This window comes from Furipterus horrens, unplaced genomic scaffold (assembly GCF_987537825.1).
Source record: "Furipterus horrens unplaced genomic scaffold, mFurHor1.1.pri manual_scaffold_2, whole genome shotgun sequence".
NCBI lineage: Eukaryota > Metazoa > Chordata > Mammalia > Chiroptera > Furipteridae > Furipterus > Furipterus horrens.
This window is the reverse complement of record NW_028327172.1, coordinates 184,346,590-184,418,678: the sequence shown is the minus strand read 5'-3', so window position 1 is coordinate 184,418,678 and position 72,089 is coordinate 184,346,590. Positions and strand designations below refer to the sequence as shown.

General features: G+C 38.2%; 1 protein-coding gene across 1 annotated transcript; it reads right to left on the bottom strand.

The window, feature by feature from the left end:
- Positions 1-19,925: 19,925 nt before the first annotated feature.
- On the bottom strand, positions 19,926-50,179 carry LOC150020116 (cyclic nucleotide-binding domain-containing protein 2-like). Its single transcript, XM_090268163.1, has 8 exons — positions 50,127-50,179; positions 37,871-37,948; positions 33,546-33,606; positions 33,113-33,260; positions 32,743-32,819; positions 24,996-25,055; positions 21,840-21,887; positions 19,926-20,488 (listed from the first exon to the last, which is right to left on the bottom strand). Exons 4-8 carry the CDS (start codon positions 33,234-33,236, stop codon positions 20,288-20,290), a joined length of 510 nt encoding a protein of 169 aa, XP_090124289.1. The 5' UTR covers positions 33,237-33,260; positions 33,546-33,606; positions 37,871-37,948; positions 50,127-50,179; the 3' UTR covers positions 19,926-20,287.
- Between the last annotated feature and the right edge of the window lie 21,910 nt (positions 50,180-72,089).

Sequence of the window (72,089 nt, the reverse complement as noted above, 5' to 3'; positions counted from 1 at the left end):
AAGCATAAAAAGTTTATTTGTCCCATAGATTGCGGATGATCAGTTGTACATAATTAAGATATTTCTTTACACTCTAGAAATTTTTAAATTTAAATCAGGTTTTCTGATATTAGTTGTTTTCTACATCAGTAGTTTTTAACCTTTTTCTGACTCAAAACACATAGCATGTAGCATATTCCCTTCAATAACAGCAATTATAAAAATAAATTATTTGTACAACCAGCAACCATTGTCATATATCAATCAATTTGAATTTTAATAATCTAACTTATTTTATATATTTCCTTTTGTATGTTTTGTATGCTCGCTTCCTATAGCTTACACTTTGCTAACCTAGGTTGCAGGCCTAGGGTGAGGGAATCTAGAATGCATGATGGAGGAGGTAGATAATACATATCAACTATAGCCTTGAGACCACTTGTAGCAACAGTGACTGTAACTGATTCCATGAAGTTGCCTTAATTGAGTCTTCTGTAGAGATTATGGCCAGCCATCACCTTGAGGGCTCCAAACTGAACTCTTTTTTTTACCTTTAAAAAAATTTTTATTTATTTATTTTTAGAGAGAGGGAAAAGGAGGGAGAAAGAGAGGGAGAGCAACATCAATGTGTGGTTGTCTCTCATGTACCCCCAACTGGGAACCTGGCCAGCAATCCAGGCATGTGCCCTGAGTGGCAATTGAACCTGTGACCCTCCAGTTCACAGGCCAACCCAATCCACTGAGCCACACCAGCCAGGACTGGATTGAACTTAATGTAGGACACAAGTGAATCTTGAGGTACAAGAAATGGACTGTAATGAACAACCTTATGGTCTCCGCCCATCTTTTACTCCAGCCATTACAATAGCAACCAGCTTTGCACAGCTCTCAGAATACTGTACCTACCTCCCTTCAGGAAAACAGACAGATGTTTTATAGCTCCTCAGAATGTCCCAGGGCCTCAAGCCATAAGCACTTACAATAATAATTTTATTTCTTTATTTAATTTCTGTTTCCTGGATCATCTCCTGAATAAACTTCCTCATGGGAAATCCAGGATTAATTTCACCTATTACATGTTTTGTCAGGGGTTTCTAAAATCACACTCAGGCTTGATGATTTGAAAAGACTCACAAAACTCAGAAAAACTATTCTTATCACAGTTATGGTTTATTATAGTGAAGGGATACAGATTAAAATTAACAAATGGGAGAGATGCTTTGGACAAAGTCAAGGAGAAATAAGGCACAAGCTTTTAGGTGTTCCCTCCTAATGGTGTTGCGTGGGGATACACTTAACTTTTCATGCAACAACATGTGACAACATGTGTGAAATACTGTCAGCTAGGAAAGCTCACTGGAGACTTGGCGTCCATGATTATTATTGCAAGTCAGGCACAGAGGCATACAGCACCCACATTTAACTACTCACACTCCAGCTCTCCAGGAGTCAAACAGATGCAATATAGTTCAGGGCTTCAGGAATACAAAAAATACTTGTATCAGGCAGCCTATTCCCAGGAGCTAACCAAGGGCCAATTCTAGAGCTAGGCTTTCTTTGGAAAGTATGAGGTTTGAATAACCCAGATCTGCTGAGTTAAGCATTTATGCACACATGCATTGGTCTTATTTCCCTAACTAGAGCATAAGGACCTCAAAGAAAAGGATCACATATGTATAGTTTCTCCCAAGTGAAGACGTTTTGGTTGTCCCTTTGTCAGAGTCTGAGTCAATCAGCATTTTTCAACTTCTGAACCTTGTTTTCACCCAAGAACATGTTTCAGTACTGCATTTTGAAAAGTACTCTGCACCTGCTCTATAAAAATGGTTTGACATCCATGTTGACCACATGCAATTATTATTCATCTCTATGGAAAGCTGAAGGATTTCACCTGTTGTTGACACTCTACTCCAAATCTGGACCAGAGTCAAGGGCAAGGTTATTTTATTGGATCACAGTACTGAGAAGGAATTTCTTTGTTAACACAAAGGGTTGAAAAGTCCAAGCTCTCCCAGAATCATCTGTTTAGATCCATCCTTTTTTGTTCTCTTCTACCTTTGAATCCCAAACCAATTGCTCAGAACATTTGAAGGTGGGTACCAGAACCTTAGGTGATTATAGTGTGCAACTAAGGCAGAGAATCGCTAACGAAGAGGGCCAAGATTCATGTGAGGCATTAGGCAAATACAGAAGAATCCTTTTGATCTCCTAAGACTGGTTACAGCCTACACTTCACTCAAAGTGTGGTCTATGGGCCAGAAGCATTGACTTCACCTAGGAGCTTCTTAGAAGTGCAGAATCTCAGGCCTTACCCACATACATTGACTCAGAATCGCATTTCAACAGGATATTTAAGTGACTTATCTGTGTATTAAATTTTTAGAAGTAGTGACCTAGGCAACAGAATTCTTCCATGTGCCCCAGGATTCCACACTGGGGTTAGAGACCAAATCTCCAGCTGATACAGGAGACTTCCAGCCAAGATGGAGGCCTAGACTGGCAAGCTCCATCTCCCTCCACAGCTGGGAAGGAATACAACTACCGCAAAACCAGAAATAACCAGAAGTTCCAGAAAATAAATGGAAGGCCAACATATAAAGTTATAGGGAAGTGGTGCTCATCCAGATGGGTAGGAGGGGCGAAACTGGGGTGGAGAAGTCAAGCTGTGCTGTCGGCGGCAGCAGCAGCAATGGCAGTGGGATAGCAAAAACGCCACAGCATGGCGAGAAGTGTGTGACGAGTGCATGGGGCTCCATCCCCTATAGCATAGGAGGTGTCACAGCCCCACCCAGGAAGCAAAGGTAAACACAAAACTGTCAGGATGGCACAGATCATGACAGAGATCCTGGTGACATAGCTGACCAGACAGCAAATATCTAATCTAATTGACCAGCAGATAGATAATCTTTCTGAGGCTCAGTTCAGAGCTTTGGTTATAAAAATGCTTACAGCCCTAACAGCAGAGCTTAAACAAGCTGGGGAAGGAATGAAGGCTAGTCCTGCTAAAATGAACAAAAACACATATGATACTAGTGGTGAGGGAAAGAAAACCAGGGATCAAATCAACAAATTGGAACATAGGGAAGGAACAAACAATCAACCAGTGCAGAAAGAGGCAATGAGAAGTGAGGAAAATGAGGAGAGGTTCAGAAAGTTATTGGACAGCTATAAGTGGGCCAACATCCGAATCACAGGGTTGCCAGAAGGTGAAGAAGAACAGTTAGAAATTGAAAAATTATGTGAAAAAAATAATGAAGCAGAACTTCCCTAACTTGGGGAAGGAAATAGACTTACAGGTCCAGGAAGCACAGAGAGTTCCAAAAAAACTGGACCCAGGGAAAACCACAGCAAGACACATTATAATCAAAATGTCAAAAATTAAGGATAAAGAGAGAATCTTAAAAGCAGCAAGAGAGAAGAGAATTACATACAAAGGGGTCCCAATAAGACTATCAGCTGATTTCTCAAAGAAATTCTGCAGGTAAGAAGGGACTGGCAAGAATTATTCAAAGTAATGAAAAGCAAAAACCTACAACCACGATTACTCTATCCAGCAAAGCTGTCATTCAGAATAGAAGGGCAGAGAAAATGCTTCCAGGACAAAGTAAAACTGAAGGAGTTCATCAGATCCAAACCACTGTTATATGAAATGTTAAAGGGACTTGTTTAGGAGAAAGCTAGGGAACTGAAACAAAGGCAAACTAAGCAGGCAACAAGAGTGGGAAAAGACTTATAGGTATGGGGAACATTATGGGGGGAGATGAACAGTGAGGGAGGAGGGGGAAAAGGGAGGGAGATGGTACAGGAATTAAGAAGTATAGTAGGAGGGAGTAGAGTAGCCAGGAAGATGTTGAGAAGAACTATGTGCACAACCAATGGGTATGGACTAAGTGGGGGAGGGGGGCAATTGAAGGGAGGGGTGTTACTGGGTGGAGGGGAACAAAGGGAAGGGAGATTGGACAACTGTAACAGCATAATCAATAAAGCATATTTTTAAAAAATCTCCAGCTGATAAGTGTTTCTTGGCCTGGCGTATTTCTCTCTAATAAATGGTTGATGATGAATAACACCTGGTTCCTGCCATTTACATTTCACGCATTCTGTCATCTTAACTCTGCTTACAGTTATTTGCAGGAGGTAAGGAGGGAATGCAGAGGTGCCAGAATCTACTCCATCAATGACATCAACTTATCTAATAAGATAATTAACAGTGTGTTTTCACTATATTCAAGAGGCTTGTTTTCTTACAAAATAGAGAAAATAAGTTCAGGGAATCAGATAAAAATCTACTGTCATTTTTAATAAATGGAATTTAGGAAAAGAGGTCAGTAAATAATGTCCCTTGGGCACTAAGCTACTAAATGACAGTTCTGTGCCAGGTCTAGATATGCTCTAAGCAGGATGCACACAAATTCATCCATCCCAGGCTCTCTGAGCTGACCAGCCTTGTCTCTGGATCATTCCACCGCCAATAGCCTTAGAGGAGGACTTGAGATTTTAAGATAGGAGCTTATAGAACTCAGATCTTAATAATGATCTAATGAATTATTTTGAGCACTTACTAAAGTTCTAGATTTATAAATTAATTCATTTAATCTTCACAACTGTTTCAGATACTATTATTCTTTTTATACAGGTAGGAAAACTGAGGTTATAGAGGGATTACACAAATAGTGAAGACAGGAATCAAACTGAAGAGGTCTGACACCTCCACATAAGATAGTAGGTCTCAGCATAGAAAATAAATATGGTAAAGAGAAAAGAGATCACCTGACTCTCTCTTTTGTCCAGCTAGGGAGAATTTCTAAATCCTACAATTAGATAGGAGTAGTCTTGAAAAAAAAATCTTCTTCCAGTAAATATTTTATCTCCCCAATGCAACCCCTTTCTAACTTTAATATGCATATGAGTGAGTCAAGGATCTTCCTAAAATGCAGATTTGGACTCAGCTCTACAATAGAGCCCAAGATTCTGCAGGTCTAACAAGCTCCCAGGTAATGTTGACACTGCTGGTCCAGGGTCCACACTTTGAGTAGCAAGGCCATAGAGTGCATAAATATATGTTTTTAAATACATAAACTCATAGACTCACCTCTTGTTAAATAGATTTTGTAACAAGCATTTTATTCTAGAGGTCTGTAAGTCTGCTCCTATCTAATTACTTCTGGGACTCAGAAATGCTCCCCAGATGGATAAAAGGAAGAGTCAGATGGTTTCTGATGCTATGTGGTGAGAATGTGAATCATTTTTATTTTTGTAATCTGGTATCACTGATATAATTAGCATGGAGGATTCTAAAGTATGTTTCTTACCTCACTGATAATACTTGATAATATTATTTCCTAAGTTGATACTTAACTTAATGTTTCAGATTTTACCTAAAATAATAAAAACATTAACCATATGAGTAGTAAAAAGAACAAGCTGTTTACATAAGTGAATTCTCTTCTATTGCACTTCGTTATAAGAAAAGCAAACAATAAAAAGTCATATATGTGCATATATATTATTTTTAAAAGATGCTTAAATTTATATTTAAAGAGTAAGATTAGAGCATGTAGATTAAAAATACCATTTATTGCCTTCCTGACACAAGGGAGCACAAATTTCAAAATTATATCTCACGCCTTTGCTTTTTAAATTTAAAGGTTAGGAAAATATCAAAGGTATTTTTAAGTATGATACAATATTTTTAAAAGTAAACAGGTCTCGGAGAAGCCTACATATGATGTCAATAGTACACATACACACACACAAGAGACAAGGATATGTACTGAGACTATCAATAGTTAGATACGGAGACAATTGATAGTAGATAGTCTTCTACCACTGTTTTAAAGAAATCAGAAAATGGCCCAGAAGTTCCTTGTGAACATGAAACATTTTAAGACTCAAGTTTATAACATTTTATTGGGGAAGCTGAGTTCCACCTCTTCTGCTTCCTTCACGGTGGGAGAATTAGTGCAAAGGACAAAAGTCAGGAAGGATGCAGAGAAGCAAGCATTGTGGTCATGCAGTGCTTTTGTGGAAAAGTTACAATTACTTCAAACTATGAATATAAAAATTAAATCAGTGCACCTCTATCTCCATACCTCATTTGTATCCAGAAATATGAAAGTCAAGTTCTAATCTGAAATTGTCCTGGGTGCCTAGAGCTCATATTTATAATTCTGAATATGCAATTTCATAAGCTGTCTGGATAAGAAGCTTAATAACATTTCACTCCACAGTCTCCACTGTCCCTCAACATGTCATACCTGATTCAAATGGGACATTCATAACCAGAATTCATAACCAGCTTCAGGGATAAATTCCTTCCAGGAGGAAGCTCAGCAGCCCCTTTACAGACGAGCAAAGCCATATGAATCTTCTCCCCCTGTTGGGCTGCTTCCTGGTTGCTCACTGGAGGCTCCATAGATGGCTCAATAGATAGCAGAGCAGAAGCTCCTTGGAGTCAGACACAGCAGACAGACCCTGTTTCAAATTCTGATCCTAGGACTCACTGCCAGTTTTGTGCTCCTAGATTCTAACACCGAGAACAATACTCAGGTGCCTTGGCTGTTGGACAACTTATCCTAACTCCTTCAGCACCCCACTGAAGGACAGCTCTGCACAGGCTGTGGTCTAGGTTGAACAGAGCCTTTTCAGTGGACAAAATTCTTAGAGCTGCATAAAGGAAGTAAGGCTATGTGCACCATAATTAGCCTCTAATCTATCCTTCAGGTTGGGCAGGTACCTGCCAGGTATGCTTTTCAATAATGTCTGAACTCAGATGTAGGGGAACTTAGCAAAGCCATAGATTCCCCTTCATATGAGCCTTCTGAGAGCAGAGAAGAATATAACAATAGCATTTACTCAGCATCCGCTGCCTATGTTCTAAGGCACTAAATAAGTTTACACAAATAAACTTATTTATGTAACTACTCTGCAAGGTAGCTACATAAAATATTGTCATAATGTTATTTCCATTGTTTAGATGAGGAAGCTGAAGGACAAAGGACTTAATAATTTAGTACATGCAAAGCATCAGAACTGTGCCAGGCACTTTGTAGACTCATTATATGTTAGTTATTTTTTATCACATGATTAGGAAGTAACAGGGCTGGGATTCAATAAGAGCATCCACATGCTTAATAACCACTTAACTTCTATTGCCCCAGCTACGTAAACTGAGATCCAAAAATAGTCTGAAGTATCCCACAGTAACGCTCTATATATCTGAAAACAAGATTTTCTAACACAGAGAGCTGATCATGTTACTCCTTTGCTTAATAACGTTTGATGTCTCATTATCACTTGCAGGAAGAGGCCAACTCCCATTAGTTTGGCATTTGTGGCCCCGCATGCTCTCATCCCAGTCACTACTCCCCAAACACTCTGCTCCTGATCACTGTTCTCCTCACATGGTGGTAGTCACAGCGTGTTCTCTTTCTCTCCCCCTCTCTCTCCATGCTCTTTCCTTTGAAATGCTCTTTCCCAACTTCCCCATCTAATGTCATCCCCTCGATAAAGCTTTCCCTGAAACCCCTCCATCACTCCCAATCCCATCCTAATGAACCAGCAGCTCGCCTCTATTCTCCCACAGGAAATGCCTCACACCTCCCTTATAGCACTAACTACAGTGTATTAAAGTCTCATGGTTGATAAGTCAGCTGCTCGCACTGGATTTTCACTCCTTGAGAGGGAGAACACATGTGACAATATTGTGAAAAGCATTCATAAAACCATTATTATCATGTACCAGGTACTATGTCCATTATATTTCATCAATTTCTGGATATTAATTATATTGGTCCTAAGGCTAGGAAGTTTTCTCTTCTGCATTATATCACTCCTTAGTTTGAACTCAGAAACAAACCCTGTGACAGGGACTCAAGTGCAAGCAGTTTATTTGGCGGGGCAGAAAGCACTGGCAGGGAATGAGGACGTGAGCCAGGGAGAGGAAGGAAGCAGTAGAGAGTATGCTGTCAAGTCAGCTAGCACTGTGGGTAACTGGAGCTAACTGGTGCCAGGAAGTTGGAGAAACAGTGTAATACATACCTTGAAGTTATCCACCCTGTAAGAAAAGTTGCTACGTATTTGTACACCATGTCCCATCAGACCTTAGTTGAGGATATTCAGAGATATTAATTCTCCATTTCTTCTTTCTAACCGACCCCCTTTCTCTCTGGGCAGAAAAGATAGTTCTGGAAAAGCCCTTGGGCAAATAGGTGCAGATCCTGGCAGTTGGAAATGGACTAGAGTGTGCTGAAGTGGTGTGTGTGGGGGGTGTCTGTTAGGGCACATGCCTGGGTTGAGGGCCAGGTCCCCATTTGGGGGCGTGTGAGAGGCAACCGATCAATGTTTCTCTCACACATCTGTTTCTCTCCCTCTCTTTCTCCCTCCCTTCCCCTCTCTCTAAAAGTAAATAAACAAAATCTTTAAAAAAAAAAAAAAAAGCACCCGCTACAATGGCACTCTGAGGAGGAATATGAGTTCGAATTTGGGGAGGTTTTCAGTTATTCTTCCCTGACAATAGAGCTTCTTTAACTCCTAGAACACAACACAAACTCCCTATCTTTGGAACTAAAGAATATAGATGGTTGAGAGCCTGAAAGTAATATGATACTGAACCAGTGGATAAAATCTAATATAAATTGGTCCTGGTATTATGTTTGAATTATAGATGAGGTTATAACTTCAAGGACTACGCAAATATCTGGTCATACCAAGAAAAAAAGTTTTAAGGTTTTAATCAAAACAAATGAGTGCAAACTTCCAGTGGAGAGCATGGCCTTTAGTCATGAACATAAACCAAAAAAATATAATGACCTTTAAAGATCAAGTTAATAAGGAAGTCAGCAAATAACAAGTGGGAGAGTACACCCCAAAGGATGAAGGGTATTAAGAACTTCGACTGCCATCTGACACCACTGTGTTTGTGGTCTAAAGATCTCTTCTGGGTTTTCGTAAGGGAGTTTTATGGAGAACAAACCAATATACGAGCAAAACACAAATGATTGGAATCCACATAATGGCTTATGTGGAACAGTGCTATGTTATTTCTTTAATTTTCCCCAGCAGTGTTTTTACAGCTATCTTAGTAAGCAAAATGCAAGTTTTAAAAATAACTTCTTGCATGAAGCTGTCTAATTTACCCCATTCAGAGCAAGCCATGTCTGGGTGGGCAGTACAGCGTAGGTAGGGAAAGAGGGTAAGAAAGTGGCTTGATGGAAAACATCAACATATATGCAAATATAGCCAAATTTAAATAAATAAGAAATCTCACCCCTAAACAGGAAGAGAGAATTTATCTGTATGATATTAACATCTCTTAATAAAGAATGTTGCAATATGAGAGGGTGGTCTCTATGAATATATGAAAATGGGGATCAGGACAAATAAAGTTGGCAGTGTCCGTCTAATAACACTGTCCAGGGGAGAAAATGCCGATCCTAAAGACATTACACATGCTTGCTAATGGGCAGTTCCCTGCTCTGAATTAGAAATTACTCATTTAGCCCCTTGAAATATCTGGCCGTCTATAAACCTTCCTTTGCTCTGACTTGGTGCTTAAAGAGCAACCAACTGATTTATGCACCGACTCAAAGACATTTTGAAACCAGGAAGAGCTTCCTGAAGGGCAAATGTAAACATGTCACCATGAAAGAAGAGCTCCCACCATAAATGGATAATTTGGTCATTGTTAGCTTAAATCAGATCACTTGGGTCAGATGACTTTTTTGGTAGGCTGAGAAAGTGAGGAGCCTGAGTCACAAAGCTAAGAACCAGATTAGAGAGTCTGGTGATGTCACCAAGGTAAGACCAATCTATGAGGTCTTGCCTGGAAAACCTGCCAAGCAACCCCCACCCAGATGGCCTCTGCACCTTCAAATTGGACAAGATTGCCCACATTCATAGTAAATGTGAAAAAACATTTACAAAAGAAAATTTTCTCAAAATACACAGGCAGAGAGTGCCAGTACTGTAGGAAGAGTCCAGACTTTTCAAGGCAAACATAAATAAACCTTACCCATACTCTGGAAATTTCCTTCATCCCCAATGGCCTTTCCCCCACCCCAAAGCATGTGTTAGTGCTTTCTTACAGCAATTACATCTGACAGCCCCACCATATTATCGTCTTTGCGAGCAAGAACCAGGCCCACTCTTCCCTAGAGCCTTCACCACTCTACCTTGTGCAAAATAGGTGCTCAGTGGGGGGCTGCTAGACGGAAGAGCATGATATACATTCCTGTACACAGGGAACTTTCTAAAAATAGACTAAAAAATATTTTAGACTTTTAGTACCACAAACTAGAAACTAGCAACTTGGCATCCTTGCTGGGATATGAACCTGCTACGCTTATAGAAGGGACTGGTACCCTACACATTGGATCATTCATATGTGCCTTTCAAAAAGAGACAAAATGACTAAAAGGATAAAGGTTGTGTCATGACAAGGGTTTTTTTCATTAGCTACAATATTTTTGGATGTGTAGGAGTTCCAATATTGTGGACATTGTCCATGTTAGGGCCTGGTGAAAGCTCCCCCACAGCAAACACAGGCCATTCATTTTCTTTTGCATGACAATACCAAGCCAAGACTTACTCCATAGTAGATGCTCAATGGGAGACCATGTAAACTAATGCTATATCATATAAGAAATGCCGTAGTAAATAGGCATAATACAAATAATAGTTTTATCATTTCCATTGGTGTAAACTATTATAAAGTGTTATTTTCTATTATGGAGTCTTTATACGCAAGTTACTGTGTTCTCCAATTTCCTGAATTTCTAAGTTTTTATTTGATTATTTTTATTTAAGACTCTAATAGAAAGACATAGAATTAGGGAAAGATGTTTTATGTATGTGCTATAGCAGTTTAATTCATTAAGATTTTAGTAAGGTGGCTACATCTGTCTGTTCTTTTTTATTTAAACTGACTCAACTCAATCTCAAAATGTCTCAATAGTTGATCTTGACATTTTGTGAATCTTTTTGAAGACACTGTCTTGACAGAGCTCATTTCTTAGATTGGAATATAGAGAAGCAAACAAAAATAACTACAATAATAAGTTAGATGTTATAAAAATTGCTATGTTTAGTATTATACAAAGAGTAAGGGAAACAGAAGGAATGGTTATTCCTGCTAGAGGGCGCAGCTTAGGTGACAAAGTAAAAGGGGAATTCTAGGCAGATGGATGAGCAGGACAGAGAATAAATAAAGGAAGGTGAACAGGGTACACAGGTAAACAACAGTGAGACATCTGTGTATGGCAATGAATGGAGACAAATCTGGAGAGATGTGCTCAGCAAGACTGTAAAGAGGCCTTGTTTATTGTGTTAAGGTATATTTACAGGGTGATAATAAGCCCTCAAGAATTTCAAGTGGGTAGATGCCATGGTAAGATCTGTGTGTTAGAAAGATCACTCTAATGCAGTGTGGGAGGCTGGATGGGAGAGGAGTAAGCCCGAAGATAGGGGTCATTGTGCACATTCAGGACTGATCCAGCCAGTGAGCGTGAAGAGGAGATGGATGTAAAAGACATTTCTGCAGAGCTCAGCAGTCTTCTGATTCAGAGAGACAGATGATGGTCACATGGTGGATGAGAAATGGAACAGTATGAAGGAGTTGTGCATATTTGCCCATCTCTGTACCCAATCTCAGTCTGTTCCTTAGTCCTTCTTCTTTAAGCACAGCACATTAGAAACTGCACATTATGAATTATATTTTACCTGCCCATGTTTTGTGATTACTCATTATTTTAGTCTCGCTCAGTATCTGTGATGAAGGTAATTGCTGGGTATAATATAACTTGGCCCTATCTATTTAAAAAGGAAGGAAAGGTCCACAGAAATAATGAGATAATAAAGCCAAAAAGAAAGAATGAAAGGAAGGAGGGAGAAAGGGAGGAAGAAAGGAGAAAAAAACTTACTAAGTAAATTAAAATTATAAATAGGATTCTATATATATATATATATATATATATATATATATATATATATATATATATAGTTCTGAAGAGCCTTTAAAAAGCACTGCAGTCCACAGAAATAGGGTGCAGCTGACTTCCACTCCACACAATGAGTCACATCACTAAGCTCCACCTTCTGCTCCTTACCAAAACAACTCTTCTGTGGCTGTCAGTGGGAATAATCTTAGAGATATTAGAAAAACCAGGGGGTTGAAAGGGAGGAAAAGAAGGAGCAGCAACAAGTGGCAACAGGGTGAGGAACTGCCAACAAGGCAGTCTGCCAGATCTCAAACTCCTTCTCCTTCAGTATCTGGATCTTTGAAATTTGCTGTTATCTCGCCAGAAGTCCTATGAAATAGCAGTTGCTTTAGGTTCACAAATATCCTATTTTAAAAAATCTAAATACTGCAGGGATTTTCAAAGTCAGGTTAGTCATTCTCAGATTACTATGAAAGGCAGGCATTTCATCTCAGACCCTTTAATGGGACAAAAGTAGAACATAGTAGGACCAGAGAGGAGAGAGAACAGAAAATAGGAAAAAGGCATAAGAAGGGCCAGACTTTGCGATTCATTGTTCAGATAAAGGAGGGAAAAGACTTTTTCCCTCTCTTCACTTCCACATCTCTTTATTGTTCCCAGAATTAAAACTGGAATGGGTCTTCTTATACCAATTTGGGCATATCACAAGTGATTTAAATATGCTGTCATAATCCAGAATTATAAATTTTATCTTAAATTTCATTTCTTAAGCCATTTATTTGGGGAAAGGTGACCAAGTTGCACAGAGTTGACTTATGAACACACTTTTGAACCATGAGTCAATATTTGGAAATTTTCATTAATTTCTATCCATTTACTGAAGATCTTTTACCTAACTATCATTCTGGGCATTGGAAATCATCTTTGGTTAAATTAAGATGATCTTTTCTCTATTGAACTGAATTATTTAGGTGACGCTTTACTATCACTATTGATAGCAATTACAATAATAACAGATGCTTGTATCAAAGCACCTCAGTATTGCATTTGAGTAAAATATTTAGTATATCCATGAGGAACATTAGAATTAAATTTTATCTTTGAAACAATTAAAAAATTAACTGTAGTTGTAGTACTTTAACCAAAATAAACATTTGAACAGTTATTTGATATTTCTAACTTTTAGGTAGATAGGTCACAAAAAAATATTCCTAAATAGTTAAGAAGTTCTTTGAATCACATAAAGCCCTTGGCAAATATAAACTACTAACACTTTGACACATCACCATCATCAACGCGTATAATTTACCTCTGTATTTGTTACATGACAGGCACCATGGACATACTTTTCAAAGGATATGTCAAATGTATAGCATATAACCTTGCTGTGACATGAGTTAAATAGAGTGGAATTGAATACACAGCAGAGATGATTTTGAGCCTTCCTAAGAAATGGCATTTTACTAATGGGAGCTTCCATATAATTGCAATATGGTATTGAGAATAATAATATGGCAACATTCCAGCATATTGCATTCTTGTTCTAGAACGGACTCCAAGACCAACTTCACTTCTTTGGAGTTAGCTAATTGGTTTAGGACATGAATTAATTCCTCCAGACTACTGGGTACTAATTAATACTAATTTTGACTGTAATGAAGAATAGGATGACAAAAAGCTAAATAAACTTAATGGGATAAATGTAAAGTCATATTCCTAGGGACAGGAATTTTAGAAAATAAATATTGGTTATCCTTTCATTACTTGGAGAAGCCCAAGAAATAGCATTGTGTGCTGAATCAATTCAGAAATAAGATAATGACGTAAGATAGCTATCACCTTTTTACTGATAAATAATGAAGAAACTGGCTTAAACTTTCAGGCAAGTGGATCACCCAACACAGAACCCTCCTGGACTATTGCAGGCCTCCCTTGGGGGCTCAAACCCCTTGCAAAACTTATAGCACAGGGAGAACAGGTCAGAGCACATCATTTCTGGGTGCTGCTTGCTCCCCCAAAAAGGGAAGAAAAGGTATTGAGCTATGAACATCCATTTTCTCCTTTTAAACTCATCCATCATATGAAATCACTCCTCAGGGTAGACTGATTGAGAGGAATGGAGAGAGCCCAAGATGGTCCAGGAATGGGGTTCCCACCACACAGAAGGAAACATCAGGAGTGGGGAAAGAAGTCTTACCCTATGTAAAGCATGGAAGCCCAGAGAGGCTATGTGACCTTCCCAGGATTATGCAGCTAAGTTGATGGCAGTGTCAGGGATGGTGTCCGGAAGAAACTTTTTTATTTACAAATAATGGAGCAGAAACATAACAAGAGAGACCTCCTAATTTATTAGCATAGCGCCTGAGAAATTGGTGGTTTGGATTGTTTAGTAGACTATGAACTTATTATGAAGCATTTGATGATGCATATGTTCAATAATAGTGTCCATATCACAGAAAAGAATATATTTGTTCTCCAAAACTTTCTGGAGAATTGTACTCAACCCCATTTAGCTACATTTTATAAGAAAGGTGTGTGTGTATTACAGAAAAGCATGATCAGTATGATAAGAAACTGAAACAGAACTGGAGTTTGAAAAGACCTCACTGAGATTTGTTTCTGTAGAACTCCCAGAGAAAGAGCAAGACCAATGGGGAAAAATGTCATGGGGAGGCAGTTTTAAGTCAATAGAAGGAAGATCTCTCTCTCTGTCTCTGCCTGTCTGTCTGTCTGTCTCTCTCACACACACACACACACACACCCTTAGCAGTGAGCTGAATGCAAATTTGCTCATGCTGCCCCCTTATGAAAACCACTGGATGGCTTCCCAGGGCTCTTAGGATAAAGTCCAAGTTCCTGAGCAGGGCTTACAAGGCGCTCTGTGACTGGCCCTTTTGTTGGGTCCGGCCCCAGCTGTACTCACCTCCGCCTTACTCAGCTGGCTGTAGCCATACCAACCATCTTTCAATCCCTGGTGTACAGGCTTCTTCCCACCTACAGGTCTTGAACGTGCAGGTCCTTCTGCTTGGGTGGTCTCCCTTCTTTTCTACACCAAACCCCCTTCTACTCATCTCAGTTTTCCCTCCTTTGTGGGATTTTTCCTGACCTCCTAGAGGAGACTATTTGGCCCTCTGTGCAATGATCAGAGTCCTGCCTTCACTTTTCTTTTTTGACCCTCTACTAATCTGTGAATTCCATGAAAGCAGGGAATATATTTTTACTCCAAATATCCCAGAGCCTACACATAGAAAGAATTCAACATGTATATTCTGAAGAAAGGAGGGGATGGAGAGACAGAAGGAAAGGAGTCCCTGAAACTGGAAAGATTCAAGGAGATGATATGAGGGACCATCTTTCAGGAAAATGATTGAAAATATTCCTGCACTGGGAAGATTGAACCAGATAAAGCTATTCAGCAAATGTTTACTAAGCACATACTATGTTCCAGGGGCTAGATGCAAAGAACAAGTACTGAATCAGCCCCTGCATCGACGTATAATGTATCTTTCAATTATAAGACCTAGTGATTAAATGCAACAAATCCATTTATCACCATAAGACAGAAAAAGAAACAAAAAATGAAAATGTATGACATTTTGGACCAAGTTTCCATCCCAAAACTACAGTCATGTCTAATTTCACTAAATACATATTATTGACTTTGAATATGAGAATTATTTATTTCTGGTGAACCATAGCTATAACAACAGAGAATGGGAGAGAGAGAATTAAGTTAATATCTTGCAGAGAGCAACTGCGAGAACAAAAATAAGGAACCAGTCCAGTGATTCAGATGAACATTTCTCAATAATCACAGGGTACACATTAAACAAAGCCCTCTAAGTCATTTTAAAGAGTTCCAATATAATAAGGATGGAAATGAGAAAAATTCTCATTCTCCTTTTCCAAAATGTTGCCAGGTGTAAAAATCTCCACTTAGAATCTATTTCTTTTAAGAAATTTAACTTCTGCATTCTAAAATCATGTACTTCTAATGAAAGAATGAAGTCAGACTTCAGCATCTTCTATCAGGAGAGGCAGCCTAATGGACCATAAAGTGATGGAAGGAACAGGAAGAGCATGAAGGAAGAGGTCAGAACTAATTCTGGGTTTTATGAGGGCAAAATAAACTTTTTGCTGATAGTCCTCTGTGTGTTTTGTTTAGTTTATTCTTTACTTACTGGCCAATTCAAAGTTGCTTGGGAGACTCATCTATCATTATTAAATATATTTCTGCTCTCATTTAACTTGGAGCTTATTGCCCAAAGGTGGCCATGTAAGAAGTCGCTTGAAGGCACACTAGTGGCACAGTGCATGGTCTCTGTCCTTGGGACATTCAGCAGTCATTGCTTTCTCTGTCCACACTGTCTTAACACCTGGAGCAGGTACTCTTGTCCTCTTCTTGTGCATCTGCAAGAGTTTTGTGCCTGGAATGAGTTATGTGGTACTTTAAGATACGGAATCTCAGATCACACTAGTCCACGAAACCATAAAAAGTAAGAACATGGAGAGAGAATGAAGATACAATTGGGGAGAAGATAATTAATGGTGCAAAATCTCGAAGGAGGTGGGAGGGGTGGAGTAAATGTCTAGTCATCTGAAAAGTCATTTAAAGACTGAGTTCCAGAGGTCCACAATAAAAGCTCTGAGTTTCCTAACTTGGAAACTATTCAACTTGATAAATTTTCTATTGTTTATTGATAAAAATTTAAGAAAATTTTGCTGCTTACTCTCAGAATATAGCCATTCACAATACAAATTTAAACTATACTGGCTTCGTTGCACTGAAAATGTTTGGGTTCCCATTACTTAAGGCCTAAGTTGATTAGAAGATTTAAGAATAACATTAATAAATGCCTACATATTAGGATAAGCATGATATGAATAATTTACTACTAAGTCATAGCCAATGGGTAAATATCTCAACACAATTTGTGTCAAGCCTAAATAGTGAAAAAATAAACGTGGGGGAGTGGCTATAAAATTAATGGTAAAGGTACAGGAAACTGACTCCTATGATCATCAGAACCTTAACATTCATTGTCTCATTCTGCTATTTTCAGAACCAATTAAATGATCTAATTCTGAGGAAATGTGACATTTACTAGGCACCTGAGAGTGCTTAATTTGCTATGTGCATCTTTGTACTTTCTTAAAAACTTTGTATTATGGAGAGCTTCAAACATACACAAAAAGAGGACTGTATAATGAAACTTCATATACCCATCACTCGGTTTCAACAATCGTGTTTCCTCTACACGCCTACTTATTTCCCCTGCAAATTATTTTGAAGTGAGACCCAAATAGCATGTTCTTTCATCTATGTATTACAGTTTTTACTAGTATTTCCAGTGCTTACCTCCTGAGGTTAAATTATTTATCAGCCATCAAAGACACATGGTAAGAACAACAGCAACATGTTTCTCAATAATATTTGTTGAAAGAATGAATGATCAAAAACTTAATATTTATTGAGCACTTACCGTGTACTAAATACCTTGTACTAAATGCCTTGTGTGTACAATTCACTAACTCCTTATAATAAGTTGAGATCATAAATGTTATCATCTTCACATTTTAGATGAGTAAAACCAATGTAAAGCGATTAGGGACTACCCCAGAGATAAAATACAATTTAAATGAAAATAAAATAAAATTAAATCATATTATAAATATAGCTCTACCTAATATATAAAAACAAATACAGTGGGGCTTCCAAAATGAGGAGACATAGAAACATGGCCCACATGAAAGAATAGATCAAAACTTCAGAAAAAGAACTAAACAAAATGGAAATAAACAATCTATGAGATGCAAAACACTGGTTATAAAAATGCTCAAGGAACTTAGTGAGGACCTCAACAGCATAAAAAAGATCTGGTCAGAAGTGAAGGATACACTAATTAAAATAAAGAATAATTACAGGAATAAACAGTAGAGTGGGCAAGGCTGAGAATCAAATCAATGATTTGGATCATGAGAAATCAAAAGACAACCAATCAGAACAGTAAGAGGAAAAAAGAAAACAAAAACAAAAACAAGGATAGTGTAAGAAGCCTTTGAGACAACTTCAATTATACCAACATTTGCATCATACATGTGCCAGAAAGAAAAAGAGCAAGAAATTAGAAATCTGTTTGAAAAAATAATGAAAGAAAACTTCCTTAATTTGGTGAAGGAAATTACATGCAACTCCAGGAAGCACAGAGTCCCAAACAAGGTGGCACAAAGAAGCCCACACCGAGACACAACATAATTAAAATGCTAAAGGTTAAAGATAAAGAGAGAATCTTAAAAGCAGCAAGAGAAAAGCAGAGTTACCTACAAAGGGGTACCTGTAAGACTATCAGCTGATTTCTCAAAAGAAACTTTGCAGGCAAGAAGGGACTTGCAAGAAGTATTCAAGGTGATGAAAAGCAAGGACTTAAAGCCAAGATTACTCTATCCAGCAAAGCTATAATTTAGAATGGAAGGGCAGATACAGTGCTTCCCAGACAAGATAAAGCTAAAGGAGTTCATCATTGCCAAGCCATTATTATATGAAATGTTAAAGGGACTTATTTAGGAAAAAGAAGATCAACACTATGAACAATAAAATGGCAACAAATACATTTCTATCAACAATTGAATCTAAAATCAAACTAAGCAAACAAGCAGAACAGAAACAGAAGCATAGATACAGAGTAACATTTTGATGGTTGCCAGGCAGGAGGGGGTTCTGAGGGAATGAGTGAAAAGGTGAAAGGATTAAGAAGTACAAATAGGTAATTACAGAATAGTCATAGGGATGTAGAGTATAGAAAAGGGAGTAGCCAAAGAACTTATATGCATGAACCATGGACATGAACAATGTTGTGGGAATTGCCTGAGGGAGTGGGGCTGCTGGGTGGAGGGGGGCAAAGGGGGAAAAACTGGGACAACTGTAATAGTATAATCAATAAAATATAATTTTTAAAAAGTGAAGAAATGGGAAGAACGGCACAGGAAGGAAGAAAAAGAAAACACAGGAATGCATTATCAGTTGATCTCTCATTGTAGGTACGTGGGACTAATCTTGCTGGAGACCTGTGGTAGCCAGGCTCCCAGATGGCCCCAGTGATCCCTGCCTCCTTGTAGTCATGCCTGTGTGTAGAGTTTTCCCACACTACCAGGGTTGGTCCATGTGACCAAAATAGAACTGATGGTATATCACTCTTGAGATTAGGTCATAGAAAAGACAATGACTTCTATTTGACCCTCTTTTAGACCACTCTCTCTAGGGAAAGCTGTCAAGCCTTCAAGGAGCTTTAGAAAGGGGTCCATGGAGTGAGGTGAAGCCTCATGAGAACAGCTACATGAGTGCTTTGAAAGTGGATCATTCAGACACAGTAACTCCTCAGGTGACTGCAGCCTTGGCCAACACATGGATTGCAGCCTTGTGAGAGATTCTGTGTCCGAACCACCCAGCTAACTTGATTCCTGACCTAGAGAAACTGTGAAACGTTATTTTAAGCCCCCAATTTTGCAGTAGTTTGTTACAAAGCAACAGGTAATTAACACAGGACCCTCTGAGGAAGTGTATTGAATACACCTCAGAAACCTTCCACCAAAGATTGGGAGGCTGAGGCATTTACCCACAAAAATCCCGAAATACGAAAGTAGAATACTGTCAACATGCTGGAGCTAACAGAGGTGGAAATTGGGTGTGGGCTGAGGGTATGTGAGGTGGTGGCCTCAGTAAGCTCCTGCTGAAGGATCTCATGATAGTACCTTTGTTAACTTTGCCAGGACAAGATACAGGTTTCATATAATGGGAAGCTCTCCTTAGGCACTTCCCCTTCATTATTTATTGTGTCGGTCTTTCAAAATCTGCAAAGTTCATCTCACAGAAACATTACCTAGGCAGAACTGGAATTTTTGAGACTTTTTTTTTTTTTTTTTGGAATGATAAAAATATTTAAAGAAAAGTTTAAAAACACAAAAATATTGCATCATTCACAATCACCATTGATAAAATTTTGTATTATTGACCAATGCTGTAAAAATGCATAGACATTTTATTGAAATCATATCAGTCATAGTTTTATGGACTGCTTTTATCACTAACAAATAGATTGAGAACTATTTCCAATGTGAAATCTTAAACACACCATTCAATGACAAACAACAATATATGTTATCAAGTTTCAGTTATGGTTCCAGTATGAGGAAGTCACCAGTCGGGGCTCTGAGCAAGTTAGGGTGTGGCATCATCTATTCAAGCAATAAATAAATCCCATGCTCTGACCTCTATGGAGGCACTTCTAAGTGCTTATTAAAATAACCTCCCAATTGTGTTTTTCAATTTCTTTTAAGATTTTTTATTAAAAATAAAAATGAGCTGACCCAGCGGGTCAGCTTCCTGTCTTCGGCTGCTGAGCCAAGAGTCTGGCCTTGTACTCATTCCATGCTTGCTGCTCCACCAGATACTCCCTAATGGCCCGCTCTGTGGGGTAGGCACACACCAGCTCTGAAGCAGTTCTCCTGAAATCAGTGCTGGCTTCTGCAAGAAACAAGCTTTTGGGAATAAAAATGCATTCCACTCCTTCACTGATCTAGAAGAGAGAATAAACACATGTATTTATTTTTAGTTGTTTAATTCACAAGGGAAATGTAGTTGAGGGTCAAACATGGATTTGAAAGAGTTTATGTGCCCCTCAACCCCACCTAAGGGCCTAATCAATCAACAAGGATACGCTGTGCATATGAGGAGCTGCTGACTGGTCCACCTAAAATGGGCACCAGGATGGCCACTGTGAAAGTCTTCTGGGTCCATGTCATCCTGACATCTCTCCTTACCAAACTCTTAAGGGATTCTGCATAAGGACTATAAAGGATTTGTTAAGAAAATATGGGCCCTAAATGGGATAAGCTATGCACAGTTTATATATAAGATAGGTAGCTATACAGCACTTTTTAGGTAGCATGGAGCATGGGTCTGATATTCACTGTTAATTTCCCTCAGTAAGACACAGTGTCCTGTGCCTCTGCTCTGGTCCTCACCCAGGGCTTCCTCTTCATCTCTTGGGTCAGGTTCTCTGCCTCTGACCACTACTGTACACTTCTGGATTTTAGATGAGACCCTGTGTACTAGGGATAGAGTTGTGAGCAAGAGACCGATCCCTTTCTCACATCAGACTTCCTTCTCCAACTATTCCCAATTTCTGTCTCTCCCAAGATTGCTGTTGCCCAGTGGCAATGTGTCAGACATGAGTGCCCCTTAAATTCTTTCTGTAGCAGGGTGGGAGTGAATTAGCATCCCCTAGGGTTTTAAAAGAGGAAAATAGAATATTCTAGGTTGGATATGCCTGAAAATCCAGTCGGTCATCATTTCAGTGACTCTTCTAGAGTTGTGCCCCGGCTCCAAGACTAATGTCTCCATGGCTACTGGCTGCTCAGGGAGGAAGAAGGTGGCCTCCCAGTAAGCAGCTTGATGGCTCATGTTGTATGGATTCTACGGGCAAGGCTCTGGTCATGTGAGTTTCCAAACTTCCCTGAATAAATACTCTTATTTTATATTATTTCAAAACTTTTGTGACTCTCAAAAAGTGAGAGAAAAGCCTGTCTTTTTAAGGTTTCCATTAACATGGCATAAATCCTGACATGGAAAATGGCAGAGGAATAAAAAAAGGCATTTATTCTTGAAAAAAGCCAATGAGACTAAATAAAATGATATAGCAAAATTTTTTTTTATATTTTAATTCTACTTAAATTATTTCAATAATCCTGAACCTGAAGTTTTTGATTCTCATGAGGTCATCTTCCTCTTTGGATTTCTACGTTGTGGAACGAACGCTGCTAGAAACTGTTTGGTCCGTGAGTTCCTGTGTGCTGACCGAAGGGAAAAAGCACATGATTTTTCCAAGAACGATTCAGTCACCACTTGGGAAAAAGACATGCTCTTACCAGGTACAAATGAAGATCACATGAACTGTCCAATGTTTCTTCCAAACCCTAAAATTGTAAGAGAACCTCAGTCACTAAAAATAAAATGTACCTCTTTATCGACGAAATTAAGCAAGAGACATGAAGAGTCAAGTCAGAAACATGAGGTTTTTTTAAAAAATTAATTCTACTGTAGCAATGGTTTTCCACAATTTAAATAAAATGGGAATATAAACTATATTCACAGGATTCTAAAATAAATATAAAGCTGAGAACTATATATTCATAAAGAATGAGCCATACCACCAATTAAAACTTAACATACCCAAGGCACATAATCTATTTTTGGTTAAGCATTAAGAAATGTTCCTAATGGCAGAAATGAATGATTAGTACTTTGGGGGATAGTGGGACTTGAGCTGGGCCTGTAAGACAGAATAGTTTTTGTTTAGGAGATCAAATTAATAGTTGTCTAGACTATAAGGGAAAACATAAATATTCATTTTAAATGATTGTTTTAATTACATATTTGCAAAATAAAAATTAAATACACTGTACATTAGACTCCTAATAGCAGGCTCTGAGAAGATTGTAATTTAATCTTAAACCTCATTCCTCCAGGGCACACCAAGAACAGAGCCAGTGTAAAAGGCCAGATAAATGTGAGGCTAGATGAGCTTTGCTTCTGATTCTCCACCTGAGCCCCATCCATAAAGATATTGCACAGTGATGACATGCAAAGGCCATAATCAGCCATCTTCCTTCACTGGTGACCACCTCAAGTTCTAGAAATGAAGGTATTTCTTCTTTTGAGTTATATAGTAGGTGATAATACATAAGAGATACTTAAAAGTACTACAGGCCCTAGGCGAGCAGCTCAGTTGGTTAGAGCATCATCCCAATAGCCCAGGTTGCAAGTTCAGTCTCGGGTCAGGACACATACAAGAAGCAACCAATGAATGCATAAATAAGTGGAACAACAAATTCACATTTTGATGTTTCAATGTTTTGATGATTCGATGTTCCAATATTTCTCTATCTCTCTCCCTCCATTCCTTCCTGCCTCCTTCTGACTTCCTCTCTTTTTAAAAATAGAAAAGTATTATATACATGCCTGATGGAAATGATTAGCACTCACGAAATATTTATTCAAAATATGTGAGCGACTGTGAGAAAGATAAATAAGATGTAATCTTTGCCTTCAGGAAACCCTAGTCTTGTTTGGAACACAAGATCTGCTCTTTGAATTGATCTAATCACATTCTGAAAAAAACAAGAATCTATTTATTTTATTTTATTTTTTATTTTTAAAATTATGTATGTATTTATTTTTAAAGAGAGGGGAAAAAGGGAGAGAAACATCGATGTGCGCAAGAAACATGTACTGGTTGCCTTGCGCACAACTCCAACTGGGGACTTGGACCACAACTCAGGCATGTGCCCTGAATGAGAATCAAACCAGTGACCTTTCTATTCACAGGCCAGCACTTAACCCGCTGAGCCACACCAGCCAAGGCAAGAATCTTTTTCTTTTTTTTTTTTAATAAATTGAATTCATGTAAGGAAGGAACTGACATGTTCCACATACTTAATATATGCCAGATACTGGGCATATATTTTCTCACTTAATCCTCAGAGCAATGCTATGAGGTATATATAATTCTTTTCATCTTGTAAATGAGGAAACTGAGATTCATATGGGTGAGGTGACTTGCAAAAGGTCACATAACTAGGGAGTGATGGTCCCAAGAAGCCAATGTAGGCCACTCTCTCTGGGTGCAATGTCCATACTATTTTCATCACTACTGGGATGTCCATAGGAAAAATGGAAGGAAAAAAATCATCGTGAGATACAGTTTGAAGGAAAACTTTGCAAATGTTTGTCACTTCTTGGACATTGATATTAATATCGAGACTTTATTAACAAAATGACATGGAGCCTTGATTAAATTTTAATGAAATATTTCATAAATGCTATAAGGCAGCAGCATCAGCAAACAGAAACCCAATTAAATGTGCTGAAGGAATCAGATTACTTTTATCTACCTATTTAAAAAAACTCAATAATTTAAATAAATGTATTATTGTCCTCTTATGCAATGTTTTTAATATTACAATTTTAAATTTAGAAGGCAACACTGTGTAGAGGAAAAAAGCATTAGGACAGAAGATCTGAATTTGATTTTTAGCCCCGAAATTACTGTAATATAATCCTGGGCAGTTCATTTAGCCACTTTTAATCTTATAGTAGTATTAATATTTATCCTACCCCATCAATAAGTCTACCCCCCACCCACCTATTCACCAACCCATTCATCCACCCACCCACTCAACTATCCCATTTTTCAATTACCCATTCAATATACATTCATTAAGAACCCACTAAGTGCCAGTCACTGGATACATGTTAGAGTTAAACTAGACTCAGACTCTGCCTTCAGGAAGCCCACAGTCTAGAATGAGAGACAGAGATAAATATAAAACAATGTAGTAAAATGTGGTGGGTGCTATAAATAAAACCTGTCCTGGCCACAGTGGACAGAAAGTAAAGGGCACCTCCACTTGGTGAGAGGTGGAAGGAAAGGACATCTCACAGATACCATGGGAGAGAGAGAACAGGCATTATGGAAAAGGTGACACTTGAGCTAAGTCTTGGTAAAGTACAAATAATGTTTCCCAGTAAATCTGAGGTGTGATGTTGGGAAGGGTGTTCAGCCAGAGGGAGCCACATAAATAAATACTCAAAGGTATGGTATGGTGTGGTAGTCAGCACACTAAACACATGCAATTTGAGTTGGCTGAGATGTGAAGTGGGAGGAAGATGAAACAAGACATGAGGCCAGAGAGGATGGTTTGCCTTCATGAGGAGGTTTAATTTTTATTCTATGGACATTGAGAAATTATTAAAACCCCTTGAATTAGAGTGAAATGATCAGATTTGCATTTGAGAAAGGCTACAGCTATAAAGAATCAGTATGAGATTATTGTAAGAAAACATATGAAGATCCACTGTAAACTGCAATTCACTCTATAAATGTTTGCTTTTATTTTTATTCACTATGTCACGATTGGCTATATTACAAGCCATGTGAACTATGTAACTCTAAGTATTTATTTAAATAAACATATGAAACTTAAAATATAAGTGAACTATAATAATAAACTAAGAAAACTTACAAAAACTTCACCTTGTTCCAGAACTCTTATCTCAACAAAACATGCTGTTGCTGAAGGTCCCTAAAAAAAAAAAAAAAAAAAAAAAAATCAAAATATTGGTGATCTTTGAAAATGACAAGTGTTGGGGAGGACATGGAAAAACCGGAACCCTTGTGCAATGTTGGTGGGAGTGCAAAATGATACAGCTGCTATGGAAAACAGAATCATGGTTCCTCAAAATATTTTAAATAGAATTATCATATGATCCAACAATTCCACTTCTGAATATACACCCAAAAGATGTGAATTCGGGGTCTCATGGCAACACTTGTACAGCCATGTTCATAGCCGCGTTATTCACAATAGTCAAAAAGTAGAAGGAATCAAAGTGTCCACTGATGGGTGAATGGAAAACAAAATGTGGTCCATATACATATAATGGCTTATTATTCACTTCCTTAAAGAAAAGCAAATCCTGACACATGGAAAAGCCTTGAGGACAACATGCTAAGTGAAATAAGCCAGTCACAAAGAAACAAGCTCTATGAATTCACATCCATGAGGTATCTAGAGTAGCCAAATTCACAGAAACAGACAGTAGAATGGTGGTTGCCAGGGCCCAGGGGAGGAGAAATCAGGAGCTGTTTAATAGGGGCAAAATTTCAGTTTGGAAAGATGAAAAAGTTCTGGAGATTGGGTGCTCAACGATGTGACTCTATTAAAGACTACTGAACTGTGTGCTTAAAATGATTAAGATGGTAGTTTTATGTATATTTATTACAATTAAAAATACATTGATTATAGATTAAGATTTATTAAAGGGATATATAAACAGTGATCATCGAATAAAAGAGTTTTAAACATTTAGAGTGCGAAGGGTTTCTTCTTTTCTTTTTTTGTCTTTTTGGTGGGGAAGGTGTGCTTGTTAGTCATAGGAATTATTATACACTGTGTTTCCATTTGACTTAAGCTTTTAGAACATTAAGAAGGGGGATTAAATTATTTTATCTATTACTTTTAGTTAAATAGCAGCTTAAAATAATCAGAAATACCACAAATCATTTGAATTTTTATAATCACTCAAAAATAAATTCAAGAACAGAAATGAAGGAGGAAAATATTCAAATGAAGTTACTGTACGGATTATCCACTATAAGGCAAATGATTTGGTGAAGCGCATTTTGTTTTCAGCACAATGATGTTAGGTTCACCCTACTGAGTTGTGTTGACCTATCTTGACTCTATGCCTTCAGCAGGATAATTAGAAAGGAAGTATTTCCAATTCATTAGCATGAGGGGTTTCAAACCTGAGTTCTAAGAAGCAGCTGAAGAATTTATGAAACTTGCAGCTTCCTGGGCACCAGCTTTTCCCACCAAATTCTGATTCAGCAGGTCTGGGGTGAGGTCAAAGAATTTTAGCATGACATATGGCGGGGGTGGGATTCTGTTGCTTGGGGTTTCCAGACAAACTGCATTGCAAATGTGACATAAAAGCAACCTGTCCCACAAGTAGCTTGCATGTCCAGATGCAGCTGACAAGTGATTAGTTCTAATTGAAATATTCCTTTTAATATCAAATGGTAAATTCATATCATGTGATTTTATCCTTTGAACATGATCTCCAACAAGTTGACCATGATCCACAAGTCAAACTGGAAGTCGAAGATGCAGTGACCATAATGTGAACTTGCAGAAATTCCCAGCAGGCAGGAGTGTTGCCTGTCACCTCTCCTGTTGGAAACTTCTCTGAACTCCCCAAACCCACAACAGGTCATTTTAGGGAATTTAAATTAGTTTGAGGATACCTACTGGTGTCCCCTGAAACATAAACAAAGGAGATGGAAGGGAGAAGGCAGACCTGTCAATGAACTTCTGTGGGGAAGTTTTCTGGGTTGGGGAAGATTTTGTTTTTAATTATGTTTCCCCAACACCTCTGATGAGCAATCAAAGAAGGAACCTCTAAGCTACTAGCTCCTGGCTGAAATGGCCCAACAACAACAAAGTAAACTCTCTGAATTGTACAGCTGCCTCCAAGCTATGCACACATTCAACGGGAAAAGTTAAAAATCTCATTGGCTAAGGAGGCTTAAGCACAACCTTGACCAACTTTGTTCTTCTTTTTCAGGACTGTCTTCCTTATTCTGAGTCCTCTGAATGTCTAAAGGAGATTTGGGCCATGACCTGAGAAAAATACCTCCTAAGGAGTGGCTTTACTCTATAACCGACATAACAGAGCATCAGCAAATGCCACAGTCTGTATGGTAAGTTTCTAAATACTTAAAAAAACTACTTGTTCTGTTTGTGAATGAGAAAGTATTTACTCTTCCAGGAAGCTCTCTTTTTTCACTGCCTATCCAAACCTTATCCATTCATTAAGATGCAGTTCATATTCCACCTGACCACTCCAGGTCACATTACTGCCCTTTCCTAAAGGGCTACCTACCTACCTACCATGGACATAAGACAACAGAGCACTATTTACATATGGTTTTACTCTCAAATTGTGGCAGCAAAGCTGTAAACTCCGAAAGGATAGAGACAATGTTATATATATATATTTTTCTTTTTTTAATTCCTGCCAGTTCTAGCTTGAAACTTAAATCTGCATTTGTTGGATTAAATGCTATCCCTTACTGTTTTTTCAAACTATGAGTTATAGTTATATCTTAAATAAATAGAAAAAGATATATTTTCTTAATTACACAATCTAGCATAACTTTGGGGACAACAGTACGCAACTGACATTTTGTTAAATTTAATTAGAAGCTAAGGGGATGCAACTAATATACTTAACATTTTTTCTTGATGGCAGGCAATGATCTTGGTCCATAAGTAATTTTATTTAATTAAATGGAATAAAGTGTAAGTCACATGTGAGCATTATGATACATTTAGGATATAAAATAAGATCTATTGTTCTTATCAACTTAAAAGTGCTGGTTAAACTAGTTCAGCTACTCAAGAGCTTATTCCTCAGAATCCCAAATCTCTGCTTTGACTCACGCCATCACCATGAAAATGTCAAACTTGAAATATTCAGTACACTTTGTAACATTGCTAAACATTTTCACCAACAATTTATAGCAATACTCATATTTTAAAATATATGCTTACAAAATTTATAATTGTTCTAAAAATCTTTTTACTTTATGCACTTGAATTATGCCATGGAGTAAATAATAATCTGCAGGAGCAAATTTACTGTGAAATAATGAATCAAGCTCTAAAGCACCTCCCTTGTACAGGCCTCTTCCAAAGTCTGGAAGAGGCTCCAGGAACATATTCTCATGTACTTATACTTTTGTAAATTTTGCTAACATTATATATTTTAATTACAATTGCTTAAGATAGCTTTTTCTTTCCACTACTACTTTCCCTTCATCATATATTCCATCCTCTTGGGTGGCACTGGAGGGGCCAGAAGTGTTTTGGAGATCCAGGTAAAAGGCAATTGAACTGGAGACATACTTAGTCTGGATTTAGTAGGATATATTGTTGTAGTTATCAGTTACTTCCCTATATAATTAGGTTACTGGTAGCCTCCCAGGAAACACTTTCTTCCATGAACAGTTCAAATGTCCACTCTGTGACTCATCTGGCATCATGACATGAAGATGGGGGACACAAAGCCAGAAGCTACTCTATGGAGAATTCTTCCAGTCATTAAACATGTAAAACTGTAGTTAAAGATTTGACCTCATTATCTCCTAATCAAAATGGATTTCTACTTTGTCAAAAATAACCTCTATGTTGCATACAACTATAAACATATCTCACTTTTCTTTTTCAAATATGTTTGTTAATCTGAGGCAGGGGGAGAGAAGGAGAAAGAAACATCAATTGGTGGTCTCCCATATGCGCCCCAACCAGGGATCAAACCCACAACCTAGGTATGTGCCTTGACTGGGAATTGAACCACCAACCTTTTGATGTACGAGACAATGCTCCAGACAACTGAGCCACACCAGCCGGAACTCATGTATTTTTTATGAGACTCTAATAAAACAAAAATTTTCATAATATCTATGACTGTAAGTACAAATTTACAGCAATATACAAACAGTGAGTGCTTCTGAGAGTAACTTGCATGTCGATGTATCTCAACACATCAGATCACATCTTGGCATAACTGACACATCCTTAAATGTGGCAATTCAGATGAAATGGCTGCAAAATTCTTTTTCTTAAAAAGTCATCCCTAAATTATATAAGCTTCAGGTCCCACAAAATCCAGACTGTCCCTAACAAACATTTCTGCTTAGATTAGCCTTATGCAAGGAATTATAAAAGATGATGATGATGATGATATTGACTTTAAATACCATTTGTCTGGTGGGGTGTTTTCATATATTTTCTTTTAAGTTTTAAGACCTTCCCCTCACCCCCAAACAGAAGCTTATGTTATGAAATGCAGTCAAAAGACTTAGTTATTGATACTATGAAAAAGTGAGGGAATAATAAAATGAGAAATAAACATAAAACAAGTAAGAATAAATTAAACTAAAAATCAGTGTGGCCCAGCCAGTGTGGCTTGTTTGATTGGAGTATCATCCCATAAATGAAAAGGTTGTGGGTTCGATTCCCAGTCAGGGCACACACCTAGGTTGCAGGTTCAATCCCTAGATCAATGTTTTTTGCATATCAATGTCTCTCTTTCTCTCTCTCTCTCTCTCTCTCTCTCTCTCTCTCTCTCTGCTCCCTCCCTCCCCCTTCCTCTCTCTCTAGAATTTAAAAAAAAAAAAATCAGTGTGAACTCATAATCTTAAATATATATATATATCATCACCTCTATCTCTGTTTAGAGTAGTCCGCTATTCAAAACACTAGGATAGACAACAATTTCTTAGAAGGATATAAAAAAGACATTAATCCTAAAAAAAAAAAAGTAGCTCTCATCAAATTTAAAAACATTTATTCATGAGAATACATTGTTATTTAAGTAAAAAGGCAAGCCACAGACTAAGAGAAAAGAAAAAGGACAAATCAATAATGTTTTTAATGAGCAAAAGACTGAAATGGTCACTTCATAAAAGGATATATCTAAATATAATACTTAAAAACCATGCCGAAAAGGTACTCAAGATCTTTAGTCATTGGAAAAATACAAATTAAAATTTCAATAAGATGCCATCACATACCCATCAGAGTAGCAAAAATTGAAAGATTAACAATAGCTAATGTTGGCAAGGATATGGAGCATCAGGAATGCCTACATGTTGCTGGTGGGAGTGTAAAATTGTACAACCACATTGGAAAACTATTTGGCAATTTCTCAGAAAGTTAAGCAAACATCTGCCTGCCCTATGACTCAAGAATTCCACTATAAACATAAAGATCCAAGAGAAATAAATGCTTATGTCCACAAAATGGCACAAAAATGTTTGAAGCAGTTTTATTAATAATAGCCTCAACATGGAAATAGCAAAAATGTCTATCAAAGAAAAACAAATTGTGGGATATTGATACAATGAAATTCTATTCTGAATGATAAAAAGAACAAACTAGTGGTACACACAACAGTACTGATGAATCTCACAGGAGCTAATTTAAAAGACTTTCCACAAGTCAGGTTGTCATAATTTAAATGGCAATGGAAATAATAATTATTAATTATAATAATTAGTAACTACTAACATGAATAATAACAATTACTCATCATTTTTGGTTACTTGAAATAAACCAAGTCTATAAAAGACACAAATTCATAACAATTCTCAAAAGAAAAGAGTTAATAGAACACTGTGACTTTCAAACCTTTTTTTAACCAAGACCCACAGTTAGACATGCATACTCTTTATTTTTTCTGCTGGAAGGAGTCCCTAGTTTTCACCATATTCTAAAAGACCTATTTTTGCTCACATAACTCCTCAGCTCCTATGCCTAAATGTCTGGCACATAAGAGATACTCAGTAAATATTAGTTGATTTATGTGTATTGAATTTTTAACCAACAAAAGTTAATAACCACTGAAATAGAGTAAAATAGATTACAGTCATTCTCTGGAAAATAATCCTCAGTGTTTCCTGCTCTCATAATGCTCTACCTGTATGAGGTTTTTCATCATCCTGCAGTTCCAAGCCCTAGCTGAATTATACGATGCTGTATGTGTCTATTAAACCAATTAAGAATAATGTCTAAATCACAGTTTCATCTCCTTCAGGAAATCATCCATTTTTTAATTTAACTTTACCATTCCATTTAATTAACAAGGGTTTATGGCAGTTAATAAATGATATATTAATTAATTTAAGAAATTACTTTGTCTTCATTAAAGTAATTTTAAATTTTTTAATGCTTAGAATTTTCCTTAGTTCCATCAAGTAAGACATACCATATTCAATTAAACCTGAGTTACCTTACTTTCCTATTAGTCCAAGTACCAGGGAAAATCTCTAAGGTATCCTGGACATTCACTGGAACAATTATCGAAACAACCACCCTCCCCTCTGGCAGCTCCTTCCATGTACCCATGCCTCTGTTTCTGTTTTGTTCCTCAGTTTACTTTGCCCAGAAGTTCTTAAAGAAATTTGTGAATGGTCTTTCTGAGCTCTCCCTTCTCCAGGAATCTAGATAGAGCTTGTGCCGATCAGCTGACAGTTGAGGAGTTTTCAGGTTCATTTGAACAATTAAAGACTAAACTAAAACCTTCTCACAAAGAGTTTATTCAACTGAAAATACAGTACAAAACAAAAGAAAACAAGACACATTTTCTAAAAACAAAACAAAGAAACAAACAAACAAATCTGTGACTTTTAAAAAGGCAGGGAAATGCCTTGGGCCCCAGCTATGTGATATAAGCAGAGAGCAGCAACACCATAGAATAGATGCTCAAGAAATATTTGCTGAACCAGTGAAAGAAATAAGAAGTAGCTAATGATAGTAGGAGGACAGAACACCGTCTTTGAGCAGGGAGCCAGCAACCTTAGAACAGCTGATAGGACATCCAGCAATGGAGGGTGATGTAATTAATGGTTAGATCCTCTTCTGAAAGAAATGTGTTTTTGTGGGACATTAAGGAATGGCACCAAGCTGATGATTATCAACATAGATATGAAATACAATAATCTGTCTATAGTTGTCAAACATTTCTTTTTGGTAATTTGTTACTAAGGACTTGCAAATATGGAAGCAACCCCAAGTTCTAGGAATGGGGCCTCAAGACGAAAGAAGTGTGATGCTCTGCAAGGAGAAGGCAGGCCATGTAGGCCGTAGATGTGTATAATAATAAATTCCATTTTTAAAAACACTCACAAAGGTTATTCACAAATAATTTGCACTCTTCAAAAGCATTAACAAATAATTTACTTTGCCAGTGGAGATTAAAAGGTCTCTTCCTCACAAGATTGGGTCTTATGCTTGCGTCCCAATTTCAGAAAAGACTAGCTCTTAACAAATGACCGTGAATGTAGACTTATAAATCAAGTACAATCAAGAGCATTATTAAGTATAATCAAGGAAGAGCCCACAAAATCTTGCTTTTTATCGTGTCTAGCTTGCTAGACTATCCTATGTCATAGAGAAAGAGTGGATTTCTCATTCTGGAAACTTCTTGAAAGAATAAGTCATCAGTTTGACATTTAGGTACCATCTGAGACTTAAAAAAATGAACACAGGAATTCCAGGTACTCCCTTGGTTAGTGCCAAGACAACAGAGATCTTCCTGTTTTTTCTCTGCAGCCCCTGGAAAAAGACCTTTGATATTTTAGAGAGAAAAGAACCTAAGATTCAGAGCTTCAGTGGCACATGAAATTTAAAGCATTTCTCTTACCTGGAGTGGGGGTTTCTTTGTGTCTAGCATTTTTTTCCTAGCAGCTGAGAATGAAGTCTTGAGAGAAACTGTGGATGCTTAAAGAAGAACAGATATTTTGTTGTAAAGTCTATTTTAACTCACTCACCTTATAAGCCATTCATTAGTATAACACTAGGCACTTCTTGAAAATGGTATTGTAGAAGAATATTTAATAAAAAAGAAACTGCACATTTTAATTTTTCCTTCTTTTTTATGGTATGTTGAAAATATTTCATGTAATTAACAAAAATAAATATAATGTGGAAGACGTGGGCCCAGAATTGGTAGATTGCAACTCAGAAATAAATTCCAGTGTTTGTACAACAGTATCAGACAGAAATATTCTTACTTTCCAAACTTCTTCCAGTTGCATCAAAAGTTCCTCTTGGTGGAAGAACAGTGTGGAAATAGTTCAGGGTGGAAGAACTGGTCTTCAATACACAGGAATGCACAGATATTTCCTCATAGCTCATCTGAGCAATTATTTGACAGCGACCCTGAAAAAAGACTGTGAATAACTGAGTAAGAAAGAAACTTGGAGTTCTTAAACACGTCATCTTCTATATTGACATATAAAGAATATTTAACTTACAAATTCAACCACAGGTCGATACTACTGAACCATCTAATGTTACTGGGCAATCTGTGGTCAGGTTCAACGAGCCCCCTAGCTCTAGCTCTGAGAATGATCACAATATGAGTCATATAGAGGATATAATCGTTGGTTGTAGCTCCTTGCCATAATTTTAACTGGAAAAGTTAATGTTTCATTGTGTACTTACAGATATGATGAATACAAGAAAGTGGGAGTTTAAGTTGTCAGAGATAATGGTTGTTCCAGCCCTGAAAGAAAGGGTAGGGGAAGGAATGGAATTCAGAGACCGGGAAGATTCTTATTCATACAAAAACGCACTAGGCTAAAGACAAAAGAGCAAAACAGAGACAGTCCCTCACTGTATGGAGTTTTATGTATTTTTCCAGGCACAAGTGTATAATTCTTGAGCACCAATGCTCCAATGTTGTAGATTTGAGGAGGGAGATCAGCCCATAGTGTCTAGCCTTGAAAAGCAACAGTATGTTCTATTTGTGCTCTCTTTGGCGATACTGAGGAAGTGCGCCATAAACAAAAGTGGAAGGAGATAGCATTTAGTAAATGTGCAGTGACGTAGGCAGAAAAATTGAGCTAAGGTTATTAAGTTAGTGAAGCTTGACTTCAGGGCTCTGCTTCTGTTAATATACAGAATTTCCTCTCACTGGGTGTCTTTGAGGCCTCCTGGCATCTTCCTAAGGTCTCCCCTTTGATAGTCACCATGCACAGCCTCAGAGATAGTCCAAGGCCAAATAGCAAATTCCTGCTAATTTGATAAACAAACTAATTTCTCATAACTGAATTTAGAGTTCTTCTCCTAAATAAAAGATACACACTTTAACATCAGCCTTGTAGAGACACCTGGAATGACAAGAGTGCTTTATATTCTCATGTTCTATTTATTTATAAACAGCAGTGCAAGTTACTGTGTGCTCTTAGTAAGGAACTATCAAGATGAATAAGGGGCCTTATCAGCTAGTAAGGGAGGGAGATCGATACACAAGCACTTTAATCAGTGAACAGCGGGGGCAGTATGGGCATGAGTGCCAAGAGGGGGCTGAGCACTCCATGCCAGCTGCCGTTTATGCACCTGCTTGTTGGTTCTGAAGTACAGCATGCTTGATGGTAATGGGTTCTGACAGCTAAATCTGCATTCAAGCTCCCTTAATGAGCTGAGGCCTAGACCCTCCCAGGCAGCAGAGGTAAAGAAGGGCGACCCCAGCAGAAAAAGGAGCAAGGGCAATTAGTGAGATCGCCAAGGGAAAGATTAATCTTAAGAAAGAGGAGGCAGGGATCTGAGGTCCAGCCACCTCCGCCCACATGAAAAATCTCTTTCACTTCATTACATTGGAGGGTCTAGGTCCAATCTTGCAAAGAGCTGGCAGATTTCCTAAATGCACACATAGCTCTTCAGAGATCAGAGGGAGGCTAATAAAAGGTTACAGTCCCATCCTACCAGGTGAAAAATCTTTTGAAGGAACTTGATCTTTATGGTTTAACCCAGTAATGATGAATACTGGTAAATCAGGGTCAAACTGGAGGAAAATGGTGCCTTGGGAGAGCAACAGGAGACACTGTCGACACCAGTCCCTTTAATCACTTTGCAGGTCACACCCCGCATTAAACTCTTATACCAGAAAGATACAACACAAAACTGAGTTACAGGAGCCAATGCATCCTCACGTCTTCTGGATCCTTCCCAGTTTATATTTTCACTTCTGTGACATTAGATCGCATTTTTCGCACTCTCTAGGACACAGCAACAACCTCCTTTGTCTCCATGAGGTCTTCTGGCAATGCATCCTCTCTCAATAAGGTTGCACAAATAATCCTTAAACACCATTGCATTGTGCCATTTCTACAGGCAAAGAAAGTTTTCTCCTAATGTCCTTGAGGCTAAAGTATTGCAAGCTCCCATCAACCTCCCCTCTCTGAAGTTAATTTCATCATCCTTCCATGCTGCACACACTGTCCCTGCTAACCAAGAGCCACACCCCGTCAGAGGTCACTGTAACACCACACCCTCTAATGCTATTCGCATTGCCCAACCCTCCATCAATCCTCGTCACTCCAAAGCTGGCTTTACACTTATTTTTTCCAGGAAACCTGTAATCACTGAGCTTAACTATTCACATCTCAAGCTGACACTTCTATAAGTAACTTGTATTAATATTGACTTGCCTGTTAATTTGCTTGTTTTGATTTACCCTCCTGTAAATGTCATTTTGTTGTTTCACGTGTTATGGTCTAACTTCCTAGAGAGCTTTCAATTTCCTTAACATCAGAAGCCACGTGTCCAGTCTTTTTTTTTTTTTTCCCTAGTTTCTTCATCCCATCTCCCCAGTCTCCCAAACAGTATATTTTAAGCTATGGACTCCTATCAACTAGCAGATCATGAAGTCAGTTTTGTAAGTCTCCTGCCAGCATCTTTACACAAATAGAATAGAACCTAAGAGAACTGAAGATATCCAAGTGTCTCACCCATAGCCAGGATCTTTCTGAAACTCTGCCACAACGAGGGCTGTGAGTGAGTGTGTATTAGGCCATGATTTAAAATATATTTCTAAATGAAACGTGATCAGAAAACCTTGAGAAACGCAGTCAGGGATTTACTAAATATTTGTCCTACACAAGAAAGTTGCCTTGGCAAATTTATTTGGACCCCGAGCTGTTGCTCTTAGGGTCCTGACTTAGTTCCCTTTGCCTTTTAATGTCACCCCCATTGGCATCACCTAATGACCTCCCAGGTTAGACCCTGCCTGCTTCCTGGATCCCAGGCTGTCCACACTGGCCCTTCCTGCCCTTCTGCCCCATGTTGTAGCAGATGCACCTTTCCCCTCCCACCGTAAAAAGCCCAGAAATGATGGCGGCAAAGCTTCTGATATACATAAATGGCTCTTTTGGGGAGCAGGGTCTAACATCCTCTTTCTAGGTTAAAGTAACTGGCTTTATTATATAATGGAAAAATAAAAAATAAGACTCATGAAATTAACATTTCTCGGAGCTACCTGAGAGTAAAACTCTAATTCATGTAGGAGCACTTAGATCCATGATCTTAAATTAGCAATTTAGTTGAGTTTTGAAAAGCAGCAAAAAATTCAGCATTTTTGAAGAAATAAGGCCTATGAGAAAAAATTCTAGTTGCTAGTTATTACCTGATATGACAGTTGTTATAATAAAAATACTATTTATAAGGTCAATTACAATAAAATTATATTTCAATTACTGTATAGTTTTTCTTGTTCTTTATAAATAGATATAATTCAGAGTAAATTTTTAAAAATTTTAAAATATGTTCCTAATGCAAATGCTTTGCTTCAAAAATGGCTTAGAAGGAAATTTCCTCTACAATTATTTTGGTTAAAATATAGCAATTGGTAGTGATTTGAGGAAAATCTGTGGCTTTTTTACATTGTCATGACAATAATGTACACTTTTACATATTAGTACAGTCATAACATTCCATCTGTACTTTGCCTGGAGCCATAATGACTGTGTTGGTGCCGTCATTTGCTTTTACAACATTTAGAAAATGATGATCATTTCCTTATCTTATTTGCTGCCATTTAGCCAATTTAGAGAAAACAACATATAAATGAGGTTTCTTTTACAGAGGCAGCTGTAACTTGATTGAAAACTGCCAGAGATTCATTTTACTAGATAGTATATATTAAGTGCACACAAGGGACATGGAAATTCCCTGGAACAATTTAAGGGATTCCCTGTCTCCCCAGCATAATTATGTGAATGGTCTTACTGTTTTGGCATGGAAGCTCTAAACCTTGATGAGGCTAGAGGAAGAGACACCAAGATATCAACGGAGGTAGACAGTCCTTTAGTATTAGCATAATTGTAATATGCTGTAGCCCAATTTCCAGCAACAAACAATAGTAAGAAGTGGGTGAATTAGGAAGAAGATTGGTAGGTAGGGGCAAAATGATTAATATCAAATCGCCAATGATGGTTTGAAGCTGCTTCCTGTGTTTGCAGGGGTCTATAAGCCACAGCTGTGTCCCGACTCACTTCTGCACAGCAGACGAGCAGGGACTGGCTAGCACATGGGCCACAGCAAGTACCCAACACATGTTTGTGACAGCTGGCTTCATCCTGCAGTCCTGTACTTATTTTCCTCTCATCACTATCTTCTCATTTCTTTTATATTTTCTTCTATTCCCTTCATGGAACAAAAAAGGGTTATAAATAAATTCTACATGAAGGTAAATTAAATGTTGTTGAAGAGTAGAAGGAATAAATGAGTGCCATAAAGAGTTTATAAACCATTAGGCTATGAAGTTTCAAAGGATGGTGAAGTCATATATGGATAAATGAGCCAGGTGAGGTTTCATGAAAGAGGTGATACCGGCATGATTATAAGCAACAGGTAGGAGCATGACTGGCAGAGAGGACTCTTGAAGATCAAGAGAGTTTAGTCTTCTAAATCACTTAATAAGTTTTACTCAAATATTGATTTACTAATTCTAAAAGAGAAGCTTAGGATACAAAATATAACAATATAACCTGTAGTATCGGCGTAAAGAAGAGTGAACCAGAAAGCCTATCTTTTCTTTTGGCCATGAAAAGAATAATGGGAGACTCCTGTTGAGAGAGGAAAACAAACATATCAGCATGTAGAAGGGTACTCCAAGCTATTATTTGAATTTTTAAAAGCAGCTGTGATTTCTTTTTTTTTAACTTATTTAGTTTTCTTTTTCTTCATACTCTTAATGTATTTTTTCCATTACCATTTAGTCCCCTTACACATCCCACCCCTCAGCAATCACCACACTGTTGCCCGTGTCCATGAGTCCTTTTCCTTTTTGCTCAATCCCTCCACCCTCTACACTCCCCTTCCCTTAGCTGTCAGCCTGCTCTCTATGTATGAGTCTGTCTCTATTTTGCTTGCTAGTTCAGTTTGTTCATTAAATTCCACATATAAGTGAAATTATATGATATTTGTCTTTATCTGACTGGCTTATTTCATTTAGCACATTTTCAAGGTCCATCCATACTGTCACCAAGGGTAAAAGTTTCTTCTTTTTTACGGCCAAGTAGTATTCCATTGTATAAATGTCCCACAGTTGTTTTATCCACTCATCTACTGATGGACATCTGGGGTGCTTCTATATCTTGGTAATTGTAATGAACACCGGGGTGCATTAGTGCAGCTACTGGGGAAAGTAGTATGGAAATGCCTCAAAACTTAAAAATGGATCTGCCTTTTGATCCAGCAATCTCACTTCTGGGAATATATCCAAAGGAACCCCAAAAGTTGTAATTTCTATTATTCATTCTATGATTTTCTTAGTCCATTCAGGCTACTATAACAGATATCATAGATTGGTTGGTTTATAAACAACAAAATTTTTTAAAATTCTCGAGGCTGCAAAAGTCCAAGATTGAGGTACCAGCATTTGGGTGTCTTGGTTCACAAAGGCTGTATTTTCAGTGTGTCCTCACACAGTGGAAGGAGAAAACTCTGACTTCATCAGCCCCTTATAAAGGCACCAATTCCATGATGAGGGCTGCACCTTCACGATCTAATCACTTCCCAACTCTCAACACCATCACATTGGGGATTAAGTTTCAACATATGAATTGGGGGTGGGGGGGACACAAGCATTCAGTCTATAGGAATGATTAAAGTCAAAATACATTACCTCCCAGTCTTACAGTCCCTGCTCTTGGCCTAGTCATCATTTCCTTACATCTCAGGCACACTTCCGTCTGCCTGCTCTAGCCTCACCTGAGAGTACTGTCCTCCTCTGGGCACTCTCCAAGGCTGCAGGGGATGAAGACCCCTTGTGGGAAGGGTCTCCTGTGCTTAATAGCACCACTCAAGTCCTCTGAGAGTCTCCTCTCCCTCAGGGAGATCAGGCATGTCATTATACTGATCCTGAGGAGCTTAAGAGGGTGAAGGGATCCCAATACACTATTAACACAACCCCTCTGCATCCAAAAGCGCTGCGTCCTAGCCTTGCCCTGCAAACCTCTTGTGTAAGAGACCTTGAATTCTGGAACCAGACAGGGTTAGACTAAAGCAGTGTTTTTAAAACTTATTTAGTTGTAACAAGTCATCAGATACACTTGTTAAAAATACAGAATCTCAAGCCCTTCTCCTAGAGGTTCTGGTTCAGGACATCTGGGATAGAGGTGACTACATGATTTTAACAAATGTCCTAGATGATCCCTAGGACTCTTAGGCATTCAGGGAAATACTGAGTTAAAGTTTTCTGTGCCTTCTTAGACCTGGTGGTTTAGACTTCTAGCACATTTCTTGAGGCGGAAGAGTTAACTCCTTTTCCCAATTAATTTCCTCTAGTTCCAACTCCAGCCAGCCTCAATCCTACCCTTCTTTCTTCCATGTTCCCAGCATGCCTTATATATAGCCAAGGTCACCCTAAACATGACACCTTCAACTCAGAAGGACATGTCTCAACCTATGATTCTGTCACACACATCACAGAGAACCACTCCTAGCTCAGATTCCTACCCCCACATCCGAATTCCCTCGGGTCAGTTTCCTTGGAAAGTATTGCAGGCCCATATTGGAATGGACTTTTCCATCCTCCAAGGATATGGAGATTTTCATCTTTGTGCCCTCCTGGAGGGCCCCAGCTCCTTATACCCATTCATTTCTTCTGGCCCTTGTTGCTAACTTCCTCTTTGCTGGACAGCCTTTGATGTTAGCAGCCTATTTATAATATTTCTTGCACTTAAAAAAATATATGTTGCCCTGGCCAGGCGGCTCAGTTAGTTGGAGTGTCATCCCATACACTAAAAGTTTGCAAGTTCAATTCCCGGTCAGGGCACATGCCTAGGTTGCAGGTTCAATCCTTTGTCAGGGCACATATGAGCATAAATCAGTTGATGTTTCTCTCTTACATGATCAATAAACATATCCTTGGGTGAGGATTAATATATATGTACATATAAATTACTGTACTGCCAGGCATTGCAAATATTCCCAAATAATTTTTCCTAGTTTTCTAATATATGCAAGATTTATCTCTGCAGTTTAACAAGAAACCTAGTAATCATAATAACCTCTTATTTCATATCTTTACTTATGCAAGCCATTTTATATATAAAATACATTTTATACATATAATACATTTTTAATTTAATCTATATTTATATTTATTTTCTCGCTGAGAATAGAGCCTATACCCCCAACTTTCTTTCATACTCTTTACGTATCCTTCACAGCACTAGAAAATACAGATACAAAGTAAGTGATCAATAACTGATTACAATATTAATAAAATAAATGAGGGATTTAAGGTATAACACAACAACTGAATGCTAGTGAGAACTCCTAATCAACCGCAAAGACTAGAATGCTTAGAAATCACCTCTCAGAGGAATTTAATATATCAACCATAAAATGTCAAAGAAGAAAAAAGTTCTTCAGTTTTAGCTCCTTGGGTCATTTGAGATATTGAAGAGGTCCATACACCAATCTACTTAACAAGTGGAAAATAAATTGGAATAAACAAAAACACAATTGAACCGAAACTTTCCTGCCTCCCTGAAAATAATGAATGTGAAGTCGAAGGAAATAATGAAGGTTGGTAGAAATCTAGAGGATGGTGTCTTCCATGTTTATGTTGGTAGAGATCCTACGTGGAAGTGACTGGTTGACTTACAGTCAGGAAAGCTAATAAATAAAGGAAGGAGTTAGCTCCTCTGCCCAGGAATTCTGCTCCTAGATTCTCCTCATAGAAATCATGATCACTTTCTCTGAAAATGTTTCCTTTTGAATCAACTGCATATTGAAAAATACAAAGCTCTAACAGAAAAAGGATGGGAGAAATGTGAGTTAATAAGGAACAGTGAATCACTAAGCACCCAGTACTGCCCAAGCTCCATGCTTATGTTTTCATGCAAGCTATCTTAGTTCAGACAGCTCCTCACACATGAGAAAACTGGAAAGTGATGTAACTTGTCCTAGACCACCCAGTGACAGAGCCAGACTCCTAACCAAGGTAGTTCTGACTCCAGAGACAAAGTTCTTTTCCCAACATCAAATTGCCAATTCAACTCAACAAAAAGCTATTGAGCACTTCTGTCAGACACTGTTTAAGCTCCAGGGATATGGCATAAAATACACAAAATCGTGCCTTCAAATAGTCTACGTGCTTTGGATTCCCAAATCATCATTTGGGATATTTAGGATCATTTAAGGTATCTCTAAAACATCTGGTGAGACACTGAGAAAGGAATGATGATGCTATCGAGTCCTAAATCAGTAAGAACCCCATCCAGAGATATTTTGCATTCATTTTTATAAGGCTCACTAAAATCAGGACAATTGTTTTATCTAAAATTCAATGGAAGGTAGAGAAGACACACAGGCACTGATTGATCACAAAAGGGCCTGATTAATGTCTCATAAGTGTTAATTTCATGATTCATCTTCTACCACTACTACTCACAACCTCAAACTGTATTACATGCCAGTAAATACCAGTGTCCACTTGGTAATTATTTATTGTGTAATACTTAATTTTAAAAAGTCATTTTCTCTGTTCCACACAGACACTACATAGAGCTGCAATTAGAATTTTTATTCTGGCCTTCCCTTGGCCCCAAAACTTCCACAGGCTTTGCAGAAGAGTTTAGAGTGACTAGAATTATAAAGGAAATTGAATTTAGCAAGGCATTTCCAATAATGTCTAAAGTTTATTTATATAATCAAGCAATGTGGAATCACTCCTGAATATCATTCAGAAATCTTCTTTTGCACCCACAACTTTTTTTTTTCTTTTAAGGATAGAATAAATATCAACTAGAGATTATTGTCTTGAGATTTGGTATCATATTGACCTCAATATTAGGTAAGCATCAACCCAAAAAAAACTCTGGGAAAATCTACTTTGACCCATGAAGTACCAAGAGGTCTTGCATTGAAATGAGAAAAGTAGCAATTTTGAGCATGAACTGATTTTGACCAAGATCAATATTACAGAAAATATTGCCATTCTATTTCTTATTTATTCCAGTCCCTTCCCAGGTGTCTCCTGAAGAACACTTATAAAAGTGAGCTATCTAGGGACTTGGGGCAACTGTAAGTACTTTTGCCAACCAAAGGAAAAATCTAGAAGTTTAAATTTTGAAGCTCATACCCTCAGTAAAATATAAATACAAATTCTGTTCTCTGTCTCACCTCCCTTTGCTCATTATATTTCTTCCAATACCCCATCCTGTGTCCAGAAATACATAGAAGTGCATACAGGCAATAACTATAAATGGAAATGACTGACCTGGTTTTGAGTTTCATGGAAATAATAAGGAGGTTATATTATACACAAGGAATAGAAGACAATAGGAAAGACAGAGAGAAGCAGAAAGCTGTCAGGTATTATAAAGGAGCAAAGGAAACTGGCAGAAACCAACGAACAAGGGGCAGAGAAGAAACTAACACGAACAGGAAACATTATTTAGGAAATACTATTGTAAAATTCCTACAGATTACTATAAAAGACCCTTTTTTCCTAAAGCATTTATCGTCACTGCCTTATACAAGTACTCAGAGAACTTACATTCTGGCATTAAAAAAAAAAAAAAGACACTTCATATATCTAATAAGGTCTTTCCATTGATTTAAAAATAATTTTTTGAAATAATTGAAGGTTCACAAGGAAGTGTATAAGTAGTACAGAGTTCTCATGGACCTTTAACCGAGCTTCTCCCAATAATAATGTTACATTGCCTTAGCACATTGTCAAAACTAGGACACTGATGTTCAATATCATTAACTCGTGTACAGACCTTATTCAGATTTTCACATAAACTATATTCTTCTTTTTTTCTTTTCTTTTCTTTTCTTTTCTGGTGTACTGTTCTGTGAAGTTTTGCCACATGTGTAGATTCAAGAACAAACACTTCAATCAGGTTAGAGACGTGTTCCATCACTACAAAGAAGCTCCCTGGTGTTACATCCCCTACACTAGCCTGTGCCACTACTGATCTGTTCTCTTTTACTGTAACGTTGTCATTTGGAGGCTATTATATTGTCATACAGTGTGTACCACTTTGAAATTGACTTGTGGAGCTTGCCCATAAGATCCATCCTTTACATTGATTTTCAAAGTTCTCATTAAGCAAACTCTAAAATAAAACCCACAACACCTTAGCATCAAAACTGATCCAATTTTTTCCACATACAGTATGCAGAGAAAAAATGCACCCAGAATTATAAAAGAGAGAGAATGCTTGCATGTGCAATTTGGAATAAACTGAAGAGCTGTTAATGGAGCTACTTCTTAGAGGAGATTAAAAAGAAATGGCTTTGGCAAGTTGAAACACCTTAGTTTGGCTTCCCTAAAACTATGACATCAGGAACTACAGCATTTTGGTTTATTGCTCAAATAGTTGTTGCTGTATTTGGAAAATAGGCTGAAGTTTTGGAGGTAAAATTTTCATTAAGAACTTGATCAAATGCCAACTACTACAATATTTCTGCATCTTTGATTAGGAACACTATCTATGAAAAGTAGCAGATGTTCACAACCATTTCTACCATTAATAAAGTGGCACATTAGTACTTCTATTAAGCAATGTTTATTACTTCCCTCAGAATTTTAAATGCTTGAATTTTAAGCATTTAATGTAAACTCTGATAAGGCTACATTTTGAACTCTCCATAGCACAAAAAAAGCATTTGTGGGTTATTCAAGTTTGGAGAATAAAAAATAATCCAGATAAACAGACTTTACAAAGGACTCATTTTAGCATAAAACAGTTTCCAGACATACAGGCATGGGTAAAATTAGGTTTACAGTTGTTCATATGGAAAAAGACATGCAGGTTATAATTATAATATTATAATAGCTTTATTAACTTTGTGTTTCGCATATTCACAACTGTAAACCTACTTTTGCCCACCCCTATGTAGTAAAAATCTATACCCAGAAACTATTGTATTGGTTTTTAAACATATGTAAACGGGAATGTCCTGCTAAACCACTATAGTAATAGTAACATATCTCCTACTGGGCATCTTTCTAGTTCTACAGGCTCCTGTAACTCACTCCTTGTGCCTGAACCGCCTGCTCTGAAGACACAGGACTTCTAAGCTATTTACTGTTTTCTTTTTTCAATCCTCACCCGAGGATTTTAGAGAGAGAGGAAAAGAGAGAGAGAGAAACATCAATGTGAGAGAGAAACATCGATTGGTTGCCTCCTATATGCGCCCTGAGCAAGGATAGAATCCACACTCTACATATGAACCCTGACCAGGAATCAAACCCACAACCTTTCGGTGGACAGGATGACGCGCCAACCAAATGAACCACCCGGCCAGGGCTCTTTACCACCTTCTATTGACCACCTCACCTTTCTGACTTCCTGTTACCATCTTGGCAATGCTGCTCCCAGAGCGGCCCTCCTGCCTTGAAAGGACACAAGTTTTAAGATGGTGCAACACCGCCAGAGGCAGCTTTGCAGATGCTCAGGCTGTAATAGCAGAGGCCAGCTGTCCATCAGTAGAGACCATCTCTCAGGGCCAACTTGAAAATCACAAACTTTCTGCAAACACCCAAGGGGCAAACACATGCTCTGCACAGAGCAGCTGGACAGCCCTTTTCCTAAATCATCACGCCCAGCGATTTAAAGGAGACCTTCCTAGCAGGGCAATTAATTAGCAGATTAACTCAGCAGCAGGAATGTCCCGGGATCCTACCGGGGCAAGTGGAGTGGAGGATGTACCCAGAGTGCATGCTGTTAGGGATAGTAGCCATTGCATAAAGCAGGCAGGTACCCGTCCGCAGAGAGGCACAAACCACGTCATCAGGTGGTTGCTCCAGAGCACAGAGCATAAGGCAGCAAGGAAGTAGAAGCAGCAAGATCATGGACCCCCAGGCAGTGGTCAGTATAAGGAAAGTTTGGGAGCAGATTGCCATGGCAGAAGTAAGGCTTAGGGGAGCACAGCAGTGTCCCTGTTACTGGCACTGAAGGACACATTTTGAGCTGGAGCCCAGGGGTAAGGTAAGGAAGAGGAGGAAAGGGCACTGAAATTGATGGGCAGCCTACTAAGCTAGCTGCTTTAAATTCGTAATCTTCCTTAATCTCCAAAACAACCGTGCAAGGTACGTATTATCCCCATTACACAGGAGAGAAAAACAGGTTCAAAGAGGTGATCTTGTTTTGCCATCATCATACAGGTAACATGTGGGGTAGCAGAATTTGAACTTGGAACAGGTTAACTACAAAAATACAATGTTGCTATATTCACACTATCATTTGTCATAATTATGATTATTAAATGCCAAACGCATATTTCTCCTCATGTCACTTATTTTTCCCCTTTCATGTATATTGTGCCACAAAGTAGAGACTTTTTTTCAAGAGTCTAAATTCAGTTCCAGTGCCTATGGGATTGAGAATAGAGTCAGACCTGGTTTGGAATGGCGTTTGGAGGCAGCCAAGAGAAAAATAGGGTGCTAGGGGAACAAGCCAGGCCTCAGCTTCTGAGGGGTCCGCAGAGGATGGAGGTGTACAAAAAGCAGAGACTAAAATGTGGCACATGGAGCCAGGGTGTGCTTGGTGAGCCCAGGCTGAATGCAGAAAAGCTGACTCCTTCAATGAACTTTTCTCAGCATCCCATGATGGGGACAGGTGACTCTGAAAGGGGCCGGTTTCCGCTCTGAGAAACTAGGAGAGAGATATGTAACATACAGATTTTTTTGGAATAAATATTCATTGTGATTCTCCTGGTTTTTTTAATGTACTGTATACTTTATATAAAGTATAAAGATAATTTTAAGAAAACTGAAAAGAATAAAATTTAAATGTCTTGAATTTTCCTCCTAATAAAAATATTTTATATCATTATATAATACATATTTTCAAATAAACAGTAGTCAGGCATGTATCGTTCCCAGTTTTGATAACTGTCAGTACTGGACAGTTCAGGTAATGTCATTTTTTAAATTAAGGAATGAGGTTTATTTGGTATTTCAGAGCACCATCTGGTGGATTAATTAATAATAACAGTCCATGACAAAAGTGAATCTTAACGTTGGTTTTAAAAGACCTGGTAATGGAACCCTATGATGCTCATCCCTTCTCTTTTCTTTCTTTCTCCTTTAGTTCTCCTTAATTCTCCCCCTTCCTTTTCATTTCCTGTCCAGTCACTCCTCTCCTGCCTTTGTTTACACCTTAAGAGCGCCCACGCCACTAAGGACCAGTGTCGCTGAGTCCTCAGAGTGCTAAGGAGCATGCTTACTCACGCCTCATTTAATAGAATCTAGAACGTTTCTCAATATCAAGCAGAAAGGCAAATACTACTTTTTAAGTTGCAAATTTCAGTTTTCTTCCAGAGAGTGTATCTTATTGCCCAGGGATGAGTTTGTGTTTCCCCAAGTTGGAGCTTTTGTTTGTTTATTCTACACGTTACCCATTAACAATCATTCTAACAGAACCCCTCCCTCATATTTTATTTGTGAATAAAAGACTCAAGTTGACCGATTTTCAGTATTTGTGCCTGTTGTTCTGATACAGCTCTCCAAAGGCTTTTGAGAAAAAAAGAAGGTTGGTTTAGAGCACTTCTTGAAGGTGCCTGGTCTCAAATGACCCACAAGTAATATGAATGAGTGGAATAGGACAGGTAATGGACATTAGGGAGTGGTGGAGACTGGGGACCTTGAAGCCTGTCCCAGGGGGTATACGTTATTCTAACACAGCCAGCTCTTCAGTTTTTTTTTTAAATAAAATCCAAAAAGCTTGATTTTTATGAGATCTTTAAGTGTTAAATGTTAGTAAATTTTCAAAAAAGAAAAAAGCCTGCAGGCCAGAAGTGGCCCATGGGCCTCTGATTAAAAGTTGTGGGAATTTGGACTTTGTTCACTGGGTGATAATATGTAAGTGAAGAGTCTATGGCTAAAATCTACTCCAGTCTCTGATCAAATCACCATGTCTAAGGACCTCTACCACTCTTGATCAGCAAGCCTACCTTATATACCCCCTGTTCCTTGACACAGTCATAGGACAGGATCATGGATTGTTGAGATGTCCTGGAAGTGGCCTTTTATCCCTGTGACTGCCCATGTTCCTTAAAATAATCCAAGGCTCATATCTGAGCTCCAATAAGAAACAGTTTATCAGAACTGAGAAAAGCAGCTGTAGGGTTTATGGGATTGAGATTTGCATTGCATTTCCAAACAGATAAATTAATATGTAACTTTTAAAATATATTTAAGTTAAACATTTTAAGTCAAATTGGGGCCATCATATACTGCAATAAAGTCTCCTCATCCATACACCCTACTGGGGCAAGCAGAGGCACTTTACCTCCGACCAAGGAAAGAGGTTGACACCATTTGCACATTTTAAAGAAGATACATTAGCTTCATTAACCACAGTTCCCTGAGAAACAGTGCAGGTTTTTTGTTTCGGTCTGGGAAAAGCTTATAGAGAACACAACAATATTACCTGGATAACAAATTTCATGACAAAAAGGATTTGAAGGATGTCATTGTCTGCCATAGCAAAATACCAAAGATTAGGTCACGTAAACAACAGAAATTTATTTCCTCACAGTTCTGGAGACTAAAGGTCTACAAAATCAAGGTGCTGCCTGATCTGGTTCCTGGTGCAAGCTCTCCTCCTGGCTTGCAGATGGCCACCTTCTCACTATGTCCTCACATGGCCTTTCCTAAACACAGGAGCATTGATAGGATGTACAAGGGACCTCTCTGGTGTCTTTTCTTATAAGGACGCTAACCTTATCAGATCAGGGCCCCACCCTTATGGCCTCATTCAATTTTAATTACTTCCTAAAGGGCCCCATCTCTAGATTCAGCCACGTTGGGAGGTTAGGTCTCCAACATATGAATTTGCCAGTAACAAAGGAACTCCACTGTACCGCTTTATCATTTGCAGAATGCCTCTTGAAACTAAAATGATTACAGCATCTCCTTTCTTTAAATTATAAGTTTGAATGTTGGATTTTTTATCTTAGTCAAATTACTTTAAACCCCTTTTCCCTGACCTACAGTCCTTCTCTACTCTAGTAAACACATCTGGTGTTTATTTTTTATAGATTTGCTAGTCTTTCATAATGTTTCAACTTAGTCTCTGAAATAATTCTTCCTTTGTTGTTAAATAATTTCAAGGTTTTGGCTTCCCATGAAACTTCAAGGCATTACTTATCATGTAAGCACTAGCTATAGCTTTTTCTCAGAATTTGCTTTAGAACTCTGAGAAGTCATCAATTTATAATCCCTACTAGGAGACTGGGCTTCATAACACTCTATACCTCTAGATTTTATCTTTGTTTTCTGGGAGGTGAGGTATCTGACTAAATAAATCTGGTTTTAAAGAATAATAACTTATAATACTTTCAGTTACTATGATGTTTTTTAAATGGAATCCCTTTAACTACATGTTTGAAAGAAGACTGAGAAATGCCCTCAGGTGCTAGACATTCAGCAATGGCCTCACTCCTTCCCCTCCCCCTTCTGTAAGCCCTAAATCCATGTTTGTTGTACCTTCTGGCTACAGCTGGTAAATGGACACCTGACTGAAGGCTGGGCTGGCCTAATCAGATTTTTTTTCTCACATGAATTTTGAAGAGGGACATAGAAAGCCCGCAGCAGTAAGGTATGGATGCTGGATTAGAAGTCTTGTCAGCCAAGGGCACCATCTGTGGGGAACTTGGATGAATCATGCCCAAGAGAGCAAAGGAAGCCAGTCCTCAGAAAGCAGGAGGAATAAAGCCACTTTGCAGAGCAAAGCAAAGACAGGAGACCACGTAGCCTAGAAAGACTTTCTTCACAGTTCTCAGCTCTCAATCTCCTGAGCCTTCACTGTTTTAAAATATAGTATATTAACAGAAAACCTGAGGTATGGTGAAGCCAACAGATCAGGAGACATAAATGAGCTCTCAGAATACTGCTATACAAAACCCAAAGTAAACAAAATAAAAAATCAATTGAGCTGCTTTTAAGCTATACAGCTCTCAGCTTCTTAGTGAGTATTACCCTTGTTTTTAAAAAATGTTTCCGCTTCTTGTTTTCCAGCCCAGTTTTATTCATGCACTTATTCTTAGGTAATGTAATATATAACTGGTCTGATATCAGTTGTGGTAAATACATGAATCATATGTAACTTAAAAGCATGAAGCTGTATTTGCTTCTGCATTTGTATTTGCCTGAGGCATTTGTTATGAAATCATAAAATGAACAGTCTCCTAAGGGGCACACACATGTACATATGCAAACACACACACAACGTGCTACTGGTTTCTACTAGATGACTGCACTGCCTGATTTGGTTGTATTTCTGGACTAGAAAGAGCAGTAGTAGAGAATAAGGGATCCAGAAGTAGATGCCAACTCATAGGCTTTATATCACTGTTTTACTATGTTCATCTGTGCTAATCATTCAATCATTCATTTGCTCAACAAATATTATTGAATATGTATTAAGTCTCAGGCACTCTTTGAGGTGTCCTTATAAAAACAAAGATTGAAAAATCTGTCATATTTCATCTACAACATGGAGGAATGTACTATTATGTCCGTTTTATAGAAGAAAAAGTGGAGGCTAGAAGAGGTATATTAACTCGCCTAACACTTAACTAATAAGTGATAACACTAGGATTCAGATCCAGGTCTGTATTTCTTCAAGGCCCATGTACTTTTCAGCACACCCTGCTGGCTTTCACCATAGTAGACATTTATAGAAGATTACCCTGAATTTAAAATTTAAAATATCAAATATCAATGACTTTTCTCTAAAACTGCAAAAATTATGTACAGGAAATGCATACCTTAGAAAGCTGCATGTTTCTTGATATTGCTTTTGTACTCTCTGTGCAAGAATAGAGTAAAAATCCTAAAAGCAAAGTAAAAAATAATGAATCTTTCTCACTCTACACACATACATAGACAAAATACATATACATATGAAGACTATATACCCACATATATATGAAGCAACCTTGAAAAGTCATTCATTCTATTTTTCCCTGGTCAAGTCACATGATAATTAATTTTTTTTAAATCCAACACACTTCTGACTTACAAAATCAGATTTGTTTTAAAAAGTTATTTCATGAACTAAATTTTAGTGGCATTAATATTTTTAAAGCATTCTTATTTTCACTTAAAAACTAAATGAATGATAGTTTCAGGAATCCTTAATTTTAAAAAATAAACCTTTTCAGTAGACTTATTTATTAAATTTTCAATTGCGTGTATTTTATTATATAAACTGTGGTGATACTACTAACTGTACTTTGAACAAGCTATTCTATTTCATAGATAATATTTTTCAACAAATTGCGTAATGCTGCATAAAAAGATAATGGAGTGTAAATGTATAAAGTGAATTTTTTTAAAGGTGATGTGCCCTACCACTAATATGAAACCAAACGTGTGCACTGAAGATAAAGAAAAGGTAAAAATAAACACTGCATTGCATTTTCTACACACTGGAATATGTATATACCAAACCACAAGATACTGAGGAAAATAAAAGATACAACAATGAGTAAAAAGGCAACTTTCTCTTCTCTTTAACCTGAAACCAAGGATTTTTTCCTAAGTGTTTCAATCTTGGTTATTGATAGTAGCATTACGTTTCACAACTGAGCCCTAATTTCCAGCAATGTCCTAGACTTCCAGGGTTTAACTTTCTATCGGTCAGGCTAGGCCAAGTTATTCTGCAATATCAAACAACCTGAACACTCTCAGTAGTTTAAAACAACGTTTTGTTTTCACTCATGTGCATATCCATCCGGGTCAGTGATGCGCTTTGTTCGCTCACAGAAGTTACCAGAGACCTAAGCTGACAAACACAGGGGCAGGGGAGAAAGAACACAGAGAACCCTGTGCTGGCTCTTCAAGCTTCTGCCCAGAAATGCACCTGTCTGCTCACATGTTATTGACTAAAGCAAGTCACATGACCAAGCCTGGCATCAATAGGGTGAGGATGAACAATTCTTCCACAGGGAGAGTCAGCCTTCCAAAAGCACTAAAAGTACCCTACACCTAGGACTACAGTTTACAGCAAAGACTCATCTGATCCTGTTAACTCTCAGTGCAAGATGGGGGCTGCTGAAGAACATTTCAGCAGAACTAACTCATCAGTGTTAACTGCTACTACTTCTGGTCTTCCACATTAGCCAGTCAGACCAGTCAGATTGGTAGCAAAGGGTGGGACAAGCCATACCAAGGACCCTTCCAAGCTGCTCGCACGTCCACCAGCTTCATCCACCCCAGTTCCTTGTACACTTACAGTCCCAGGAATGGAGTGGGTGAGACCAGAGAGGAGATGACTGGCAGGCCAGGGATGTAAGGAGAGGTAAGCTTGGTTATCTGATCTGAGGACGTGAAGCTGTGCAGGAATGCAGCTGCGTCCCTGGCTAGTGATAGGAATGTTACATAACGAGAAGCAGGTGACTGCTCCAGGTGAATGCTGGATGGATAAATGCTAACACCATGGGCTTCCTAGTTAATAAAACTTAGCCAGGGCTTTCGGGAAGGTTAGGGCCCTTTGATCTCCAACAGGGGCCTGGGGTTGTTTCACGTCTCTTTCCTGCCCCAGACGTCAATGATGCTCACTGGTTCTGCCACAGTCATAGGTGAATTGTGAGGGTTATGAGTTCAGGTATAATGCATTTATTATCGTATATGACCTGCTGAAAGCCCTCAGCCATGCAACTACTGTTAGGTTAATCAATTAGGAAGAGGATGTACTTCACAGCTGTGCAGAGGTCACACTCCCTTGGGCCGGGGCCCACTGAGTGCAGCTGGGAGGTCTCCCCTTTGCTCCATCAGGAGAATGGTCCTTGCACACCCTCCCTAAGTCAGCAGAGGAAAGAAACAGCGTGTTTTCTCCCCCAGGTCTCAAAACCCTCTCCTCTCCTTTCCTTCTTCTCTTGGAAGCAAAAAGGACAATGCCTGAATTCCCCCTCCACTGGACCCTTTCATCCATGAACCTAGGGCTGAAGGGCCTTGTGGGCCAACCCCTAACCCCAGACATACATTTTATATCTGATCTTCCATCTTTGCAAGCCCTGCTCCTCCAGGGTCTCAGAATACTCCATAGATGCCTGGTATGCACGAGAAAAATGAACACCCAACTGACCACTGGTATATTGTAATGTGAATAAAGAAAAACAAAACTAGCTTCCAAATGATTAGAAAATAGCATCTATTAAATTAAGAAACTCACAAAATCCAAGTCATCTCCACAACCAAATTCTAACATTCCATTAAACTTGCCTTTTCCTCATAGTGCTCTGCCCACTGTCCATTATTCCTATCAAGCAGATGTACAGCAAATTAATTTGTCATCTTTTGGAAGGCTTTCACAGTGTTAGAGGAAAATAAAAGTGTTTATTGATTTGATGGTGAATCTGAAAGGCTTTCAGATCTATCTTAAAGTCAATGAATGCTCTAATGATCATCAAAAATAAAATAAAAAGCTAAAAAAAGTGAAGAAAAAAGAGGAATAGCTGTCATGTCACCGGAATACTCTGGAAAACAAACTTTAGTGCTAGAGCTAATACTTTTATAGCATAGTATAATGTAGTGTAAATAGTCCTAGAGTGGGAAGGAATTTGTTGTGTTCAAGGAGAAGAGAGAAGGCCCAATAGCGCTAAGAGCATCATGGGTAAGGAGGTGACTGATGTAAGATGTCAGAGAGTGGTGTGGTAAATTAAATTACCAGCCTCAGTCTCTCTCTCTCTCTCTCTCTCTCTCTCTCTCTCTCTCTCTCTCTGAAAGAGAAACATTGTTTGGCTGCCTTCCATACATGCCCCAAAGAGGGCTTGAATGTACGACCTAGGTAAGTGCCCTGACCAGGAATCAAACACCAACCTTTTGCTGTACAGGACAGTGCTCCAACCAACTGAGCCACACAACCAGGGCGTGACCATGAATTCAAAATAGAGCCAGCTAACATGCTTGAGTGCTGTTTCTCCACATTAGCTGGGTTGTTCAGGTTCAGGTTTGAGGGAGAGTGAGATCAACAAATTAAAGGTCCAAATAAATTTGAAGGACTGCTAGAATTTGAAGGACTTCTAGAAGCATGGAAGGTACTGGTCAAGAGATGAATGCTTGAAGTAAAGATATTTGGAAACAGTCCAGTTATTGGTAGCAGAAAGGTCAAAGTTGATGACTGAGGTGGAGAGAACCAATCCAAAATCAAAGAAGCCCAAGTGCTGGATGCAAATCTTCAAGAATGATGATAGGGACTAGTGACAGGAAGAGAGGGAAACATTCTGGTCTTTAGTGAATGAGTGTACAGCTAGTTGATAATATTATAATAAATCTACATAACATACCATATAGCATACCTATTTTAAAATGAGGTATATCTATATATTGGGTTGGCCAAAAAGTTTACTTAGATTTTTGTGTACAATGGCTCTAATAGTGTTTACCTGTCTTTAACTTCATTCAAAAAAAATTTGCCACACTATGTTGTGATAGCTGTCATATCACTGTGCATTAAAAAATGTATCAAAATTGATGAATTTTTGTGCAGCCATTTAATACTGAAGATGGAAGAAGATAGGCAACACTTTTGGCATATTACACTTTATTATTTCAAGAAAGTTAAAAACACAACTGAAACACAAAAAAAATATTTGTACAGTGTATAGAGAAGGTGCTGTGACTGATCGAATGTGTCAAAAGTGGTTTGTGAAGTTTCTTGGTACTATTGACATTTTGGCCAAATGATTCTGTGCTGTGGGGCTATCTTATGCATTGGAAGATGTTTGGCAGCACCCCTGGCCTCTACCCACTAGAAGCCAATGGCTGGCGATAGCTGACATACTCAAAATATCCAGATCAATAAAGTTATTGGTGAAAATGAAAAATGTTTCTTTTGTTTTACGGAAAAAACTAAACCAACTTTTTAACACCAACCCAACCTAATATACCAATAATGTATAAGTGTAAAAAAGAAAATATATTACATGACAAGCAGAATGATTGTATGTATGTGTGTGTAGATAGAGACAGAGAGAGGGAAAGCACACACATGAAAAACAAAGTTACACATCATAAATAAGTTTAGGCTTTACTTCTTGAGAGTAAAAATTGTGAATGTTCCATTTTTAAGTTTCTGCACTCTTTATACCTTTTTCACAGTTTTCCACTGAGCACAGAGGAATAAGGGGTAAATAAGTAAGGTTCTGTTTATCATGGCTAGCAGAGAATCTCAAAGGTCAGTCAAAACGTATTAACATTCTTTGGATGAATCCCGTTTGCCATTTAAGCTTGTCTGAAAACTCACTGTTGCACTGACTAGGGTACTCACATTTCCTGTTTTTCAAGTAAAACTGCATTCGCAGCACGGTGTCCTGTGTCCCAACTGGATTGTGGTTTGCAGAATTGGTGGCCTAGTGATTCTTATAGAATTCAACCAGTGTGAGTTGATAATTAAAGAGGATTTTTTTTTTTTTTTTTTTTTGACTGAAGAAGTTCATTTTGGTGAGGGGTGCACAGAAGAGGGAAGACAAGGAGATTAATGAGATGGGATGAAGTCTGTCCCCTACACAGTCCAAGGTTCTGGTTTTGAATCATGATGGGGGGAAGGTTTAACCACAAAGTGAAAGGCGAGGAGAAGAAGTGCACCCCATCACAAAGGAACAAAAGAGAACAGTGTAGAATTGGCACTGTGTCCCAAGACATTCCAAGAGCAGCAGAGAGACCTTGATGAAGAAGCAAGAACAAAAGAATCTGAGTGGGTAAGTTTCTGAGCACAGGCAGACACACCCTTGGGGATGCCTGAAACAAGGAGGAACGTTTCCAGGAAGGGACAAAATAGCAACCAAGATTTACTGCGATTTGGGCCATAATGTCAACTGACTGCATTTGCACTGGGGGAGGGTATGTGGGGCTCACACGTACAATATCAAACAAGGCATCAGGGGCTGAGTCCGCATGTCCAAGAGAAAAGGCCCATATCTCCTTCCCTGCTAAGGGGTCTATTATATATTACATGTTTATTATATTTCCATGTTTTTAGTCCCTTAAGAAAATATGACCTATAGACTACATTTGAATTTAGCTCATCACTTCTTTAGCCATTGCTGAAGACTGCCAAAATACTTGGTTTCTCTTTTCAAACTCAAATTACTCTGTGCTAATATCATAAAAATTCATGGACTCTTCAACTACCTTGGGTTCTAATCTAATTTTTTCTGACACATGTTCACTTAACATTGTGATGAAAATTGTCCTCTTTGAACACTTAATCAAACACTAATCACATGAGGGTTCATTTTTTCAAAAAACAGCCCCACGAACTCAGAATCCTCGAAAATGTATTTGATTTTAAGTTAAATCATTGACAATTCCTAAATAAGAATAGCAGGGTTTTAAAAAAATGGAGGCTCAATGTCCTTTGCCACATGCCTCCATTCAGGTCCTGGGCTGCACTTTTAACAAAGCTGAGTCTTTAAGGATGTGCCATAGACTCCCCTGAAAAGGACATACACGATGGAAACTGGAGCCGGGAGAATGGTAAGCTGGCTCAACCTCTTGGAGCATCATTGCTGAGATCCAACTGCAAAAGCTAGAAGTTATAAAAAATGCATGCAGGATTTCCTTTTAAGCATTTACACACCGCTACTTTAAACATTGGTTCTGATTGAGAAATTCCTCTCTGCAGGTGCTTTTTACCCCTGTAACCTCAGCAAGTTGCCAGGGCCTCAGAAGACGAAACAAATTGCTAACTTAAAAATTGATTATAGTTTTTGCTCCCTTTCCAAGACATGAAATGGTCCCTATAATTTGCACTTCTGAACCCCCAAGTACCTTACTCTTCAAGGTCCCATGTGCTAAAATGGCACCATCTCTTGTCCATTATTAATAGACATGATAAAGCTTTTTAAAACACATATCACACCCAAACAGTTCTAAAATGGAAAGTAAAATGCCACTAGCTGGCACATTAACTCCATGAAGTAAGCAGTGTCAAAAGTGATGACAAGGGTGATCTCAACATACTAGATTCCTGGGAAAGAAGTGTGGAGTGCTAAACTCTATAGTTTTCATTTACCAATGGAATAGTGGCAAATGAACGATGAGGTCCAGGGGCACGAAGTCACTGTTAGAAGTCCATGAAGTAAAGAAATACAATTCTTTGAAGCTATGAAAGGTAATAAAATTATCAGGAATATAATATAACAGTATGGAGTTCAAGTAGGCATTATTTTGAAAATATGAAGACCAGCCATCTGGGCAAAGGCCCAGACTTAGTACAGATAAAGCAGGTGGCTGTTTACCTTATCACATTTCAAAGACTTTCAGAAAAAGGGCATATAAACCCAAAATGAATCCAGTCAAGATGTTGCTGTCTAGAATAGGCCTATGGGGGAAGGAAAAACCAGAACTAGCATCCAGAACCAGGGAACTGACCCAGTCACAGAACAAAGCAGATCCCTGAGAAAGGGATAAAAGAGTGAGAAGATGGTGTCATTGATATTATTTCAAAATAAACCCGTTGAGTCTAGGCCATGCTTAAGAACAAGATTTTCTTTCTCTGAAAGCTTGGATCTGGATTCAGTTCAAAGCACTTCTCTAAAATTTAGTCAATAGGCAAATATAATAGAAACAGATTAAATGGATGCAGGAATGGAAAGGCCTAACCAAAAACAAAAAACCAAGAAACAAACAAACAAACATTATTTAGGGATGATGTTTCTGTTCTAAAGAAATACAGTACTTTTGAAAATGCAGTGGCAGACAGGTAGAAGCAAAGAAAACAATTTGGATAGACAGAGGTACAAATGAAGTCCTAGAATGCCAAGAGTTTGGCCGTAATTACAACCCATATGGATGAGATCAGAGATAAGCAAAATCGCTTTAAAGAGATGGAATGGCTAAGACTAAGGTCTGAGTGTAAATCAATCCTGAAGCATTAGCATGAAGTGTGAGAGGATGGTCACTCAGAACTGTAAAGAGCCTATGAACGTAGCAAATGGAGATACGGATGGAGAAAGGAAAGCGCTAGCAGTAAATGCCCATCACTGGTGAGACGCAGAACCTGAAGGATGTGACCGATTCACTCTAGAGGTGCTCTCAGCTACAGGGCTTGGACTTATCCCAGGCGTCCCCTTGGCCTGGATAAAAGATCCCTCGAGACAATTTATATAACTTTACTTAAATTTTATCTTCACTTAACATTTCTCTGACTGCGAATTCAGCCTCTCAGGCCATCCTGATACAGGAAGGATTCATTAAATAATAAGCATGAATATTTTAGTGCCTGGAAAAAGATATTCACCATCAAATTAATAAACCAACGTTCAGATTTACACCATTCTCTTTTACATTAACAGGAGTCTGTCCTCAGAATGAAGCACTGGCATATAAGCTTCAGGAATCGCAAGTCTGACATCAAACCTTGACAGCAAAAACTTCACCACCCGGTGGGGCAGCTTGGCCGCCAGTCGGCTGGATCTCCGTAAGTGGCTCTACTCCTGATGTTACAAAAAGAGAAACATGTAAGAATGCATAATCCACTTACTATCCTGTGAATGTAATACTAGATGATTATTCCGTGAATAAGAAATCAATTGTATAAATCAATAACCAATATTGAACCCATTAGATTGTATAAGAATACACATTATATCTATTTGTGATAAGCCCTAACGCAGTGTCTGATGTATATGAGGAACTCAAGAAATTATTTTTAAAATAATTACTAATCTAAGAAATAAAGGGAGATGTGGGGGGGGGGCAGAATTTGGGTTGTTTCCAGAAAATTAAGCTGCTAGTGAGAAGAGATGAATTTTCATATGACTATTAATCCAAGTGGTTTCCATTCTTTCAAGTAGCTATTCATAAAAATTTTTGTAGGACAGAGAGAACTATGAAACTAGATCAGTCACGTAACTGGACTATTTATTTTAGTGCAAGGCTTTGAAGATGAAAGTTGTTAGTTTTAATAGAAACATAAACAAAGATTATTTTAAAAACTATCCAGCTTGGGAAAAAAAATTCTGAAAGTCTTCTCTATTTGTCTATTACATGACTCGAGTGTACATAGTCTACAGTGCTGAGTTTCAACAAAATTTATCATGGAAGGAAAATCGAGAATAACAATTCATAAAAATTATGGATAAACACTTATCTTAAGGACAATATAAATCTGAGGGAACAGAGTACTCATATTAAGTGAGTTGTTCCTACTAAACAGCTTTGAAATAAAGGTAAGACTGGAAACTCTAAGTATGCCATGAATAACTGAGTAAAACGCATCCAAAAATCACTCAGTTTCCAAAGTACTTTTGGGAACACGTTTTTGCAAAATCTGGACCTTGGATGAACAATCAACAGCGTGCTGTGAAGAGGCTTAAGATTTATTCTCAGAAGAACATTCATTTCTTGGTGATTAGACCTTCCCTTTCTAGGACTCCAGATCCAATAACCTTGAAGTGGTTTTGATGTATCAAGTTTCTGAGCAAACAATGAACAAAGCAAAACAAACCCAGTAAAAGAACACTGTGCAATTTTAACATCCACCACAACCTTCTTAGACAACCGCCCCAAGTATGCAGATAACCATCCACTCAGGTTTCGGTACAGCCTCTGAGGCATGTGCTCAGGTACGAAACAAGGACTTCACGTTTCCTGTCACAGATCAGTCTCTGTATCTGTTTTCCATACAAGCGCTGAGACCCCTCCACTGCCTGCCTAGAACAGAGGCCCTACAAGCTCTACACACACCAGGATGAAACTCCTTTCCAAAACACAGGGCAGTTATGGACTCCTGAGGCTCACGCATGTCCTGAGATAAACTTCCACTGCTCAGGTTTCCCATACTGCTCAGGAAAGGAGCTTGGCTGCCAACTCCCACTGGGCACAGGCACACCAAGGGCTTACTTCTCAGTCCTGAACGCCACCTTTTATTATGGGAAATTTGAAGTACAGTACGTAAACATCTGGGTAAGTAAATGATTCAACCAGATGGTAAAGACAGAGCACAGCAGTCTGTGATTAAGAAGGTGAGTCACACCATAAAAACGGGGAATATGTTCTGGTGACATGTTACAGGATGGGCCACTATATAGTAAATCTTGGCACAGATGAATAAAGAAGTCTTTTTATTATTCTGGGCATCAGGAAGTTTCACAAATATCTCTCCAAGCTTGCTATTGCAATGTCTTGAAACTTTCCAGAGGCCTATATCTTTCATTATATCACTTCCTGGGAATAACTTAACAGACAGGGAACCATAGTGGTGAAGAATGGAAGTTTTAGAGTCAGGCACTCTGGGTGTGAGTTCTACTGCTTACTAGTCTTGGGCCCTTGAACAACTTGTTTAACATTTGTTAGATTTCTTCAATCTGTCAACCTGTCAAAGAGAAATAAGAATAGTAGCTAATGGAATTACTGTGAGCATTAAATGAGATACTGCAAGTAAATACACACATCTGTTTTTGCTTGTTTTAATGTTTTTTAGTCTGTGCTTTTGTTTGGTTCTGTTCGTGCTTCTTCATTAAGCCCCAGCTAGATAATAGCCTTGAGTTTTCTTTGTGCCAAGTAAAAACCTGAAAATGATTTTAAATTTTTCCACTAGGAAATTTTAAAAAAATTTAATTGTTGTTGTTACAGTTGTCCCAATTTTTCCGAGTTGCTCACCACTGCCCCACCCCACTCCCACAGTCAATCCCTGCCCTGTTGCCCATGTCCATGGGTCATTCATACTAGTTCCTTGACTAGACCCTTCCCCTTCTTTCCCGATTCTCTTTTTTTTAAAGGTGTTCAGTAAATGGTTGTGTTTGATAACTGAGTTCCAGCTCTGTCAGTTCCTCTAATCTTCTCCCATTAGGTCTATCTATGGCCTTCTTCCCAGCAGCCAACTCCCTGGGGGCCGCCAGTACCTCATGGTCACAGCCACCTCATTTACTTTCCTGCTCTAATACCCTGGGAGTCTATGTATGGCCAAGTGAATTGCATAATCAAAGCAGCTCTGAAGTCAGAGTGCAGTGAAGTCACTCTGGCCTGTAGTGGAACGTAAGGCTTGGTATAAGAAATGGAACTTTTAAAGTGGACCAGTTATTTTATTTATTTCTAACCCCAATCCGAAATATAAGTGGGATTTTTATTTAAGCACATAATCAATGCTGGAAATAAATAGCAGAGAGAGTCAGAGGGAAGAGAGAATACAGAGAGGGAAAAGGCAAGGCCAGCCATTAGATTCCACCTAATCGTGTCCCAGACGATCTTGGGCTAGTTAGGGGCAAATCTGGCTGTAATTCTCCTGTTACAAAAACAAAGAAGGAAAATATGATCAGTTGCGAATTCATACACGCCAGTACGTGTCTTCTGTGCCAGCCACTGTTCTAAGCCTTTTAGATACATTAACTCACTTAATGGTCACAGCGCTTCTACGAATTGGTACTTTGTTGTTGCTGTTTACACAGATGGGAAACTGAGGGTCTAAAAAGTGAAAGAAGTGGCACAGTGCTCCTGGGGACAGCACTGAAATTTGAACTCTGGTTGCCCTGTTCACAGCTCAGGTTCTTAAGGACTGCGCAATGCTATTTTGATAGACAACCTCAAACAAGTAATAGCAAAACAGTTCAGAGGAAGCATTTCCTGACAATGAGATCTGAGCCCTCGTGAAGACAAAATAGTTTGACAAAGGATCTCAGTTTCCAGATTGAAGGATTTCCCAAGCCAGTTAATTTTTTTTTTTAATATGATCCACAGCTCACCACCTCTTTGTGTGTGTGCCAAGTAAGAACATTAAAACAACTACTACCAAGGATTGTTAACATCATTTCCGGAAACAAATGACACGTAAGTACCAAAAAAAAAAAAAAAAAAAAAAAACACAGAAAGAAGATCTCGTTTTGAAATTGTCAATAAATTCAGCTTTGTGAGAGCTGCACACAGTCCTTATTATTTCTCATTTGCCTCTGAGAGGTGAAGAACAGCCAGTGAATATCAATGGTGTGTGAACTTTCACTTGAGAACTGCTGACAACCTCCCTTGGGAGTCTCTGTGACCCCAGAACAGCAAGGACCAGAAAGCAGAATTGAGACTCCATCCTTCTCCAGGCTGGGTCCCAGGAAGTTTCTCAAAATTAAGCATCTTAGGAGCCAGAAGAAGTGATCCCATAAAAAGTCACAGTAGGTCTGTGAGAAGCAGCCAGTGTAGCACTCAGTTAATGGTTTTCACAGAAGATGCACACAACACAAGCACCTCACTGTGATCTGTGAGGTACACCACGGCGACACACTTAACTGTAAGGCTGTCATTTCAACCTTGAATGAAACTGATAGGATATATTTTAAGAGAATATGATATATGTAAAGAAAATATAAGATTAACCCCAGGAACATTATTAGATTTCCCCAATGCTAATGCATTGGCAGCATTTCCCTATTTTGTTTGGTAAAGAACTTGAGTTGCTTATAAACTCAGGCTGAAACCCACTGGATTTTTTCCGAGGCTGAAGCCAGCAGCCCCACCTGTTCAGGGAGTTGTATTTATAATACCTACTGTTTCTATATTTCCATTAGAATGCAATTATCCTGCTTGGGAAAAAATAAAGGTCACTGGGTTAATGGAGCTCACCTTTCTTTTCTAGCCCATAAATAATAAATTGAATATAATATTTAAAAAGAAAACCACATCCTGCATATCATTGTATTTCTGATGCTTTTTTCATAGGACATTTGAGTACGTGGCACTTACTATGGCCATAATCATTGCAGTCCATCAAGTGCTTACAGCACTGCTTCAGTCAAGAAGTACACAGCATGTGTCTATTAAATTGATTGTTGTCAATACTCAAATGTTCAAGAAATTTCCTATGACATTTTTGAAGTAGACTGTGGCACATTCTACTCTGACTTCAAGAAGCAACTCACAAAATTATTTATCCTAGCAAATATACAGAAAACTGCATGAGCTTTATTGAAGTATTAACAAAGATACACATTTTAAAAATTCTAAACAAACACCGATTCAAGCATATTCCTTTGCTTCCAAAATGGTTTACCAACAATTACTTGTAAGGAGACAGTAGACAGTCCTACGACCATGCCAATGATAATGAATATTTCTAGGCAAGATTCTGCTGCCACTAGTTTCCCTAATGAGAGAACGAAGAGTTTTTCTGCCAGCTAAATAGCTGAACTGGGCTCTCAGCCCAAAAGAGCCTAATCAATGTTTTCACTTCAGGCTTCCCAAGGGAACAACTAAGCAATCATTCCAGTACCTGGCACATCGAGATTTATAAGGCAGAATAGGAACACATAGCCTAAATAGCTTCTGAAAACCATTTGTCTAGAGTAAAAATAATAATAATAAAAAATAAAAAAATTGAGCAACTGCTGTTATATCGCCATTGCCCTAAAAATAAGGCTATGTGTCTCATGAAATTCATCTAAGAAATATTCTTAAAATAAAAAGGGAATTACAGTATGCCCCAGAGCCTACTATAAGAACTGTTAAACATTTGTAAATCACTCCCCAAAAATAATTCAAAATTTTGTTTTCTATTTGACGCAGGCTTGTTTGACAAAATGCACTGCTAAACAACAGAGCCACACACGAGCTTCTGCCTCCTCATTAAGAATTTCAGCAGCATCCCGGCACATTCCCGTGGAGGCATTTTAACTTCGAATTAGAAACGCAGCAATGAACCAAACAACTGTCTTCCTAAAAAACAATGACACTCACAAAGTTTTCAAGAGTTCATTTAAAGGGTATGTATCTGGCATCAACAGCATGTCATTGTTTTTATTATAATTAATAGCAACAAAAGTAATAACAACCATTTACTTAGTGCGGTTCTGTCAGGCACTGATTTGATAGTTTTATGAGGGTTATCTAACTTAATCCTTGAACAAAAAGTCCTATAGTCTGTGAAGAATGGCAGAATATACCATCCCCATACTTTGGCATAAGGATTATTTTGAGCTAAAGGCTCCTAAAAAACAGTACACACAAGATGAGCATTCTAATCTCCCCTTTTCTTCTGAAAACGGGAGATTAAAAAGCGCCCATGTGAAAGATGCCTTCCCCATAGCAGGAGAAAAGAAACATTCTTCGATGAAGAGTCAAAGCCAAGAGAATTCCATAAAACAGAACTTGTTAAAATAATTTTTATTTTCCTTTAGCCTCCTCATGCATTTAGTTACTTTTCCACAACTGCCTCTCTTTGTCCAATGTATCATTAACGTATTTATCAATAGGTTTTGCCACTTCTCTGGGTCTTCATTTCCTTATGAGGGCTCCTGTGTCACATAAAACTTATCTAGATTTGTATGCTTTTCTCCTGCGAATCTGTTTTATGTCCATTTAATTCCCAGGAATAGCCAAAACACCCAAAGAGCGAAGAGGTAACATTCTGCCTCCCCTACATCTGTGGTGATTTGTTATCTAATTAAGGCTGCTGATCCATCAGCACAAAGCATTAAGATCTAACATTATTTAAATATTGACACTTATTTTCTGTAGTAGTCATTGTCATTTTAAATATTTTTGGCTTTGAAATTTATCTGGGCTCCCCAAACAGGTATCCTTAGAACATTAGTCATTTTAATGAATACCATCATATACTTACTTCTTTACTTATTATAAGAAGTTTTACATCTGTTTTACATAAAATCGAAGCAGGCCGGTTGGCATTAGTTAAAAGGCAGATTTCCTGAAAAAATAAAAACATTCAGATTTCTTCTGGAATTATTTCAGCTCTGACATTATTATTATAATGAAACTCTGGGACTGTATGAAATTATAAGTATGTGTCATCTTCAAGCAAATAATTTTTAAAAAGTAAATCTTGAGCTTTTAAAATTGCTAAGTAAGGACTGGCCTGATCTTACTTCCACATAATCTATCAGTCCCAGCAGCATCAAAATGTACAGTCTATTTTAAAAAACAGAACGCTAGGTTGAACAAGTCTATTCTGGAAAATTTGATGTATTAAAACAACAGCATGTCCTGCAAACAGCTAATGCCGAATCCTAAAACTCCACTCAACATTTTATTGCTAATTAAAAAGTGTGCTGTCTCCTAAAGATGGCAAACTTGGAGTGGAGGTGCTCAATGGGGAGGGGTGGGTGGTATTCATATAACCATGTACAAAATTGTAACATTTTTTATGATTATAATATTGAAAAAGATGTATTAATAAAGAATCAAGGTGAGATTATCTTATTGAAGGGAGGTGACATAACTTTAAAATCTCTCCTTGTTTGAGCAGGGACATCCATTATATCTCTTGGACATCAGCACCCCTGGGTCTCAAGTCTTCAGACCTGGACCAGGCCTTATACTATCATCCCCTCAATTCTCAGGCCTTTGGGCTCTGACTGGAATATACACCATCTATCCCCTGGTTCTCCGGCCTTTGGACCTGGACTGAATTATACCAGTGGTTTTCTTGGTTCTCCAGCTTGCAGACAGCAGATTGTGGAATTTCTCTGCCTCCAAAATAGCATAAGCCAATTCCTACAATAAATCTCCTCATATATATATCTCCTATTGGTTCTGTTTCCCTGGAGAACCCTATATGGATTTTGGCTGAGAAAGATTAGTTCAGATGATCTTCAAGTTTCTGCCCTTTAGTTGAAAAATCATGGCTCTATTTGATCTGCACACAGTTGAAGCAGCACAGCCGAGTGCACAGAGCACTAAATTCAGATTCTGTTCCCATTTCTGTCACTAAGTAGCTGTGTCCAAGTGAGCAGTTCAGTTCACTGTGCTGGCTCTCCATTCACTAAAGTGTAAAGTGAAAGGGCTGTTTAGCTGACCTCTGAGGCTCCATCTAACACTAAGTCGCTGATCCTGGAGAAGAGCCTGATGTCCACAAAAGGTCCTAAGATTCTAAGAGTTGCTTTCAAAGTGCCTTCAGCACTAGAACATTCAGCTAGTCACAGGCTGGCCAACGCCTTAAACCAATGTGTAATCCATCAAGAAATTTTTGACCCACCAATAATGATACATAATTAACAGTGGGAATGCCATGAAAAAAATAAGGTTTGATTTTGATAGAAAATTGTTAGAAATACATCTTTCTGCTTTGCCCTTCTCATTGGATTTTTCACCAATAAAATATCTTGAATCCATCTCCTATTTGGTATCCCCACAGTAAGTGCCTTGGTCCAGAGTCTGCTCACCAATCTTCCACCTGTTCTCCAATTCTATGTTTTCCTTTCTCCGCTAACATAGCCCCACCTCCATTAACACCATGGCTGGTGATCACATACCGGTCATCTATTTCAACGTTAGTCTGATTCATCTTCCTCCTATTAAAAAACCCTCAATGAGCTCTCCTGCCTGTAGAATTAAGTCCAAACCCTTTAGCATTATTTGCAATAATATATCTTACCTTAGCTGACATTTCCAAAATAAACACCAGCAACTGCTCTAACCTCCTGAGACCTCTACACTTAAGAAGTTTAGGATCTGAAGATTTCCAAACCCAATCTGCCCTCAGGTAAATATAGAAATGAAACAAGTTTTATTCCTATACACAAGCTGCTTTCTTGCTCTAAATCTTATCCTTTCTGCATAAAATCTTGTGCAAGAACATACTTTCTTTAAAGAATCAAAAATATCTCCTTGAATCAGTAACTATGTTAGTAGGTGTAAAAAAAAAATATATATATACTATCCTGCCTCCAAAGCTATGTGGTTTGTAACTCATTTGTTTAACTGGTCAATCATTCATATGACAATCACTTATGAATCCTGTGGGTCCTGTATCTTGACAAACTACATATCAGGTCATATTTTGACTCTGCACTGCTAAGGAAAAAATAATTCTCCAAGCATTTCAATTACTGAAATATTTAATACTTGAGGACAATGCTACAGCATACTGTGTTGTTTTAATACAATGACATATAATTTCAAGATTTTTAAAAAATAAAAATGATAAGAGACTGTGAAATTGAGAGAATATTTACCCCTATAAAGTCACCTTCTTCAAACTCACTTAAAATTTCAGAGTTGGTATTTTTGCTCATGCTTGTATTTCTTGACATGACTTTTAAATGTCCAGCAAGAATCAAGTAACATTCAAGTGGTACATGTCCTTGTCTTAGAAGTACACTTTCAGCTTCAAATCTGGGAAGAAAGAATATTAAAAACATTTCTTCTGCAAAATGGCAAATTTAAAGTCATTGGTGGCAAACCAAATCATGTCATCTTCACCTGTAAAGAATTTTACTTTTCGTAAGGAAGTAATTATCTTCTTCTGGTATATACCTTGAAGGCAAGGACTGCAGCCAACTTGTCCACTGTTATAGCACTGGTGCCTACAGTGGGTCTTGGCTCAGAAACTGAGCCCTTAGTGAATATATATTGAATGGATTTAGGAATAGGCAGAAGGAGGTGCTGCACAATCACAGAACAGAAGGTCTACGTACAAATGAGTTCCTTAGATGAGTCCTCGTATTTCGCAAAATACAGGCATTTTTTTTAAGATACTCATGATGTAAAGCAAGATTTTGGCTTTCTGGAAGACATAAATCTGGTGTTGATTTGCAGTGCTTTTATCAAGACTTTTTAAAAGTACAGTAAGTCCTCACTTATTGTCAAAAGGTCCTTGGAACTTCAGTGAAACTACTTATAACAAAACCACTTTTACACAGCCTAATTGATATAAACAAGAGTTAAGTTCCTATGGCATCTCATCAATGTTATACCAAATGATGCAGAACAAAACAACATTGAGGACCTGCTGTATTATATTCAGGAATAGTTTTGTAAATCTGGTTCTTTTCCCTATTTGTAGGTACTGAGCCAGAGGACAATAGTTTGCCCACCCCAAGTTTATAGAAACAACTCATCCCTGGTAGTATTCGGCAGCCGTCCGTCTCGAGAGACGATGGTGTAGCTTCTTAAGAGTCTATCTGCACCGCCGAGAATGGTTGTGCAGTCCGACTCGGGAGTGACACGGTATCTGTCTCCTCCCGTGTTAAATCGACATCTTGCGATGACGCTGGAGTGTCCTCTCCAGTGAAGCTGAAGCTACAGAGCCTGGGCAGGGTGATATGGAGGGTCTGCTGTTGCCCATGCAGCAGACTCCCCCTCTCTTCGCAGCTGAAGGGTCCAAGGGAAAGACGGAGTCGATACAGCTTGGCTTCAGGTGCGCCGCAGGAGTTGCCGGTGTTGACTACAACGTCAAACCGCCTTAGGGACTCCGGCTCCGGATTTTCTGTCGGGGTTTACTCCCTTAGCCTTTCCCCTGAAGAGGTATGCCGCAAGGCAGCGGAGGTTTTTTGGTGTCAGAGTTTTCCTTCTCTGATGTGCCCTGACTGGAAGATCGAACCAGCGACACTTAGCTCACAGGCCGACGCTCAATCAACTGAGCCAAACCAGCCAGGGTTATCCCTGGTAGTAATGCAAGGTAAACTTCAATGAACGGAAAAATAAATCACCTGGGGGATTTGAAAAAAGATCAGGATTCCTTTATACTCTGGAAATTCTGATTTGGTAAATCTGGGGTAGAGCCCAAGAATCTGTATTCTTTTCTAAAAAATTAATTTGAGACAGAGGAAGAAGCAGGGGAGAGTGAGAGAGAGAGAGAGGGAGAGAGAGAGAAACATCAATTTGTTTTTCCACTTATTTACTATCATTGGTTGCTTCTTGTATGTGCCCTGAATGGGGATCAAACCCACAACCTTGGTGCATCAGGATGATGTTCTAACCAACTGAGGTACCTCGCCAAGGCCAGGGATCTGTATTCTTAAAAGGATCTCCAGATTATTTTGATAAGAACCACACTGACTAACACTGTGTTTGAAGCTAAGAACAAAGATTATTTCTTTATTTTTTATGTGAGTAACTTTTCTGAAGACTGGAACAGGACATGTTCTATGAAATGTTGAGAAGTCTAGATAATTTTAGATTTTAAGTTAATAATTATACTTCCCAGAATTCTTTATTCCTAGAAGAATAGCAGTTATTCCAAAATAAGCAGGTTTCATTAGGGAGAATGTTAGTGAAAAAGATGACAGTATTATATATTAAAGACACTCCCACCCTGTGTTATCAGTGAGAAGGCCTGAATGCTAGCACTTGATATGCTATGACTTAATTAAGTGATCTTGAGAAAAATCACTTAACTTCCACTTGCAATTCTTTATTTATGAGAACAAACCTGTACCTACTACACACTTCATAATGTTTTAGAAAAATAATATGGAAGATATTTAAATTGTTCAAAAGCAAAATATTTTATAAATAAAGTAGTGGGGTTTTACCCTACTTTAAGAAGTTTGACAGTATGAAAGAGAGTTAGAAGCAGCATTCCACCAAAATTGCTATACAAGATGATAAGCATGTCTGCCACAGTTCCAAGGACATTCTTATGACAGAAGACATGAAGCTCTCAAGTCAGAGACCTATGAGTTGCAGCAAAAGCAGTAACAGAAGTATCAGCATGGTTGTGCCAGTCCCCAAGTCCCACAGGGCAATATAGGTGGTCCACTGGAGCCTGCGTGTGCAGTGGCATGAGTCATAGGGGAGGAACCTGAGCTTAGGGAATCCACTGCTTTCTCAGTAAGCAGTAAGCAAGCTATCTGGAAAGAGATCAGGTACAGTGCCAGAACTGCAATGCATTACCTTCTCAGGATTTCCAGTGGCATGAACAATCTTGAGAAGTGTCCCAAGTAAAGGAATAGTCACAGCCTTGGGATCTTGGCACATCCAGCAAGACATGGAGGAGCACAAAAGGCTCTTCACAGATTGTATCTTAACATACTGGGATTATTAATGCAAATGAACAGAATTTTTAAGTAAGGTTCAATGGTTACTTAAAAAATTATAATTCTAGTTCCGAAGGAAGAGTACGCAAAAGGGAAATTCAACAATACTATCTTCACTTCCTTTGGGAAGAGGGTCACAAGATTAAAATATGATACTCCTGACTTTCCACTATTAATGTTAATAGATACCAAATTTCCAAAACCACTACTTTAACTCTGTGGACTTAAAAGTCATTAAAAATTGCTGAAGTAACGGCTGCATCATAGAAATATCCTCAAGATAATGGTTGGTTTCTATGTGTTTAGAATAGAGGGCGTGGCCTGGTGGCTCAGTTGGTTGGAGTATCATCGCATCCACCAAAAAAGGTTGCAGGTTTGATCCCCAATCTGGGCACATACCTAGGTTTGGGTTCCATTCTCAATGGGTGCACATACAGAAAGCAACTGGCAACTGATCAATGTTTCCCTCTCACATCAGTCTCTCTCTCTTTCTCTCTCTCTCTCTCTTTCATAAATAAATCAATCCTTGGGTGAAGTTTGAAAAAAGGAATAGGGTAATAATCAATAGCACCACCAGGGAATCAGAAAATGAGTCCAATAATAAGTATGTGATGGAAAAAGGAAGGAAGCGAAGCATGGGAAACAAAGAACTTAGAGACAGATGAGATAGATGAGAGGTGCCATAATGGAAAAAAAGCCTGGTATTCAAGACTCAGTCAGAGCTAATGCATCACAGAAAGAGCAAGATGATTCCACATTGTTTTCTCTCCTTCAGATTGTGAAGGTGGATGAGGGCCAGTCTTTCGCAGCCAGGTTCTGAAGTGCATCATTTGGCTGCCAGATGCCCATTATACTAATTGGATCACCAGCCTCCTCTATAACTCATTGACACAAGGATTCCAGGGCTACCCATTTTCTTCTGCAGCATTAAAATTTAAGACTACCACCCATACAATAAACCATAAAATATTCACATGAGTCTGTACTCCACTTTTGTATTAAATTGCAACTCCAGGATGATACTTCAATAACCTACTTGAGTGATGTGAAGGAATGCCAATACTAAATAGGCTTCTCCTGCTTAAGCATTTAATTTTATACTTCCAGAGAACTTGAAGCTCTTGCAAATATTTACAGTTTGATTAAAATCACCCTCCTTAATAATTTTTTCTTTTTAAGTCTATAGATACCACTGCCCCAACCCAACAAATGCAGAAATCAGAGTATTTTTGTTAAGAATAGAAAAAGCAAGATTTAATACTGTCACATTCAGACATTAAAATGTCCACATAAAATATACATATAACTATATGTGTATATTGAACTCTAAGAAGAACCTATGAACATTATTAATTACTATACTACATTGATTCACTTTTACTTTTTATTCTCCATGTAACAGGGTAAACATGAATAAACAGTACAACACTATCAATCTTCAGTGAGTGAACTGGTGCTTGATAAAAGTAACTCTCCCTTAAAATATAAAAATATCAATGATTTTTAAAATGATACTTCATGTTAAAGCTACAGCAATTAACTTTTTCCAAGAAAGAATTGTATACACAATGGATCTTGTATTAATAGTTATGCATTCAGACAACAGAATCCATTCTGATTGGTTTAAGAAAGAAAAGCTTTACTATAAGTATTATATAGCTTATAGAATCTTTGGGAAGTTTAGTGAAATAGTTTCTAGGCCAAATTTCCAAAAACAACTCTGGTGAAGATGCTGGGCAGACCCCAGAACCATAATATCTCCATCACAGTCAGGAAACTGGGGCCACCATATCTAAACAAAAATTCATGTAGTCTTTGCCAGTATCTGTACCAGCAAAATGAATGTTCCATATCCTACCTTTTCCCCCAAATATATTAACATCACCTCAAATGTCATGCAGAGATATGTCAGAATCTAAATCACATTATCTACAGTATACCATAAAAGGAAGGAGAGGCAGGAAAAGGTAGGTTGTTGTATTGTTTTTAATTTTGTTTGTATTCTCATTAATATATATATTATGGGGCACTATAAAAATATAAACTTTGTTCAAAAGATTTTGGGAAACCCCTAGGTGCAAATGTCAACTTTAGACCTCTATCAAAATTTAGGGTATTTTATGTAATACAATTTGCATGTTTTCCTCTTTCTAGATAAATAAGTGGTTTGTTATAGCAGCCGAATATTTTTTTTAATTATTTTGGCATTTTGCTTATAATAATTCTTAGTATCCATCCTATTTTCAATTTTTGTTTCCTTCAGATTGCTTTGAAAATTTATCATTACACTACAGAGTTCAAAGCAGAAACCTCAAACTATTACATATATCTTCTTGTCAGTATTCAATTTATAACATGTGTTTTGTCTGGGAAGTTTGGTTAAACTCTGTTCACCATCTGCCTTTCTTAGGGGACTGCCAAATCCCAATGGAGTATTTTTATATCACTTACTCTTGATAGATCGCAGTCTGGCAAAGTTGGAGTTGTACATCATTTGGCAAACTGTGAAATGACCTATTCTTCTTTAGAAATAATTGAATCTTTAAAAGAAAAAAGAAAGAACAGCTTAGAAAAGGGCTCAAAGAAAATGATTATGTTGCTCTATTAGCTCAGATCTGTTCAACATTTCTGATAACCAAAAAAAAAAAAAAAAAGGGGGTTGATTTTATGTGTTCTCCAAAGTCTAGCCATTTCCTATGTGGTAGATGTTGACAGTTAAAATATTCTGTGTCCGGATTCATGAGAATTTGGTATGGTCCTAATACAGCAAAAATTCTCTTATGGAAGTGAAGGAAACAATGATACAGTGAGGAAATTATCTCCAGCATTCATGGAGTTCCATGGTGTTAGGACCCCATATCTGTGAAGAAGAAGTTGGTAAGGAATCCTTTCGTACCTAGCTTGTCCAGAAAAAGTTTTAGTAAAAACCAAGAACCATAAAAATAAAATCTGATGGTGTCTAGGAGTCCTTCATTGGATGACACTAGAGGTAAGAAGTTCAAACATTCCTCTTTCCAAAGTATTTGG

Bases quoted from the DNA above. Each gene is read 5' to 3' on its own strand.
- LOC150020116 (XM_090268163.1), bottom strand. From the start codon at position 33,236: ATGAGCTATGAGGAAATATCTGTGCATTCCTGTGTATTGAAGACCAGT. The intron at 25,056-32,742 runs GTAAGAGAAATG...TTTTTTTTTTAG, and splicing joins CAAAGAAACCCCCACTCCAG to GGACCTTCAGCAACAGCATG. The intron at 20,489-21,839 runs GTAAGAGCATGT...TCTCTCTTCTAG, and splicing joins GTGATCTTCATTTGTACCTG to ATCAGTGAAGGAGTGGAATG.